This window comes from Phacochoerus africanus, chromosome 7 (assembly GCF_016906955.1).
Source record: "Phacochoerus africanus isolate WHEZ1 chromosome 7, ROS_Pafr_v1, whole genome shotgun sequence".
In the NCBI taxonomy this organism is placed as follows: Eukaryota; Metazoa; Chordata; class Mammalia; order Artiodactyla; family Suidae; genus Phacochoerus; species Phacochoerus africanus.
Genome location: NC_062550.1, coordinates 12348004 through 12420092, shown reverse-complemented (window position 1 = coordinate 12420092; position 72089 = coordinate 12348004). Strand labels below are relative to the sequence as shown.

The following is a 72089-nucleotide window of genomic DNA, read 5'->3' as shown; positions in this document are numbered from 1 at the left end:
AGTAGGTGCCCAAATGGAGTAAAGCAAGTCGGGGTGCGTGTAGAAGGTGCCCGTTTTAACCCTTTCTTTGCCTGGCGTCAGCCCTAAGCCTGGGCTTCCGCGAGCAGCCAAACCTGAGACCACAGCGCCCCCTGGCGGTCTCCCGGAGCCCCGCATCGTGGCTCCCCTGCTCTCGCGCAGCCGTGCGCGGCGTAGGTATCTGTAAATGAATTTAGCATCAGCACAGTTATTTAAATTGTTTTAATTAATCACAGATTGAGCAGTAAATGAACCACTAAGTGGAGAGAGAGAGCGGCGTGAGCGAGAAAGAGGTGAAGGGAGGAAGGCAGTGCCTAGGTGATGGCTTAAAGAAGCGCAAATAGCTTCTGATCGCTTTCCCTGCCACTCCTGACGCGTCTCCCGGCCCCAGTTACGGGTGCCACGCGGTGGGGCAGGAGGCAGCTCAGCCCAGGTGGGTTTGGGAGAGGCACACAGCCTTGGGTGGGTGGGGTGTGCTTACGCCCCCGACAAAAAAGATAGAAAGTTGGCTCAAGGGGAGCGCGAGCAGGAGCAGAGAGTAACGCCTGGGAAGAGTCGGAAACGTGCTTTGGCTGTCTGTGCTCAGCCCTTTTGCGCCCATTATTGTATCTGAAAAGCGCACACCTTTGAAAATACTAAGCATCCTGATCCAGGAATGCCAGGGGCTCCCTGAGCGACCTCGAATGTATATTCGAGCCCTAGATCTGGCGTCTTTCTCTGGATCTGCAGAATGGGAAGGGGTCTGGTGGAGCTGCCGAAGACAATGCCTGAGAGCTCCCAGATCCAGGATTCTTTGCTCTTGAACAAGACACATCCATGATGCTCTGAGCCAGCTTCCCCATCTGTAAAACAGGTTTACCACCTTCTCCAGAATTTAATGAGGCATTGGGCAAACTGCTGCCTGCATGCCTGTTTTGGTACAGCCTGTGAGCTGAGTGGGTTTGTTTTTGTATTTTTTTCCCTGTTGTTTTGTTTTGTTTTTATATTTTTTATATGGTTGGAAAAAAATCTAAAGACTATTTCATGACACATGAAAATTATAGGAAATCTAAATTCTGCAAATAAAGTTTTATTGGAACCTAGCCGTGCTCATTCATTTTAAGGATGGTCAGAAGCTGCTGCTGCAACACAGGCAGTTAAGTAGTTGCAACAGAGACTGGTGGCCTGGGAACATTGACCATCTGACCATTTGCACACGTGGCTGGCCGACCCCTGATTTAACACATCATGATTCATCAGATGTGCAATTTTTATGTAGTACTAACAAGGAAAAATTCTGCCAAATTAAACTTTACCATAATGCTTTCATATTACTTAGATTTTATTATTATACAATGACTGAACGTTATTTAGGGAGTTCTCCTTGTGGCTCAGTGGGATAAGAACCCCACTGGTATCCATGAGGATGCAAATTCGATCCCCGGCCTCACTCAGTAGGTTGCCGAGAGCTGTGGTGCAGGTCACAGATGCGGCTTGGATCCCCAGTTGCTGTGGCCATGGTGTAGGCCTGCAGCTGCAGCTCTGATTCACAACCCCTGCCCTGGAAATTTCTGTATGCTACACGTGCAGCCATAAAAAAACAACAAACAAACAAAAATTGGTTATGCTATTCTCAAAATATCTGCATACCCAGAGACCTCACCTTTGTAAATCACTTTTTGACTCAGTCACTTTTGTCCCTGTCAAGCACACAATATCATCCTCAGTGCCTCTGCGTAAGGCAGCATTGCTTTTTTTTTTCTCTCTTTTTTAAATTTATTTTTTAATTGAGGTAACAATGGTTTATGACATGTTTCATGTGTACCTTATAGATTGACTTCTATAGACACTGCAGTGGGTTCACCACCCGAAACTTAGTTTCCATCCATCGCCCTGCAGCTCACCCCCTTTAGGCATTTTGCCGTCCACTGTTTCCCTCTAGTATCCACTACCCCGTTGTCTGTATCTATGGGTCTGTTCTGGTTTATGCTTGGTTTGTTCATTTCTTTTGTTTTATTTTAATGCCATTTACGAGTGAAATCGTCGACTCTTTGTCTTTCTCTGTCTGACTTATTTCATTTAGAATACCCTCAAGGTCCATCCATGTTGTTGCAAGTGGCAAGATTTCATCTTTTCATGGCCGAGTAATATTCCATTGCCTACAAACAACACCGCATCTTTAGCTATTCATCCATAAGGGGACACTTAGGCTGTTTCCATATTTGGGCTACTGTAAATAGTGCCGCCATGAACCTGGGGTTCACGGAGGTTTTCTTCCCAGCTGCTGACACCTCATCTGGAAATTTGATTCCAGAGCATAGGCTGTGACAACCACATCATGACGGCTGTCTGACATCCCATGGTCAGAGGTGTTAGAATGTTTGTGGAGGGGGTGGTGACATCAAGAGTAAACTTTTTCACAATTGTAGCAATTGTCATCTGGCTGGAAGACAACAGGAAACAAAACAGATCAAAGTTCTGCCCTCAAGGAGCTAGAGCCTAGTGGGTTAAGAAGACAACAGACAAAAATATATATATGCGGTTGTGTTGGTGGGTGATGAGTGCTCTGAAGTTAAGTAGAATGGAAAGCAAGTGAGGAGGAAGAAGAGGAAGAGGAGGAGGTGAAGTGCCCAGTGGGAAGATGCTATGGAGGTAGGTTATATCAGGGAAGGCTCCCTGGAGGAGGTGGTATTTGAGCAGTGACCTGACAAGGTGAAGGAATGAGCCATAGAGAGACATGGGGAATGCAGAGAGAGCTCCGGGTGAAGGGACAGCAGGTGTGACCTTGGTGGGAGGCAGTGTGGTGGGGGGAGGGAGGTGAAGCCAGATCAAGCAGGAGACAATTCTGGATGTTTATTTCAAATCTGATGGAGAGCCACTGGGTGGTTTTAAGCAGAGCCATGTTATGATCTAGCACATATTTTTAAGAGCTCTGGCTTCTTTGGTGCCAGATGCAGAGGATGAGCAAGAGCGGCATCAGGGAGCCCAGCTCGGAGTGGAGCAGTGAAGGTGCCTGGGTGACGGAGACAGTGAGAAGAGGTCAGAATTTGAATACACTTGGAAAGCAGAGCTGACAAGATTGCTGAGGACTAGGAAGTGGGTGTGAGGGAAAGAGGGACACAGGGATGATGCTGAGGGTTTAATCCAAAACCCAGAGGAAACGTCCCCATTGTCTGAGATGGGGAGACTACAGAGAATGGAAGAGTCGGGAAATCCATTTAGAACCTGCTCAGTGTGAAAGGGCTACAGATGGCCAAGTGAAGGCAGCTGTAAGGACAGCTCTGCATTTCAAAGGAAAGAAACTCTGGGAGAGAAACCCTGGGAAACCTCAGGGCATAGCTGGCGATGGAAGCCATGAGCCTAGACAGATCACAAGGCGAGGGGGCATCGGTGGAGAGGAGACTCCTCCGAGGGCTGCGTCCTGGGGCCTCCAGGGCGAGTTCCAAGAGAGGAAAAGGAATCGCCAGGGAATAGGATGGCTTCATCCCTCAGGGGGCAAAGTGAAGGTATGAGTCCCCTTGCTCAAAATTACCAAGAATTTCAAGATGGCAGCAGCGGAGCTTTTTTTTTTCCATTGAAGTATAGTTGATTTACATTGTTGTGCTAGCAAAGTGATTCAGTTCTATATGCATATAAAACTATATGTGTGTGTACATATATACTCTTTTCAGATTGTTTTTCATTATAGGTTATTACAACATATCAAATATAGTCTCCTGTGCTAGACAGCAGGACCTTGCTGTTTATCTTTTTTATATTTAGCAGGGTGGACCTGTTAATCCCGAAGTCTTAATTTATCCCCATCTTCATTTTCCTTTTGGTAAGCATAAGTTTGTTTCCTGTGTCTGTGGATCCATTTCTGTTTTGTATCTAAGTTCATTTGCATCAGTTTTTTTAGATGCTACCTATTCGTGATCTCATGTGATATTTGTCATCGTCTGACCAGCTTCACTTAGTATGATAGTTTCTAGATGCTTCCATGTTGCTACAAATGACACTATTTCATTCTTTTTTTCTTTTTTCAGGTTCTTTTTTATGGCTAAGTAATATTCGATTGTGTATAAGCACCATATCTTCTTTATCCAGCCCTCTGTTGAGGGACATCTAGGTTGCTTCCATGTCTTGGCTATTATACATAGCACTGCAATGAACACTGAGGTGCATGTATCTTTTCAAAATAGAGTTAAAGCTCAAGGCTCTTCTGAGCACTAGTCCCTCAGCCAATGTACAGGTCACACATCCATGAAGCAGGTGAGATTGGACAGAGGACTGTGGAGCCCCAGAAGCCATGAGAAAAAACATGTTTCAAAGAGAAGAGAATGGCTGGTTAACTGGGTCAAGGACATGAGCCAGCTGGCCTGAGGACAGACCATCGGATGTGACCAGGTTGATGCCACTGTGTTGATGAGAGTAGCTCCTAGCACGGGGCGGGGACAAAAGCCCTGACTGGCTGGGTTCAAGCAGGAAGAGAGAAAGTATACAGAGTGGGGAGGTGGGCAGCTTTGGAGGGGGTTTTGCTATAACGAAGAGCACTATCCAGAGGCCATTATGGAAACAAGGCAGGGATTTTTATTATTCATTATTGTTATCGCCTATTTGTATATTGATGAAATTATTCTATAGAGACTAGAACATTCATAAGGCAAGAAAGGAAGGGGAGCCTTGGCAGGAGAGGTGTCCTTGAGCAGCAGGTGTGTGGAAGGAGTTGACCTTCTGTGGGGAGATCGTTGGTTCCTGGGGTGAGGAAGGAAGCCCAGCCTGGGCCTGGTGGGGCTGGGCAGAATTCTTGTCCTGACAACTACCATCTCAGGGAAATGGGCAGTAATGCCAGGGCATCTATGGGATGGGGGGGGGGCGCCCTCAGACTTTTTCCATTTTATCTCACTTTTTTATTGCTTGTTGAACCCACTACATTGGCTTCTTGAACCACAAATGAATCTTGACCTGGAGTTTGTAAAACACTGGATGTCTAATGACAATGGAGATGGACCAGTTCCTGGAGGCAGTGATGGGGGCAGGTTAGATGCAGTTAGATGCGGGCAGGTTAGATGCAGTGATGGGGGCAGGTTAGACGCATACCTCTTACCTGAGATAAGAAAAGTTCCTTTTTAAGGCAGGTCGAGTTGGAGTTTCCCTCCCTTGCTGCCAAAAAGCATCAGGACTGAATTATAGGAAAAGGCTACAGCAGTGCAAGAGGTCCAGGGCAGAAGCGCTCCATATCGAGGCCAAGCCAAGATTTGGAGAGTCAAGCTTCGAAGAGGTCTGGCAGCCAGGCTGTACCCACCAAGAAGACCTTCATGACCCCGGAACTGGGGAGGGGGGCTGGAGACCTAGGAGGTTCTATGGGGGACCTGAAAGTGGAGCAAGGACCCAAGATGTACCATCAGGCCATTTCCCAGCAGGTAACGTGGTATTCTCGGCTGAGTATACCAGCTGGAGAGTGGAACAGCCCCTACCGGAGTCTGACCCCACCATGTGTTAGCTATGTTCCCTCAGACACCTCTGTATCAGCTTCCTTCTCTGCCGTGTGAGGAAACACCTGCCTCCAGGGCTATCAGGTGGACCAATGAAGTCATCCTTGCCAGATGTGGAGCACATAGCCTGGCGATGCTGAGAAAGTGCCTCGTATGAATATTATTCTCCTTCCTCTGTGCCCCTAGGCTTGCTACCTGGTGGCCATGTCCTCCCATCCTCCACTTCCCTCCATTCCTCCCTGTCTGACTTCCACACGTCCTTGAAGAGGCAAACTTAGGCATCACCTCCTCCATGAAGCCCTCCCTGCTTTCCTCCCATCCCAGGTCTGGGTAGATGCCTTCTTTGTGCTTCTCCCAGCTGAAGTTTTGAAATCTGCCTCCCAGCGCCTATGACAGCAGGTGGCACATGATAGGTTCTCAGTGATGGTTGAACAAATGAGGGAGTGAACGAACGAGTGGACAAAGCGGGGACTGGGTTTTAGGAACAAGGTAGAGATTTACTCGTCAAAATTGGGGATCAAGGGGCAAGTGATGAGAGGAGCTCATAGTGGATTTCCTGATGCCTCCTCCCACACACATTCTCGATCCTTTGGTCTCGAGCCATATTTCACTCATGCAGCAAGTATTGCTGAGTTCGTATTATATTCTACACCCTGTTCTTGACACTAAAGATACAGAAGTAAACGATATTCATAATTCTTCCTCTCTTTGTACCTGTTATGTTCTAGTAGCAGAAACAGACACACAGGAAATACATAAAATACAAGACAGTTTCAGATCAAGGGAAGTACTTGGTAGAAAATAAAAGCATGAAGAAAGAGAAAGGGATCAGGACAGAAAGTTCCTTTCAATGAGAGAGTCAGAGAAGATATTTAAAACTAAGGTAGGAGTTCCCTGGCGGTAAGGGTCTGGCCTGGTCACTACTATGGCTCGGGTCGTGGCTGTGGTGCAGGTTCAATCCCTGGCCTGGGAACTTTCACATGCCAAGGGTACAACCAAAAAAAAAAAGAAAAGAAAGGAATGATGAGAACGAGGAAGGCAGGCCAAGTCCTGAGGAAGGGCCGTCCACTCAGAGGGGACGGGCAGCAAGTGCAAAGGTCCTGAGGCAGGCTTGGTGTGTTAGAGAAACTGAAAGGAACAAGAAAGTGGTGCCTCGGAAGCCGGGTGGAGGAGGAGAGTGTAGGTCAAGGTAACACAAGAGCAATAAGGAGCTTTTAGAGATGTAGGCAGGTTTTAAACATGATCTCACTTATGTTTTTAAAAAGAAGCAATCATCTGGCCACGACCTTAAGAAATGACTTTGGGTGGCAGGGGATGCAGGGAGTAGCAGGGAGCCAGTGAGGAGGCTTTCACGGTTGTCCAGGTAAGAAGCAACAGTGGCTTTGACTCGAAAAGACACATGTTCTCCAATGTTCATGGCAGCACTATTTGCAATAGCCAAGACGTGGAAACAACCTAAATGTCCATCGACAGAGGAGCGGATCAAGAAGATGTGGTACATCTACACAATGGAATATTACTCAGCCATTAAAAGGAAAGAGATAACAGCATTTTTAGCAACATGGATGGACCTAGAAATTATCATGCTAAGTGAAGTCAGTCAGACAATGAGACACCAACATCAAATGCTATCAGTGACATGTGGAATCTTAAAAAGAGACACAATGAACTTTTTTGCAGAACAGATACGGACTCACAGACTTTGAAAACCTTATGGTTTCCAAATGAGACAGGTTGGGAAGTTAGGGGGATGCACGGAGGGTTTGGGATGGACAGGCTGTAAAATTTGGTTGTGATGTTTGTTGTACACCTATAAATGTAATAAAATTTATTCAGTAATAAAAACAAAGGAAGCAATGGTGGTTTAAACAAGAGCAGTGGCAGCAGAGGCGGGAGGAAGCATGGGCTCTATTTTGGAAGAAGAGACAATAGGATGTTGTGAACCTGCCAGGGAAACAAGGGGTCCCAGCCATGAGGACACGGGCCAGGGAGGCAGCTATTTTCTTCCCAGCTTGACTCTGGTTTGGCCCTGCCTGAGCTGCCCACGCTCTGAGCCCTGCTCCCATGGTATCTACCTTTCGTCCCCCATCCAGCCGCCAACCGTGGGTGGACATCTGCTGCCCTGGAACCTTTCTCCTGCCTCCCCGCCTTCTGTAGCTAACGCCTGCTCGCAGAGTTATTTACCACCATTCTCTCTCCTAGGGATTTCTGCAGCGCCTGCCTCCGTCTGAAGACATCTGCCTTCTATTAACGTAAAGAAAATACCAGCGGCCAGCTCCAGCTCTGCCCAGTGTTCTGCCATCGCAAAGGGACTCTGTCTGTGTGTGCTGCGTCTCCTTTGAGACTCAGACATCGTCATAATGGCTAATGTTTATTGAGCACTCACGAGGCACCAGACCGAGCTAAGTGCTTCACTTGCGGTCAGGGGTTGAATTGTGTTCCCACAAAAGACAGGTGCAAGCCCTCACCCCCCCAGTACCCGTGACAATGCCCTTATTTGGAAACAGGGTCTTGGCAGGTGGCATCAAGTTAAGATGAGGTCACTAGGGCAGGTCCTCACCCAGTCTGACTGGTGACATTATAAATAGAGAAGAGACAGACAGACGTGCAGAAGAAAGGCTGTGTTAGCAACAGAAGCAGAGATTGCAGCAACGCTTTACAAAGCACAGAGCGCCTGGGTCTTACGCCCAAAGATATAACATGCCTTGGGGCTAAGAACCAGGAGGTGGAACCAGGAATGGTTCCTCCCAGACCCCTGGATTCCTAACTCCCTCCCCAACACAAGCTGGCCTCTCTCTCTCATTCTTCCACATCAGCGCCTCACTTTTTTATTTTTTTATTTTTCATTTTTCAGCCTTGCCCACGACATGCAGAAGTTCCGCTGGCTAGGGATCCAACCCGCACCCCAGCAGCGACCCAGGTTGCAGCAGTGACAATGCCGGATCCTTAAATCACTGCACCACAAAAGAACACCAACGCCTCACTTTTGAACCGCGATTACTGTCTATAAAGGGTCTTCAGCTCACTTCTGCATTCGCTGCTCCCAGAGCCCGCGAGGCAAGCTGGGAGACCCTCCACTCAGAAAGAAGGAAGCTGAGTCAGAGGCCAAGGGCATCACCCAGCTCGGGACTCCAGACCCGAGCTGCCTCATCCCTTTGGCCACTCTGACCCCTCTCCAAAGCCCCCACTACGCGTCACCAGAAGGGCAGGTTCTTAGAGATGCAAAGGGCCCGCCTGGGCCTTAGAGTCAGACAAGCCAAGCTGGAGGGGGCTGCTGGAGTGACCTAGTCCAAACCATGTGCAAACAGAGAGCGAAACGCTGAATACAGTAACCCAAAAGGAACCAGAGTGACTGCTTCATAAAGCATTCCAACCCCGTCAGATAAAACAATTTCCGAGTATCGGGCTGTCATCTAAATTCCCGTTTCCGAGTTCCCATTGTGGCGCAACGGGATCAGAAGCATCTTGGGAGCTCTGGGATCCAGATCCCCAGCCCGCACAGTGGGTTAAGGGCACAGCATTGCCGCAGCTGCGGTTTAGGTTGCGACTGTGGCTCGAATCTAATCCCTGGCCCAGGAGCTCCATATGCCACAGGGCAGCCAAAAAAGAAAAAAAAAAAAAAAAGCAGGGGGGGTCCATTTCCTGGGTGATAGAGCCCTTCTCCTTATATTAATAATCATTTAGCAATTTTTAAATGTTGGAATTCCTGTTGTGACTCAGCCGTAACAAACCCAACTAGTTTCCATGAAGACGGAGAGTTCCATCCCTGGCCTCTCTCGCTGGGTTAAGGATCCAGCATTGCCCTGAGCTGTGCTGAAGGTTGCAGATTCAGCTTGCATCTGGCATTGCTGTGGCTGTGGCGTAGTGCAGCAGCTATAGCTGACATTTGACCCCTAACCTGGGAACTTCCATATGCCACGGGTGCAGCCCTAAAAAGACCAAAAAAAAAAAAAAGTTAATAATGATTATTTCTACTTCCTCCAGAGTCCATTCGAACCCCTAGACTATTTCCCAAAGTCCTAATGGAGTCATCTTAGCTCAGACTGCGGAAATGGGAGGGCGATGAGAAGGGAAGGAAGTGATCAGAGGGAGGTCTGGGAAACACGGGGAGGGAGGGAGGAAGGTGAGGGGGTGTCCCAAGTCTGATCCCAGTTTTGGGACCACTTCCTTGCCATCAGGGTGATTCCCTCTGCTCCCCTCCCCCCACCCCACCCGACTCCCCACCCCCAGGACTCTGACTGCTGGTGATTTTCCAGATTATACCCACACTGGAGGGCCAGCTGGGAAGGCCAGGGAAACCCAGCTCTCACTGTTTACCAGGCTCTGCAGCCTCCTGCCTCAGCCGTGAGGAGGAGAGCATTTTCCCGATTGGCCCCAGGCCCTGCGTGAGCTGGCAGCAGTTCTGGCGCCACAGAGGATGGAGAATGCAAGGGGGCTCATCTCTCCCTTCTTCAGCCAAAGACCTTCCTCAGAGCCAAAGGATGCTGCTGACCCCCAACCATCCAGGGCAACTGAAGGGCAAGAAAAGAGGGTCGTGCAGGCTGACTGTGAGATGGCTGTGGCCCCCTCTCAAATGATTCCTGAATGTGCCAAAAATGCCATCCACTCCGTCAGCCTCCAGGTCCCAGGCAAGGAGGTGGCCGGGGGGACCTGAGCAGTCAGAGGCTGTGTGGGCTCCAGCACAGACAGACACGCCTCTGCTTTATTTCCTATTAGCCTTGTACTGTAACACCCTGAGTGTAATTGAGACGTGAATCAAGAGACACACTCCCTTTCTGTTCTCTGCGGAAACCTCCCCGGGTCCCTCTGCCTCACTCCGGCACGTCTCTGCTGGTCACTCTGACATTTCTGGAGCTGGCAGGGAAGATATTTTATTGCAGCCCCTAAACTGGGGAGTGACACATTCTCAGGTTTTTTTAAGTGACAGCCATCAAGTCCTGGGAGGACCAGCCTCCCTTTTCCTCCTGGGAGAAAGAGTCTGTTCCCAAATATAAGCCATTGGAGGGGTCAGGCTGCAGCCAATGGGAAGAGATGCTGGCAAGCTGGTTCCACTGTATTTGTTGCAGGCTGTAGCTTTCTGCAGGCCCATCTTCTCCCTTTCTGCCACCACTGCCACCCTGGTTGCCTCCAGCCCAAATCTGTCTGCACCCCCAAGGTCCCCCTCTTTCTGTACTAGCAAGGCAGCAGGGCCATGGGAAAAGTCTGGCTCTGAGAGACCCACTAACCCAAACCGAATCCAGATCTGAGTACCCAGACCAAGTGACTTCAACTCCCCAGGCCTCAGTTTCTTCATCTGTAAAATGGGCAGGTCATACCTTGCTCCCTGGCTTGTGGGAAGGATTAATTAAATCTCCCAGAAGCTCTGGCTCAACACTGGTGTCCGACAGCCCCCCTACATCCCTTGCTCCAGCCTTGCTCCCCCCAACAGATTATCATGAAGAGCTTTTCATTATGTCAAAGAATGAATCCAGGAAACAGTGGGGGGTGGGGGTGGGGATGCCCAAGCTCCTTACTCTGAACACACTGCTGTGAGTTGACTTATCCCTAAAGCCATTCTCATGCAGTTCCTTCTGTGGCTAAACATAAAAATCATCAACAAACCGGCTACTTACCTACTGGCCCTTGCCCGCATGTCCCACCTCATTTAACACCAGGGTTAATGGCTCATCCAGTCAGTGGTGAGTCAAGCTCCCAGCCTGACATGGGGACTCTAGGATGCCCATGATACTCAACTAATTTCACTTGAAAATGCAAATCTGGAGTTCCTGCTGTGGCTCAGCGGGTTAAGATGCCAACTAGTACCCATGAAGACAGGGGTTGGCTCCTTGGCCTCAATCAGTGGGTTAAGGATCCAGCTGCAAGATGCAATATAGGCTGCAGATGCAGCTAAGATCTGGTATTGACATGGCTGTAGCATAGGCCGGCAGCTGCAGCTCATATTCGACCAGGAACTTCCATATACCACAGGTGCAGCACTAAATAAATAAATAATAAAGAAAAATTTTAAAAACCCATTTATTTTTACGCCTCATTGCTTGGCTTGTAGCAGACATCAACTAATGTTTGAATGAATGAATGAATGAAGCGATATTTTATCAAGATTTGAATGATACAGAATTGTTCGTTCCCAACTTAGAAAAAGAAGAAACAGCTTGCAAATTCTTTAGGAAGCAAAGAAAATTATCTGGGATCCTGCGTTGGTTTTCCAGAGCTGTCATGACAAAGTCCTAAACCTGAACTCGGATCTGCTATTGCTGTGGCTGTGGCTGTGGCTGTGGCCAGCAGCAGCTGCAGCTCCAATTTGACCTCCGGCCTGGGAACTTCCATGTGCCACAGGTGCAGCCGTAAAAAAGAAAAAAGGGGGAGAAAAGAAGAAAAGAAAATGCAAATCTCACAAAGGACTCGGGATTTCACAGGCTCAATGAATGTGCCACTGGAACCCAGTTCCAATCACACACAAGGCCCCAGGCGGATGAGTAATTAAGAAGCAGCCTTGCAGTCGAGGCCCCTCCTCTTCCCCTTACTCGTTACACACCCAGGAGCAAGTACTGAACCTCTCCAGGCCTCGGTCTCCTTATAAAACATAGATAATACGTCTCACCCTGTGGAGCTGAGGTAGAAGTAAATCCATTAATATACATGAAGAGCCCGGCACAGGGCGAGCCCTCAAAAATGCTGGTTATCCGTGCTCATGTCGAAGGGTGAGACCAGTTAATAATTAACAAAGAGGAAATCAATGAGGATAATGAATAAGTACCTCCAAAGAGAATAATTTAAATATCAAAGTACTAAGAGAAGCCCTTAGGAAAACGTATGAAGCCCTCAAGCATTTTTTTGGGGGGGGGGAAATATATATATATATATCTCCCCTCTTTCTAATCCTGTCATGAAAATCTAACACGAAGTGAAGGTTGACCTAACACACCATTATACCATCTTGTCCGAAAAATTGCAGCCAAAAGAGAAAAATGGGATTCATTCTTTGTTCATTCTAAAACTTCTAGAGTATGGTTTTAATGACAGTAAAACAGTGTTCAGCACAACATGCAATTGCCTCACTTTATCACATCTTGCTTTGTTTCCGTGACAGGTTGGTCTCAGCTAAAGGGGATGACATGATGGGCAGAGATGATGCTCGGGTCCAAACTGGGGGGTGAAGCTTGCCCTTGGGTGACATAAATACTTGTGTGACCAGAGAAGGCATTCAGGCCAGGATAAACTGGAAACAGGAGATTTTCCTTAGTTCTTTGAATCGACAAAGAGTTATTGTGCCAGACACTGTTCTAGATGCTTGGAATTACAATCATGAGCAAATAGACCAAAAAATTCCAACCGTCGTGGGCTTACAACCTAATCAGCGAGACGGATAAAGAGTACGTTCTAAGCCATAGACATACTAAATAAGTAAATTCTCTGGCATGTAAGACTGTAGAAAAAAAAAAAGGATCAGGGTATCACAGCAGGGGTAAGCAGGGAGGGCCTGGCTTAGAGAACAGTGTTAGAGCAGATTAGGAGAAATGAAAGAGAGAGCCATAAGACTGTGCAGGGAAAAGCATTTTAGGCAGAGGGAACAGCACATGCAAAGATGTAAGTATGCCTGGTGAGTTCAAAGGAACCACCAGGAAGTCTCTGTACCTGAAGCCCAGAGAGGCTGTGGAGTCAGATTTCACAAGGCCTCATAGGCTGTTGGTTCTCCCGTAGATTCATGGGGAATCAGGGTGGGTGCTTGAGCAGAAGAGACCAGACATGGCAGGTGTATGGAGCCGAGACTGGAGGGGACGGGAGAAAAGCCAGAAATTTAATGTAGTTTTTCAAGACGGGGACACAGCTGGTTCACCCTCAGGGGCAGCTGAGGTAGGATTCCCAACACACCTGAAAGATCTTACCAATGGGATTTGCTGATGGATTCCATGTAGGATGGGAGGAAACGGCATGGGTAATTCCACCATCCAACAGCTCAAGGCTGCAGTGAGTGGTGGGGAGTCAGGTACGCGTCCCCACACTAAGGCCAACGACCACGTGCAGCCTTGGAAGAAATAATAATGCACTAAGTGGGGACTTGCTGGGGGCCCAGCACTGTGCTCTGCTCAGAGTCTCATTGAAAGCTCACAGCGAGCTGTGACATGGCATCATTAGTGCTGCTTGAGATGAGGGATGCCGAGCCCAGCGACAGTGCAGAAATTCACCCAGATAGGAAGTGGCAGGACTACAGCCCGAGCCTGCGATTGTCTGACGTGTTAGCCTGTGTCCCTAACCCACTGTGTGCTGCTGCCCCTACCCCGTGCCAGGAAGGTCAGCTCCCCTCCCTGATTGGCTGGCACATGCAACCAATGACTCCCAGCCAGTGGTCTCCTAGCTCTGCTGTTCTTTGTGCTACAAAATCAGGAGTCCAGGAGTTCCCACCATGACAGTGGGTTAATGATCCGGCTTGTCTCTGTGGTAACACCAGTTCAATCCCCAGCCCAGAGCAATGGTTTAAGCATCCAGAGTTGCCATGGCTACGGCGTGGGTTACAGCTGCAGCTCAGATTCTACCCCTGGCCTGGAAACTTCCATATGCCGTGGGCATGGAGGGAAAAAGGAGGGAAAAAAAAAAAATCAGGAGTTGAGAGACTGCTTCTACGGAGTCTACTTTTTTAGATTCCATCAGGAAGTGAGATCATGCAATTTTTTCCTTTCTGCATCCTCTGAACATGTCTTCTGGCTTTGGCTTTTAGGACGAGCGCTGGAAGGTAAAATGTTTTCTGAGTGCGAAGATTCTAGAGCAAGATGGATCTGGGTTCAAATCCCACTCCTGCCATTGCTTGTTTTTTGCTTTTTTAGGACCAAACCCAAAGCATGTAGAAGTTCGCAGGCTAGGGGTCCAATCAGAGCTGCAGCTGTCGACCTGCACCACAGCCACAGCAATACCAGAAGCAAGCCACATCTGCAACCTACACCACAGCTTGTGACCACGCCAGATCCTTAACCCACTGAGGCCAGGGATCTAAACCCACATCCTCACAGACACTACGTCAGGGTTTTAGTCCACCAGGCCACAGCGGGAACTCTGAGCATTTTTTCCTTTTTTTGTTTAATCTTTATCACCTTCGTCATCACTAATGATCCAATTACAGGTTTACCTAAAGAGATAAGAGATACTCGGGAAATATTCAACAAAGAGAGGAGGGAAGGAGGGCGAGAAGGAAGGAAGGGAGAAGTGAATGAAGAATGAATGAACGAATGAGTGAAGGAATGTACCACCCACTCAGAGAAAGCTCTGGAAGGCAGAAGAGGGGCAAGAAGCATGTTTAAATGATACACCTGCAGATTGATGGAGCCTATGGATGCAGAAGAAATGGGGACCCACATCACTGCAGCTTCACAACCCTCCACCCCTTGCCCGAGGCCTCCCTTCAACCCCCAGAGTGTCCAAGAATCGTTTGCACCCTGATGGATGGTGATGCAGACCGAAATGTCAATTGATCATAATTGGTCCCTCGATGGACCCCATAACCCAAGTTATCAGTTTCAGATCCCAGGGACCCGTTAGTCAGATTTCTAATTTATGGGCTCATTTGAGAAGTCATCAGGGAGGACAAACCTAATAAATCATGGGCGAAAAGGACTCCAGACAACAGCCCACGAGGCCTTCCTTGTGCACACACGGTGGGTGGTAGCCAGTTGAACTTCTGAGACAATCATAGCAACAGTCACCAGGGAGACGGCTGCAAAAGGGAGTCTGGAGTTGGTGACGGTGACAGCTGGAAGCAGATTATCAAGAAAGGACAGCATTCCCTGGCCCAGCGGAGCAGGCAGGGGGAGAAACTGCATCAGTGGTGCCACGGCTCCGTGCACGTCTTTATTCGCACTGCCTCGGTTAAGCCTCACTTAAGCCTCCTTGAGTTGTGCTCGAGTAATAGGGGTCCCCTTTATAGGCAAAGCAACCAAGGCTCAGGGAGATGAGCTCACTGACTCAGTTAACACCTGAGCTGGGGAGTTGGCATCATGGTGCAGCGGAAACGAATCCGACTAGGAACCATGAGGTTGTGGGTGTGATCCCCAGCCTCGCTCAGTGGCTTAAGGATCTGGCATTGCTGTGAGCTGTGGTGTAGGTCGCAGACGCAGCTCAGATCTGGTGTGGTTGTGGTGTGGCCTGGGCCAGTGGCTACAGCTCCCATTAGACCTGGGAACGTCCATATGCCATGGGTGCAGCCCTAAAAAAAAGCCAAAGGAAAAAAAAACAGCTGAGCTAGGATTCAACGGCAAGAGCACCCAACAATCTGTGCCCCCTTTGGCCACCAGTCCAATGCCCCCACTCCACAGAGCTGCTCCCTGAGACCTACAAATGTAGACACACACTTGCAAGGCAACAGCAAAGCTGGAATGAGGGCTCCGGCATCTCGACATCTGTTCTCTTGTTCTTTCTGAAGTGACGTGCTTCCCTGACTCTCTGTCATTCTCCTCTCTTCACTGTTTTTCTTTCCTTCATAGCATTTATCACCTGCCATGTTATTGATTTATTTCTCTGGATCCCAGCATGCTCACATTTGTGAGCTAAGGGTTTGGGCTGTTTAATCTTATAACCATGTGTACCCTAAGTGATGCAATCGGCTACCCACCCATTTCAAGCGTATGTCCTCCCAGGGGTACCAAAATAACTGAAGTCCACCTGCTAAAACCTCCCCTTGACTGTGCTCCCTGTGGTCAGGAAAAGGTAGCACCTCCTACATTCGCCCCGTGTGAGGGTTTTCTTTGTACCTGGGGAGCTGACCAGCCTGTCTCACCTTAACACATTCTTTTTATTTATTTATTTTTACAGCCACACCTGTGACATATGGAAAATTCCCCCCCCCACCCCACCCCGCGCCGCCCGGGTCAAATCAGAGCTGCAAGTGCTGCCTACACCACAGCCACAACAACAACACATACAAGCCGCATCTGAGACCTCCTCCGCAGCTTGCAGCAACCCTGGATCTTTAACCCACTGCGAAAGGCTGGGGATTGAACCTGTATCCTCATGGATGCTATGTCGGGTCCTTAACTCACTGGGCCACAAAGGGAACTCCACAGGAACACATTCTTCACAGGTTACAGCTTTTGTGTCTTCTTAAGTTACCGTTACACGTCTCTGCTTCAGCATTTTATTTGTCCATTATTAAGTTTGTCACCAAAAAGGACATCTCCCTTCCTTTCTCCAGGCTTTTAAGGGGTTTGCTTATTGTAGTTCTGACTATACACTGTAGTCTGGGGACTGGTTGTATATCCAATATTCATGTTTCCCTCCTTAACAGCTGACCCCCCAATCTCATTCAGGGTGGCCGTGTGGAAGATTACATTTCCTAGTCCCACCTTCAGCTAAGAGAGGAGGCATAAGGAGATGAAAGAGAAAGTCATTGGATGAGTTTCCTACGTAAAAGCTCTTGACAGGGACCTGACCAAGCTAAGAGATTGGTTCTTCTTCCTTTCCACCTGGAATGTGAACCTGATGTCCGGAGCCCCAACAGCCATCTTGGACAGCGAGGCAACCTTGAGGATGAAAGCTGGCACTGAGGTAGGTGGCCCCTAATGATGGTGACTCTGCCCTGACCTGACACTCTTGGCTCCACCTACATGACAGAAAAAAATAAATACTCTTTGATCTCAGTTATATGGGAAATCCTGGGTAAAAATAACCACAAAAGGGAACTCTTCTTGTTAAACTCATGTGCCCAGATCATGATCTAATAGGAAGAGACCAGCGGGGCAGTCAAGAGACCTGGGATCCAGTCACCAATACTCATGAGTTGTTTTAGGAGGACAGATGGATGGTTGCATTCTTCATACGAGTGTGTATTTACACCTCTGCCTCATCCTGGAAAAGAGGTGAGGATGTTTATTTAAATACAGACAACCCAGCATGTATTTTAAAGGAAGGAATAGATGAAGACCCCAGAGTGAAGGACAGGAAGCCCAACACACTCTATGATGTGAGAGGCTGAATGAGGTGTTTCCTTAGCTTCCCAGTGGCCGAAGAGGAAACAGATACACCACCACCTACGAGGGGTCAGGATGACAATGGTTTGCAAAGTTAGAAAGCAGCTCAGGTGCTTGAGAGAAGGGGGCTTTTCTCCTGGCTTGGCGGTCTCAGAAAAATTTCACCATGCATTCCCATGGTCGACTTAAAAAAATGCACAGCCTGGGAGTTGCCATTGTAGCTCAGCGGTAATGAACCCGACTAGCATCCATGAGAATACAGGTTCCAACCCTGCCCTTGCCCAAGTCACCTGAGCTGTGGCGTAGGTCACAGAAGCACCTCAGACCCTGCGTTGCTGTGGCTGTGGCTTGGCTGGCAGCTGCAGCTCTGATTCGACCCCTAGCCTGGGAACTTCCATATGCTATGTGTGCGGCCCTAAAAAGCAAAAAAAAAAAAAAAAAAAACACCACAACCTGAAAACTAAGTTTTACTGGGGGCAAAAGTAGGACTTAAGCCCAGGAGACAGCATCTCAGGTAGCCCTGAGAAACCGCTCCCAGGAGGTAAGGAGGAAGCTAGGATATTTAGGAGTTTTTTCAACAAAGCGCAGGCAGCAAGAACAAAAGAGGCCTGGGCTCACTGAAATCCTTCCTTTGATGTGCACCACCGCTACCAGGGCCCGTATCCTGAGTTTTCACAGTCTGCAAAATGACAAGCTGAAACCCTTGGAGGTGGCTGCACTCTCAGATGACTATGAAATACCGCCCCAAAGAGGCAGGGGCAACAAAATCAGTGTATATGATAAAGGGGAGGGGGAGGTGCGTGCAGCCAGGCACACATTTGGGGTGGGGCTTTGGGGGGGCATATCCGAGGCATATGGAGTTTCCCAGGCTAGGGGTCTAATCGGAGCTACAGCTGCTGGCTTGTGCCACAGCCACAGCAATGCCAGATCTGAGACACGTCTACAACCTACACCACAGCTCACGGCAATGCCGGCCTTAACCCACTGAGCGAGGCCAGGGATCGAACCTGCAACCTCATGGTTCCTAGTCGGATTCGTTGCCACTGTGCCAAGACAGAACCTCCAGCTTGCAGCCATTTTTAACAAAAGTTTGTTGCTGGTCTCGTGAAGGTTACTACTAGTCACAAGGAGCAGACAGCCCCATGAAGGATTTTAGTGTTTTTCTAGATAGGAGATGCAAGAATTGGGCTCATAAAGTTTTCTCCTAAAAATACCTGACTCTCTGAAGACCTGCTCTTCCAGTTTTCCCAGAGCGCAGAGTGTTTCATTCCTGATTTCCATCCCGAGCTCCACTGCAGCTCAGCAGCTGCAGAGGCTCCTGATTTAATCCATGTAGATAGAGGCCAGTGCCAAACTCCAGTTCACACCATTAAGGAACAAAGGCAATAGCCGAGTCCTCCAGGGAATTCTGGGGACTTTTCTCTCCATCGCTTTAAAGATGAAATGTGGGAGTTCCCATCATGGCTCAGTGGTTAACGAATCCGACTAGGAACCATGAGGTTGCGGGTTCGGTCCCTGGCCTTGCTCAGTGGGTTAAGGATCCTGCGTTGCCATGAGCTGTGATGTAGGTCGCAGACGTGGCTGGGATCCCACATTGCTGTGGCTCTGGCATAGGCCTGCGGCTACAGCTCCGATTGGACCCCTAGCCTGGGAACCTCCATATGCCACAGGAGCAGCTCAAGAAATGGCAAAAAGCAATGTGGATAGCAAAAAAGTTTGAAGTTAGAGCGTGTAGTGAGAATCAGTCTGTGACATGGACATGCTGTGCCACCGGCTAATGGAAGGTCGATGTGCATTAACCATTAGGGGAATAAACCTCTACACAGAAGCCACAGGAACACCTGTGGGAATATCTCTGAGACTACGGTGGGAATACCGGCGGGCAGATTTTGAGGAATACTTGTGAGAATACATGTGGGCTTGCCTGTAGGAGTACTTGAAGGAATACCTGTGCAAATACTTTGAAAAATACTTTGAGGAATACCTGTGGGAACTCCTGTTGGAATATTCTGGAGAATCCTCAGAGGAGTTATCTGTGGGAGTACCCACGGAAATACATTGGAGAATACCTGTGGCAATGAAACTGACAGCACGAACGGCCTGAGCCCAGCCAAAAACCAGATTGGGACAGTTTTAAATTCGAATCACTCGCCCTGTGTCTGGACTAACGGAGCTTTGGGCTCTCCATGTCTCTGCACAGAAGGAATTCGGAAAGAGACAAAGTGACAGGCAAGACATAGATTAATTAAGATAGGACGCTTGTGAGAGATGCAAGGGGGCAGGCAAGGAGGCTCTGCCCCCCGGATCCCGGATCCCGGATCCCGTGGGCTACAGTTTTATCATGGGGTGGGGGGGAAGCGGGGATGGGGGCGGGGGAAGACCGCCTCTTCCTCTTTCTTCCAGCAGCTGCTCCTCCTTCGTATCCGGTAAGGGGTGTATTCAAATCAGCAGAAGGGCGGTCCTCAAACGCCTGCCCTCGGTCTGAATCTGAACGCAGGCCTCACCCCATCCCGCACCCAATGACCTAAGGCAATTCTCACACCTCCACTGGTCCAGCAAGCCTGCCTCGTTCTGCTGGCTTTCTTGAGCAATTATTAACTTACAGTGATGTCCCAACATCCCCTAGGTTTTCCTCTCTGTCGACGACCCTTTACTGGGACTCCACTACCTGTGCCTACTCCATCCCTATCAGGAATCCTTTGAGGAATACCTGTGGGAATACACTGGAGAGCACCTGTGGGAACAGCAGTAAGGGAGGAGCGAGGGGCAGGATGCCTGTGGGAAGCTGTGATCCTTGAGAGGACAACTCTGGACCTTCCACACCAAGAAATCATGTCCTAGTCCATCACGCTGAGCCAGAATAATCTTAGCTGAATTTTTTTTTTCAAAGGACATCTTACAAATCCCCCAAGAAGGCCTTAGAAACATTCTAACCCTGCACCCGCAGACACCTAATGTTAAGCAAATGTCACCTCCTGCTGAGTCCCGCACATGGCAGAGAAGGAAAGTGTAGCCCTAAGGGACTGAAGGAGTGAATGCAATTCACAGGTTGTTGAATAAAAGCCAACTCAGTGTCGGAGGACATCTGCCAACAGTGACATTTGGGGGTTGGAGCCGTTCATCCTGAGCCTTTCCGTTCTGACAGTAATGAGGCCCGTTCCTGGTTCCTGACAATAAAACCATGTCATCTGCATAGATAAGACTTTCAACTTTCTGTTCCTCCTGGCAAAGGGCGATTCATTCAGCTCATGCAAAAATTCTTTCAAAGCCACAAGACAACTACTAGAAGAGCAGGGACCAGAGCACGCGGCTCTAGTGCTCGCTTGAAATCACCGTGGTCGGCTGGATCGGGACAGAATGCCACGTGACACCAGCCCGCAGGCTGTGCTCAGGGTGCAGCTCTCTGTAAGTGACCGTGACAGGGCGGGCCAAACACCCAGCACCTCTAGGTTAGCCCGTCATTGGTTTCTCTCCACAGAATTAGGTTCCCTCCACTGAGTCAAAGGCCAAAGTCGGTCACTGCGGCGGTCACTATTCTTCTATGGCTCCTGACCCGTGTTTGCACAGGTGGCATATAAAAAAATAAGGTCCATAGGGTGGACTAAATATGCTGAAAACCCCTGGGCTTCTTCCTACAAACTATCAGCCTGAGAAACCCCAGACTCGCCACTTATAAGAGAGGAGAGTGACAGATGGTTTAGTTGGAATAGCAAGTGAACCAACAAGTCTATCTTTTGGGGGTCGGGGGGCATAGAGGATGGGCTTCCACAAAGTGGGATACTCTACCCTTAGGGTCCATGCAGACAAGGCTGCCTGTAGAATTAAGGAGAATCAGCAACTTGGCTAATGAATGCTTGAAATGAGTCCAGGTAGAGATGAACTCTCTAAATGTAAAGTGTGCCTTCGATCTCAAACCTAGTGTAAAAAAAGAATGCAGAATAATTTCAGACTGACTGTGGGTCAGAAGGAGAATATCTGGGTATTTGGGGTGAATAAAAAATTAACGCCATTTCCCCCCCCTTTTTTTTTTACTTTTTATATGACTACTAAAAAGTTTTAAATCACTTGCACGCACACAGTGGTAGCCATCGCCAAGATGGCCCTGGGGTCTCTCTTCCTGATATTCACACCCTCCTGTGATCCCCTCCCACGGGGTTGGGCTGTGTGACCAAGAGAATGTATCAGAAATAATGGTATGTCACTCAAGATGAGACGTCGAAAGACACTCGAGCTTCTGCCTCAGTCTCTTTCAATCTCTCTCTCTCTCTCTCTGGTCACTTGTTCTAGGGAAGTTAGTTGCTAATTTGTGAGGAGTCCTCTGGAGAGGCCTGCATAGTGAAGCACTAAGGCCTCTGGCCAACACCCACATGGATTAATCTTCTTAGAAGCAGGTCCTACGGCCACAGCCCAACCTTCAGATAACTGCAGCCCAATCAATAGCTTGACTACAACCTCATGAAAGACCCTGAGATGGAATCACCCAGGTAATCACTCCCAGATTTCTGGTCCTCAGATACTATGTGACTTCACAAATATTAAGTCCCGGGTAATTTACTCCACAGCAATAGATAACTGATATGCATGCATTTTATTTCTATTAAGCAGTGCTGATCCCAAGTTCAGAAGAGGAATTCCTGTTGCGGTTTAGCGGTAACAAACCCAACTAGCATCCGTGAGGATGTGGGTTCAATCCTTGGCCTTGTGCAGTGGGCTAGGGATCCGGTGTTGCCATGAGCTGTGGTGTAGGTCGCAGACGTGGCTCGGATCTGGCGTTGCTGTGGCTGTGGTGTAGGCCCGCAGCTACAGCTCCAATTTGACCCCTAGACTGGGAACCTCTATATGCCACAGGTGTGGCCCTAAAAAACAAAAAAAAATTACCCAGGTGATGTGACTGTACAGCCAACATTGAGGCCCCTGCTCCAAGGAAATGCTTCCCCAATGTCACTGCGCTTAATTCCCTGTTTCCTCTAGGGCTTGGCTACCCCAGAGGTACATCAGAATCCACCTGGGAACTGTCAGAAAGGCCATGGCTCAAGCCCCGCCCAAGAGGACCAAATCAGAATCTGCAGTTTAAGATCTGGACACACACTGGCTTTGAGAAGCACTAATTCAGAGCATCAGTTCAGAACCGGTCCTCAGAACTCTCACACTCCAGATCCCTGCTAAGGGTGACCAGATCCCAGAATCTGTTCTGCCTTAAGCTCTTACTAAGCTTGACTCGAACATGAGCTCCCTCACCAAGGGGATTCTGCCATACCTAGGCCTGGGGGGGGTGGGGGTGGGCTGAGCCACAGAGAATTTTCTGAAAGTCCTCCCAGGGGATTCAGCGTCAGGAGATGGGTCTCCATCGGTCCCTTTCCTGAGTCTCTCATCTCCCCAAGCCGGTGGGAGTCAAGAGTTTAAAGATGTCTTGTTTCCATGCTACATAAATTCTACATACTGACTGCCCCATCTAGAACTTGCCTGAAGAAAGAGCCATTTCTTCCAACCCTAGAGAGGGAAACCTGCCCCATGGCTAATGCGTCCGTCTCAATGCTGCGGGCCAGGCAGCACCGCAGGAGTCACATCCTTGAGAACAAACCCCAGCAAGATACACCAGCACCGCGTATTTCCATTTTACACTAGCTGTAACGAGCCTCCAAACTCCTCTTCCTACGTCAGCTCGCTGCCCTGGTCACTGTTTAAGAATTGCTTCTTAGTTCATTTATTTTCTTTTTCCTCTTGGATAGCTTTGTTTTTGTTTTTTGAACGGTTTTTTTTGTTTGTTTGTTTGTTATTTTGTTTTGTTTTGTTTTTTAGGGTCACATCCTCAGCATATGGAGATTCCCAGGCTAGCGGTTGAATCAGAGCTATAGGCCAATGATGGAATTGAAGCTGCAGCTGCTGGCCTACACCACAGGCACAGCAATGCTGGATCCAAGCCGCATCTGTGAATATCTACAGCACAGCTCACGGCAAAGCCAGATCCTTAACCCACTGAGTGAGGCCAGGGATCGAACCCATGTCCTCATGGATACTAGTCAGATTCTTTACCACTGAGCCATAGTGGGAACTCCTCTGATAGTCTTTATCAAACCAAGGACCACAATGACAAAATCCACATGGACCCAAATCAAAATGAGCCAACAAAGCCAATTTTTTGTTTGTTTGCTTGCTTTTGCCATGCCCAAGGCATGCAGAAGTTCAGAGGCCAGGGATCGAACCCATGCCACAACAGCTACCTGAGCTACAGCAGTGACAACACTGGATCCTTAATCCGCTGCGCCACCAGGGGAACTCCAAGCCTGTTCTGATTTGCTGACAACTCTGTTGATAACAGGTAAGGGGTAAACCCAAGGCACCTCATGGAATTTCAAGAGATTCTCAAAAGGGCAGCTCCACCAATTTGAAAATTCCACTCCTCGTTTTGAAATGCCCCTGTCCTGGAGTTCCCACTGTGGCTCAGTGGAAAGGAACCCAACTAGTATCCATGAGGATGCAGGTTCCATCCCTGGCCTGAGGATCCAGGGTTGAGGATCCAGCATTGCCGTGAACTGTGGTGTAGGTCGCAGACACAGCTTGGATCCAGAGTTGCTGTGGCCGTGGCGTAGGTAGACCAGCAGCTGCGGCTCCAATTCCACCCTTGGCCTGGGAACATCCCTATGCCACACCAGGGGCCCTAAATAAAAAATAAATAAATAAAAATAAGAAATGCCCCCATTCTCTGAGGTGTAACCATGAGTGCTAATAGCCCCGGCCACAGCTACGGTTAAGGCGGGACAGATGTTACCACTGTGTCCCTATCTGAAAATCACCCTCCTAAACCATAATAAAGCAGACAGGCTCACCACAGCACAAGTTACAGCACCGGCTCCTTCAAACTGCTCTGCCGTAATTTGTAATATCGACGTGTCTGCTTGTTGATCATGCTCTGATTATAAGCCCATCCAGGCAGGAGTCACATTGGTCTTACCTCAATTGGTTCCTCCTATTTAGCCTGGTATCTGACACATCGTAGGCACCAAATGAGTATCTGCTGAATGAAGGATTGAATGGAAAATTTCCCCAGATCCACGCCACGCACGGGCCCTCAGAAACACTAGATGCTATAAACCCATCGGTGGGGAATGGTTCTCTCGCTTGACACAGCTGCCTGCAGGAGCTTTAGGAAATCCGAGTGGCTTAGGCTGGGCCCTGCAAGCCTTCCGCCAATCCTGATATCCTGATATTCTGGTCAGTTATTATAACTGACTTTATTATTTTTTTTTTGTCTTTTTGCCATTTCTTGGGCACTTCCGTGGCATATGGAGGTTCCCAGGCTAAGGGCCCAATCGGAGCTGTAGCCGCCGGCCTACACCACAGCCATAGCAACGCGGATCCAAGCCACATCTGCAACCTACACCACAGCTCACGGCAACGCCGGATCTTTAACCCATTGAGCAAGGCCAGGGATCGAACCTGCAACCTCATGGTTCCTCGTCGGATTCATTAACCACTGCGCCACGACGGGAACTCCTATTATAACTGACTTTAAGCACGTGATGGAAACAGTGGATTTTGACCATCACACACAACCCAAGGGCCAAGCAAATTGTTCCTACCTGAACAGAAAGATGTGAAACAACTTTAAACAGCTCTAGCTTCTCTGGTTACAAAAACCGGAAAGAGTCTTGAGTTCTGTCCTGTCCACTAAATGTCGTCATTTTCCAAGTTAAGGCACCTCTAGGACGTGCTCAGCCTGCTTGAAAGAACAAGTTCTCCTTCCCAAGCAAGGACACACCAAGACCTGGCTCTGGGAGGGCTTCGAAGGCTCTCAATGGAATCTGGGCTAGAAAAAAATCAGTCAAACCTGAGCTCAAAAGGGCGGGTCAAGGGCAAATATTGCAAGGACTGGGGGTCCACTGAGGACTCCTGATCCCCCCACCAGATCATCCCATGATGGGCCATCTTTATGTCCTTGTTCTGATCCCTCAGCCCCTATAAACTAGCCCATAGAACGAGCGCCCTCTTCTGCTCAGGAAGCCAGCACCGCAAAACCCCGAAGGCACAGACAAGACCCTGAAAAATTGCTCTGGAGAGAATAGAATGGGAGCCCCCCAGTCCTCAAATCTCTCAACCACCAACCCACCAAAGTCCCTTCTTTGTGAGTTCCTTCTGAAAACTCACAATTTTAAAATAACTCAAAGAAGCAGTATGGGGGTGCAGGGTTGGAAAGGGGTTAGGATGGTGACAGAGAGACTGGGTTCAAGCTGGGACTCTGCCTCTTGCTGGCAACCACCAGAGAGACCTTAGGCGAGCCCCTTCCCTCGTGGGCAGGCCCTGGGCCCCCCAACAGGGATAGACACTCCCACTTTCCGCGGGAGGCGCAAAGGCCAAACACATCAATATGGAAAACCGCTTCGGAAATGGTCCGGCGGGGAGCAGTGTAGGTTCGAGAATAACCAAGAGGAGAGGAGCAGATGCGTTCTCTTTCCTTCCTTCCTTCCTTTGCTCCCCGCCTTTGAGGAGAGAGTCAGATAACATTTATTGGGTATCTGCCTTTCATCTCAATTTCCAATGTGAGCTCCTTGAGAAGACAGGGGCACTGGTGACTCAGGAAGAGCCCACGCCCGCAGGACACGTGGTCACACCCCTTTCCGGGCACAAGGGCCCAAAGCAAAACCCACTTGATCTGCTGCACCCACCTCGTAGCAGACCCTGTCGCTCCCTCCCCCCAACACCCTTCTTCCTGCCCAGCGCACCCCGGCTTTGTCCAGGAACCAAGCAGCAGAGCGATGAGGGCGGACGGCCCCACCACCCCGCAGTCCCAGGGAGTGAACACGGAATAAAGCGATGCCCAGGGCCAGTTCTCTCTTTCTGCCGGCGATGGGTTTAAGCATGGGCAGGGAGTCAGCCCTGGCCAAGCGGAATAAAGGGAAGTCACTTGAAAAGTTCTCTTTTTTTTTTTCTTTTTTCTTTTTCGGGCCACACCTGCAGCATAAGGAAGTTCCCAGGCTAGGGATCTAATCGGAGCTGTAGCCACCAGCCTACACCACAACCACAGCAACCACAGACTGAGCCGCATGGTGACCTAAGCCACAGTTTGTGGCAATACCGGATCCCCAACCCACTGAGCGAGGCCAAGGATCAAACCTGTGTCTCCACACACATTAGTTGGATTTGTTTCCACTGAGCCGCAACGGCATCTCCCACTTGGAGATTTCTGAGAAAGGTGTTCTTCTGTGATAAAAAGAGCGAGGGGGAGGAGTTCCCGTCATGGCTCAGTGGTTAACGAATCCGACGAGGAACCATGAGGTTGTGGGTTCAATCCCTGGCCTTGCTTAGTGGGTTAAGGATCCGGCGTTGCCGTGAGCTGTGGTGTAGGTCGCAGATGCTGCTCAGATCCCAAGTTGCTGTGGCTCTGGCGTAGGCCGGCGGCTACAGCGCCAATTAGACCCCTAGCCTGGGAACCTCCATATGCCGAGGGTGTGGCCCTAAAGAGACAAAAAGACCAAAATAATAATAATAATAATAAATAGAAATAAAAAATAAAATTAAAAAAAGAGTGAGAGGAGTTCCCTGGTGGTCTAGTGGTGAAAGTTCCTGCACTGTCATGTCTGCGGCACAAGTTCGATCAGTGGCCTGGGAACTCCCGCATGCCTTGGGCGTGGCCAAAAAAAAGAGTGAGAAAAGACAAGTCTTCCCCTGGAATGTGCGAGGCCATGAAGCCTGGAGCTGCCACGAGAGCATCACCAGCCACGTGGGGACAAGTTCGAGATAAAGCCAATGCCCTCGAGATACACCACAGCCACAGCAACGCCAGATCCAAGCTGTAGCTTACAGCAACCCCAGATCCTTAACCCAATGAGCAAGGCCAGGGATACTGGATACTAGTCAGGTTCTTAATTCACTGAGCCACAATGGGAACTCCAGGATTGTCTATTTTGATCACAACTATCTTTCTAGCACTGCCATCGAAGTCTGGCACATCACCGTGGGTGCTTTAAAAATACTTTGTAAGGAGTTCCCGTTGTGGCTCAGTGGGTTAAGAACCCAACTGGTATCCATGAGGATGCAGGTTCAATCCCTGGCCTCACTCAGTGGGTTAAGGATCCGGTGTTGCCGTGGCTGTGGCATAAGCTGGCAGCTGCAGCTTCAATTCAACCCTCTGGCCTGGGAACTTCCATATGCCACATGATCAGCCCTAACAATAAATAAATAAATAAAAATACTTTAAAAATTTTTTTTATATGAGGCATAGTTGAGGTACAATATTCTATAAGTTTCAGGTGTGTGACATAGCGATTCCCAGTTTTTAAAAGTTATATGCTATTTATAGTTATTATTAAATACTGGCTACATTCCCTGTGTGGTGTGACCCATCTTTGCAGCTAATTTATGTCATATGTGTAGTTCGTGTCCCTCAATCACCTACCCCTCTCTTACCCTCCCCCTTCCCTCTCCCCACTGCTAACTACTAGTTTGTTCTCTATATCTGTGAGCCTGCTTCTTTTTTCTTATTTTCACTAGTTAGCTTTTTTTTTAATTTATTAATTATAAATTCCCGTCGTGGCACGGCAGAAACGAATCCAACTAGGAACCATGAGGTTGTGGGTTTGATCCCTGGCCTTGCTCAGGGGGTTAAGGATCGTGCATTGCCGTGAGCTGTAGTATGGGTCACAGATGCAGCTTGGATCCAGTGTTGCTTTGGCTCTGGCGTAGGTTGGCAGCGACACCTCCGATTGAACCCCTAGCTGGGAACCTCCATGTGCCATGGGTGCGGCCCTACGAAGACAAAAAGACCAAAAAATAATAAAAGAAAATGTGCTTATTTAGGCTGCACCTGCAGCCTACAGAAATTCCCAGGTCAGTGATCAAACCCAAGCCACAGCAGAGACAACAGCAGATCCTTAACCCACTGAGCCACCAGGGAACTCCAGTTTTACTTTTTAGATTCCATACATAAGTGATCTCATACAGTATTTGTCTGATTTATTTCACTTCACATAATGCCTGCCACATCCAGCCATGTCAATGGACGTATAAATGCACAGAGGGTCCCACTCTACCTTTCCAGCATGTTCTCCCTAAATGCCCCTTCAGAAAATGACATCTTCCTCCCATTGATGAAATAGTGACAGTGCACCACACATCTAAGTGTCTTTCCTTGTGGATGTGTTTTAGAGTCGATTCAATGAAGGAAGGTGGATGCATCGCCTCCTCTCCTTCTCACCTTCCTCCGCGTAGAGGCTTTCTTTGATCCAAAGGGCTAGACAGAGTTACTCCTCTGAACCCCCTGCAAGATCCCATCGCTGACCACTGACCACTTGCCACCTTGCCTCCCTGGATCCTCCACAGCCATCCTCTCCCCTCCCCCCACCCCCCATGCTCCCCACCCTAGAGGACGAGTCCCTCGGGGTCTCGTTCATCTGTATCTCCTTAGTGGGTGGCACAGAGTAGATGCTCAAGAAACATCTGAGGGGTGAGCACACGTGTGGATGCCAGGGCTGTGGTCAACCATGCTGGACGGTTTGGAAGGAGAACAGGTGCCAAGGGCCACACTGCAAGGGGTGTCTTCTTATCCTGTGGGGGTGGGGGCAGGCTCATTCCAGAGAAAGGAAGAATACAAGGAACTCAAATGAGGTGCTGAAAAGGACATGTGAACACCAGAAGCTTCTCTCTCTGAGACATGGTTCTTCCTCTGCACGGTGAGAGGGATGGAACAGATAGGTCTCTGGGGATGACGGCAAAGGGAGCCTGGGGTGCAGAGCTGGATTCGCCTGGGTTTGAGCCCTGCTGCTTCCACTGGTTAGCTGTGCAGCCTTACACCTGCCCCTCACATCTCCAGGTGCATCTCCTCCGCTGTAAGACAGTATGAGTGACCCCAGTGAGTAGGGCCATCGGGTGGACTAAATGAGGTGGTGCATGCAGAGATTCTGGCTCCATGGCCTCCCCTTTCCTCTGGTCCTTCAGCTCCTGAACTCCCTGTCCTTACTCTTAACCAGCCTCCACGAGTGTCCATCATACCTTCTCTGCCCCAAGCGGAAGGAAACCCGCCCTCCCAATGCCACACCTCTTTTAGCCAACCAATGGGGGGCCCGGCTTCCGTGGGACTCCAGCCTCCTGACTGTAACAGGTGATGCACACACAGCGGGCATTTCACTGTGCATCCAGCAAGCTGGGTTACCTTCCTCCGGACACAGGGGAGAACTCTCTCTCCCAGCCCCCTTGCGTCTGGGCAGGGGCTATGACTCATTCTGGCTCCGAAGAGGAGCAGAAGTTACTTAACCACTTCCCCTGCTGGCTCATCAAAATTCCCTTCTCTGCTCTCTCCTCTTCCCTGGAAAACCTGAAGCCCACAATTGGGGGACGGCATCCCAGTCCGGAGGAAGCCTGAGTCCCCAAATGAATGTCCAACTACATTGACAGTGACATAAGTAAGCAGTGAAGCCCCCCCAGATTTGAAGGTTTGGATGTGTCTACAGCCGAGGCTCCCCTGGCTGCACCAGACACCCTGACACTTCCAAGGGGTGCAGCTCCTAAAACCAGACAGGCGAGCTTTAGTCTGACCAGCCTCCCCTTTCCCCCTCCCTGCGCGAGAAGGTCTGGATTCTAATGCCCCACTGTGGTCACAGTCTGGCAGATGGCACCTCATGGCTAGCCTGGCACCCTGGAGCTCCCAGTGGCCTGCTTAGACAAGACCGAGCCGTGGCATCCACAACATCCTCTGGGCCTGGGCCTCAGTTCCTCCCCATGCACCATAAGGACCTCAAAAGATTCCTCTCTCTCTGACATTTGCAAACCCAGAAAGCACACTTGAGAGGGACTACCTGCCTGCCGGCCACACCCAGCAGACTGCACCCTGGCCCAGCCTCCAGCCTATATGGGACCCATAAATTCACCTGGCTGAGTAAACACATTTTATTGGGCCCGGGGACACTTCTCGGCCATCCTGCTTCCCCCTTCCCTTGGCCCCTCCAGCCCGCCAGCACCCCCAGCGCAGCACCTCCCCGAGGGGCGGGGTGCCAACCCCTATCCTTCAGTCTCCCTCTGCCTCCGACCCCTTTCCCCCAACACACATCCAGGCCCTAAGGGGGGTGGAGATTTTCTTCTCTTATCAGCGGTTTTACTGCCCCCTCCTCCCTGGTTACACAGTAATTGCGAACAGAACTCCTGGCAAAGACGGGTCAGTGCCTATCAGCTCCCAGTCGACGGTTTATACTGGACGGAGAGAAAGGGTCCCTTCGGTGGTGTCTGGGGAGGCGGGTAAGAGGCACGCAAGCAGGAAGGGAGCAGGAAGGCCCCCCAAAAGAAGGACGAGGCACCCTCGTCCAGGAGCCTACGGAGAGACTTGTACAGCAAAGTCGGGGAGAAAAGGGAAGAAAGCGATGGCCAGACCAGAGATGCTAGGGGGGACTCTGGCTCCAGCACTCAGCCCAGCCCCGGCACAGAGAACCAGCCTGCCAGGGACCCAGTGACCCCTTCCTAAGCCACCTCCTACAGGGCAGCAGAAGCTGCTCTAGAAGCCTTCTTCTGGAGTCCCGGGACAGTAGAAGCAAAAGAGATCCAGGGGAACTTTCTGGGAGCACCCCTCAAGCTGTGGTGTGGCCCAGGACTGAGCTGGGCCCCCCCCCCCCAGGGGTTACTCCAGCCTTCCAGAAGCCTGGCTGGAGCCAGCAGGAAAGGGCCACGAGCCAGAGAGAGGGCAAAGGTGGAGGGAGAGCCTGCCTTCAGATCCCCTCCAGCGGCAGCTCCCGCTTCCTTCCCCACTGTCGTGCTCCCCCCTGGCCTTGACCTCGGCCTCCACCCTGACTCCTGGGCCTAGGCTGGGGATTGTGAACTTGACCGCCCTGGAGAAGACTTGTCACAGGAGGACTGAACCCGGTTTGGCAATGGCAACTCCCTCACCATCGCACCCGGGAGGGCTCTGAGCCGGTGGGCACGCGGTACAGCCCCTTCCAGCTTTCTCCACGTGACCTGTCTCCGTGACTCCAGGGTGTTTTTGCGGTGACCCGTCGAAGTACCCGCGGAGATTTAACCGTGCTTGGATAATCCGCCATGCGGATCCCCGTTCTCCACCTCTGCTCGCCCTCTTGATTCCAGGCGTTCCGGGAAGAGAAGGACGCCGCCCTCCACTGGCTTCGCCCGGGGCGCGCGCCAAGCCCCCTCCGCCCTCCACGCAGCCGCCAGCGGAGGGGGCCAAGGCGCACCCTCCTCTCCACTGGGGGATGGAGAGGAAGAGCCCGGGGTGCTGTGAGGCCCCAAAGAAGCTGGGCCTGTCCTTCTCCATCGAGGAGATCTTAAAGAGGCCGGCTGACCGGAGCGATGAGGTCAGGCCAAAAGAGGCAGGGGGACAGAGCGCCCAGCAAGCAGCAGCTGCAGACCCGGAGCCGCAGAGACCCCCGCGGGACCAACCCCCGGGTAAGTGGAATCTGGCCTGTCCTTACCCACTCCCAGCTCCCCCAGAGCCAGCGGAGTTCAGGCAGAGACAAATCTGCTCCCTATCAACAAAAGGATAGACTCCAAAATTCAGAGATGGCAGGTGCTGGGCTGGTTGCCTTAAATACCTTTCTCTCCAGCCGAGAACCTGGGCTGTTCCCATGTGGATACCAAAGCTGGGTGAGTTGCAAGATACAGGGACCTGGGGCTTGTTTCTGTAACCAGGTCACAGCTGAGAATGCCAGCTACCATCTATTTATTCAGCATTTAGGTTGTGGTTGGCACTGTCCTGGAGACTGAGGGCTTCTCTGCGTTAACTTCAATAGCAACGCATAATTATCAAAAGGGCACTCATCTGTAAGAGGGGAGAGGTGGTTGCTGCCCCCAAGTCACATGGCCACAAAGCAGAGGACCCAGGACCTGGCCGCCCCCAAACACCTGCCCCAGACCGTTCTGTTCTCTCCCTTCATAAGCAGAGTTCAGCCGGCACGGCCTCTGGTGGCTGAAACTTGGCCCAGGATCCACCCGTCCTGATCACTCCCCAGGCCAGTGCCCACCCCAGGGCTTGTCCCCAAATATCAATGACCCCGGGCCCCCCCTTAAGAGCCGGCTTGAGTGGGGCTTGGAGGTGGACTCCTTAGCCATGCTAAGAGACAGGAATCCGTGGTCAGTCTAGGCTCTTCCCCAGCCTGCTGTGCCACCTCGGCCAAGTCCCTCTGTGATGACTAAGTGAAGGAGGAAGAAATGGAGCTGGTGATGAGGGTTCCCTGGAGACTGGAGACTGATAGGCAATGAGTCTGGAATATGCTACCCCTCCCTCCTTTCCGCCCTTGAATCCCAGGAGAGGAAGCCCAGGGGGCATTTTCCTACCAAACACACAGCCCTGCTCTCTTCCCACAGTCAAGTCTCCCAAAAGAGGGGGTTTGCTTAGCAGCCACAGCCACGACTCTAAGGAGCTGGTGGATTTCCCAGTAGCTGAGCCCATCAATGAGAACGGGTCCCAGCTTAATTATCAGAAGTTCGAATACACAATGAGCATTCACAGAAACCATTCTTCTCAGAGTCTAACCTGAGTCTCTCCTGCTGCAGCTGCATAAGATCCAAGTCTGTGCTCTCTGCTATGTTGAGAGAGGGAGATGGCATTTCCCCTACCCAGCCAGAGCAGCGTCCCTTCCTCTAGCCTGACGTTGGTTGGCGGCAAAAGGAGGCCAGTCATTCTAGCCTTCCCCTGAAGCTGCTGGCATGTTCCATGTCAGCCATCCTGCTGGCTCCAGAGGAGACCCCCAGTAAGTGCTTGCGAAAATAGCATCATGAGATTGGACTGATTGCCCTGTGGCTCTCACCGCAATCGCAAGGCCATTGTTCCATCCATCTGTCACAGTGGCAAGCCCCACCTTAGAGCTGATGCAACCAAGAAGAAAAAACAAAACACCTGCACAAACTACACAAGCAGGTGGCGTTAGAATAGAACACTGGTGGCCTGAGACCATCCAATCTAGATTTTTCCTGAACGTGGCTTAAATACATACATCTCCCCACTAGGCTGGAATGAAGCATTTCCAAAAGACTCGTGAGGGTCGACCTGCTGATTTTCAAGAAGACTTTGAGGGGCACGGGGACAAAGATGATTTATGTCAGTAGTTCTGTAATGATTTCTACACTAACCTATTTATGACGCGTGATCCTACTTAGCCATTTATGGTCATGACGTGAGGTTTTCTTTCAAAACAGATGTATTTATTTAGGTAAAACAGAAAAAAAAAAGGCTATTCTTTTTTTTTTTTTTTTTTTGCTTGTTATGACCGCACCTGCGGCATATGAACGTTCCTAGGCTAGGGGTCTCATCAGAGCTACAGCTGCCAGCCACAGCCACAGCCACAGCCACCCCAGCTCTAAGCCGCATCTGTGACCTACACTACAGCTCACAGAAACTTGGGATACTTAACCACTGAGCAAGGCCAGGGGTCAAACCCACATCATCGTGGGTACTCGTAGGGTTTGTTACTGCTAAGCCATGATGGGAACTCAAAAAAAAAAAAAAAAAACAAAGCCTATTTAAATGCTAAGCCGATAATAATGCAGATGGGATGCTTACAGGTCAGAAACTGCAAAGGTAACTTGCACAACCTGCAAGCGTGTGAGACGCTTGACCGAGCACAGGGGGCAGCGAGCTAGGATTCTAGAAACCTGGCCTCTAAGACCAGGCCTGGCACCCATGCACAGGAGGACCTCAGGCAAGCCACGCCCCTCACTGGGCCTCTATTTCCTTCCTTATCTGGGACAGGAAAGAGCAGAGCTAGAACATTCCTAAGGTCCCTCCCCGCTCTGACATGCCATGACCGATTCCACCACAAGCTGGTTGCTCAGAAGCCTTGGTGGTGTCACTTGTGGTCATTTTCCACCTCAGAAGGTCCCTCCCTACAGAGGGAGGTCTCGCACCAGGCAGGGCAAACCAGCTCTGGGTCTCTGTGGCATCTCCCCCATTTCTCTTTTCTCTCATAAGGACACCAGTCATTGGATTTAGGGTTCACCCTACATCCGGGAGAATCCCATCTCACGATCCTTCAGCCAATCACATCTGCAAAGATCCAATTTCCCAAGGTCCCATTCACAGGAAGCAGGGGCTACGACTTGGACATCCCTTCTTGGGGGGGGGGGAGCCCCCTCCCCCTTCCCTCACTTCTTCGTCCCCCTCATTTTCCTCTTTGACCCCTCTCTCCCTGTCCCCCTCCTCTTTCTTTTCTCCTCCTCCTCCTTCTTTCCCCCCTTCCCCTCGCCCTCCCCCTCTGCCCCCTCACTGCCTAAAACCAAAGGCAGTGGCTCTGCTTTGCTCTGAGCCCTGGGAGAGGGACCCGGCTCAGCGCTGTGACCAAGGTCATGAAAGCCTCTGGCTCTCAGACAGGTAGACCCAGGGGCATCCACGAGAGCAGATGGGAACAGAGCAGGACGAAGAGCTAAGCTCATCTCTCCCCTGGGATACGTGCGGTGTGGACTCTGTCACCAGACTCACCACACCCTCTTTGGTGGACACCTGCCACCAGACCCACAACCTAACGTGGCTATGGGAACATTCCTAAAGGGCTCAGGGGCACCTGGAGGCTGGCTCTAGAATTGAGAACCTGACTCAGTCTCAGCCCCTGAGAGATGAACAAGGGGCTTGATCCCTGCTGCAAAGAAGCATTGTATTCATGTGGGCTCCCCACAAAAAGCAGACCTGAAGGAGGATTTGAGCACTCGCAGTACATTTGTGGCCTGCAAGAACCTCGACAGGGAAGTAGTGAAACGATACAAAGAGCAGAAGGCTGTTAAACAAAGGGCACTTGATTAAGCCAGTGGCCGCCACTGGAAACTGAAGCTTAAAACCTTTGGGAAGTGGAGCATATACACTCCTTGGAATTATCTGGGCTCTTTAGCCTAGAAAGAGATAACCTGGCAATAGGAAGCTGGTTTTGGAGCACAGGAAGTTCTGAGGGATACAAGCAAGGCATCAAAAACATTGCTCCACAGGGAGAACAGACTTGTGGCTGCCAAGGGAGAAGGAGAGGAAGTGGGATGGACTGGGACTTCGAAGTTGGCAGACGCAAACGATTCCATTTAGAATGGATAAGCAATGACGTCCTGCTGTACAGTGCAGGGAGCTGTATCCAATTTCTTGAGCTAGAACATGAAGGAAGATAGTATAAGAAACAGACTGGGAGTCCCCGTCGTGGCGCAGTGGTTAACGAATCCGACTAAGAACCATGAGGTTGCGGGTTCGATCCCTGGCCTTGCTCAGTGGGTTAAGGACCCGGCGTTGCCGTGAGCTGTGGTGTAGGTTGCAGAGGCTGCTCGGATCCGGCATTGCTGTGGCTGTGGTGTAGGCCAGCGGCTGCAGCTCCGATTCGACCCCTAGCCTGGGAACCTCCATGTGCCGCAGGAGCGGCCCTAGAAATGGCAAAAAGACAAAAAAAAAAAAAAAGAAACAGACTATATATAAATATGTGTGACTGGGTCACTTTGCTGTACAGCAGAAATTGACAACACTGTAAATCAACTCTAACAAAAATAAATTTTTTAAAAAAGGAGTTCCCATTGTTGATTTATAGTGTTTTATCAATTTCTACTTTTTTATTTTATTTTATTTTATTTTATTTTTCTGTCCTTTTTTTAAGGCCACACCTGCGGCATATGGCATATGGAATTTCCCAGGCTAGGGGTCAGATAGGAGCTACAGCTGCCAGCCTTCACCACAGCCAGAACTTGGGATCTGAGGTGTGTCTGCAACCTATACCACAGCTTACAGAAATGCTGGATCCTTAACCCAGAGCAAGGCCAGGGTTCGAACCCGCATCCTCATGGATATTAGTTCATTACCACTGAGCCACGATGGGAACTCATACTTCTTTATTTTACATAAATTTTTTAGAACGCCTTTCGTGTTTCACATGGATATTCCCAGCAGACCTTGGAGAGAAGGAAACCTTTGCTCGATCTGAGCTTTGATGGATGAGTGAGTTTACATAGGCAGAGGAGGACACGCAAGCCAGATGTAAGGGGTCCTGAGAGCAAGCACACGGAGGATGCAAGGGGGCGGCTGATGTGAGGGCTCTAGAAGCCATCAGGTGAGACCGAAATAACGGAAATGAGCACTGGGGAGAAAGCAGATGACCCTGGAAAGGAATGCGAAGAGCCTTGAATGCTGCACCAAAGAGCTGGCCTTGCACGCTGTGGGCACAGAAAGCTGTAAAAGGCCAGGACCACCTTGGAGGAAGGAGGTTTGCACCTGTCTGCCCTGGGAGGTGCCTCCCTGCATCCCACCTGTCCTGCCCAGGAGGTGTCCCCAGCCTGCAGGAGGGCCCCAAAGGGAGCCTGCATCTCCTCCCTCGGAGCCCACTGCCTTGGGAAGACAAGGACAAGGCCTATTTCCAGACAGCCCAGCAGCAAAGTCCCCCCACCCCCCCACCCCCCGCTGCCATCCAGTCCCAACTCAGACTCTAGCTGAGCGGCCAGGGCCAATTAGTAGACCTCAGAGAAGGAGCAATCAGGGGAGGGAGCCAGAGCGGAGGGGAAACATCGGTTTATAATTAGGTGGCCTAATCACCTGTGTAAATTGTGTATTTCTTATGATCGATGTGCTAAACGGCTCAGGTTTAATTAAGTTCTGCTGACTCGTTCTCTTTGAAGACCCACTGAAGTGTGATGCACAGTTCGCGCAATTAATAACCCGGAGAGGAGCAACTCGAAAGGGGCGGCCGTTCCCCGCCTTCTTCCTCCCCGCTGTTCCTGCGGCCCTTCCCCGGTGCCTTTGGATGGGGCTCAGCGCTCTCATCGTCCTCTCTGAGCTGGAGCCCAGAGCATCCTAGCCCTTCCCCATGATTAAGAATCATCCTGGGCATGGGGCGCTCCGTCCATGAGCTGGTACTACCAGCTTCCTATTGAATGAGGTCCCTTCTGGTTCAAAAATTCTACATGCGTGCAGGGTCCTGTGTTCAGCCTTCTTCTCTGTTCCATATTCCACGTGTGCTGTTCCCTCACCTGCTACTTCTCTCTTCCGACCCACTGTGGTCTGTAACCCGGGCATCAGGCTTGCTTGCCCCGCTCACGCCTTTCCTGGAGCAGCCTCCTTCTGCGTATGGTGGGAAAACCCAAAGGTTGACCTTCATCCTTCCTGAGGCAACATCTCAGACTCTGCTCTTCCCCAGCCTCACTGCCCTGTGGACCATGGGTAGATCATTCCGCTCTGAGTTACCACCAGGAGCCCCAGGAGGCCATCCTCCCCGCGGGACACACCCCCTTCTCCCCAGGCGCCCCTGGAGAGGTGGGCGGGGCCTGTCTTCCCTTTCTCTCGCTTTCCCTGTACTTCCGGTTTGCCCACGGCCGTCAAAGTGGGCTCCATGACTGATGGACACTCTCTTTCCTAGAGATATGGGCCAACTAGAGGAAACTGCAACACCAGGAGAAACTTGAAGCGAGACATAGAATACGACTTTTTCAAGAACCCCATGGGAAAACCTGTTAGGTAACACTAGCCAATAGCGCTTTCTCTGAAAAGGGAAATATTCTGTATCTGTGCTGCCCAATATAGTAGCCACTAGCCACGTGTGGTTTTCGACCTATAGCTAGTGTGACTGAGGAACTGCATTTTTTATTTGATTTTCTTTAAATAGCTGTATGTAGATAGTGGCTACCATACTGAACAATACGGATGTAAGGAGCTGAACTTTTAACAAAGTCCAGCCTTAGATCCTAACCTTGTTTCCCTGACTTCAGGGTCAAGTCTCTCTGCCTCCCGAAACCACTCTTCTGGTTGGGTGTCACGGGTCAGATTTCAGGGAAAGAAACCCCACTCACTGGGGGTGATCTTGGCTGGATCCAGGACCCCCATCCCTATCACCCCTTTTTAGATTTCTCCAACTGGGGGATATTTAGTCTCAAACAGCATCGCAAGAAGGGCTGTATGGGGACAATCATTGCTGGCTATGGCATCCCAAGGACCCATGCTTAGTCTCTGAGAAGGGGCTTTGGTCCTCTAAGTCCTGCAGGATGGTCCACTTGGGGCTTAGCCTCTACCTCCCCACCAGTGTGAATTTTAGACACCGTCTTTCCTTGCCAAGAGAAGTCCCCCTACAGCTGTTGGACATACACCCACCCCCCATAACCACCACCACCACCACCATCTCTCAAGAATAAACCTTTATTCTGAGGATGTATAGCTCAAAACTAACGGGAAGAAGTACTTTTCTCACTGGTCCATAACTTGCCAGACAGCCCCACCCCATGAAGTCAATAGTCACATATATTTCCAAGTAGGTTTCCAATTCTTTCCCCTTTCTCTTATCTCCAGGGCAAGCCATATATATCTTAGGGCTGCTCCCTTAGGTACACAAGTGGAAACTTGAAATTATTATTTTATTAAGGATTCTATACTTAGTCATGAACCCTTGTTTGCCTATGTTTCCTTCTGGGGGGAAGGAGAAGATGGCTTATTTTTGTTATAATCTACATTCTGTTTATAATCTTCTGTTCTCCATGTTGCTTACTTCCATGTGTTTCAGTTCTACACCCTACATTTCCTGTGCTGTATCCTCTGTTCCAAAGTTCTGTATTCTCAGAGGAATCCCAGATCCATGCTGTCCTTGACCTCCGTTTGCCCATCCAACCTGAAATCTTCCATTCTATGATTTTTTTTTTTTTTTGGACATTTCCTGTAGAACTGCGCTGTATCATCTAAAATGCTGATCCAGGAGTTCCCGTCGTGGCGCAGTGGTTAACGAATCCGACTAGGAACCATGAGGTTGCGGGTTCGGTTCCTGCCCTTGCTCAGTGGGTTGACGATCCGGCGTTGCCGTGAGCTGTGGTGTAGGTTGCAGACGCGGCTCGGATCCCGTGTTGCTGTGGCTCTGGCGTAGGTTGGTGGCTACGGCTCCGATTGGACCCCTAGTCTGGGAACCTCCATGTGCCGCGGGAGCGGCCCAAGAAATAGCAAAAAAAGACCAAAAAAAAAAAAAATAAAATGCTGACCCAGTGAATGAATGAGATGAGATGAGATGCTGTCACCATGGCTTGTTCATTTCTGTACTCCTGCAGAATGACTATTAGATGCTGGATACACAGAAGACATTCAGGAAGATCTTGGCAAGGGACTAACTCTTGCCACTTCTCTCTACATCTATTCTGGTTGGATTTGGCTCTATCCCTTAAATAGACCCCCAGCTCTAAACATAGAGTAAATAGCTCTTTTTAAATTTAAAAAGTAGGGTGGACTTAAGGAGGGAAAGGGGGATAGAGAAGAAGATAGATCATATCACAATCCAGTTGATTCACAATCCAATAGCTTCCCCTAGGGGGTAGTCATGTTTGAAACCTCACTGTCTGTGACTCCTGAGAAGCTTCCAAGAGTCAGAAAGATGAGTGAAAGTATCCTGAGGGGATTTAAAAAATAGACTAATAACAAATGTGAGGGGTGGTGGTAGGGAGGAGCAAGACCAAAGGCCAACTACGAAACCCACTCATATGCTCTTAGAGATGCAGGAGCCATTAGGCCAGCAGAGTTAGCCTCAGCAGAAAGCTCTCCTCTCTGGCCCTCTCCCACTCGCCAAGCAAACTGGCTCCCCAGGCAAGCCCCGAGGCAAGGCATTTTAAGTCATTCAGCCTCCACCTGAAGAGAAGGAGAATTACAGAGTGTCAGGATGGATTTGGCCTTAGCAACAGGATCCTTCAACCCCTCTCTCCTCCCCCATTCTACAGATGGGGAGACTGAGGTCCAGAAAGTAATTAAAACACAGTCCTAGTTGTAGAGTAGCACCAAGAACAGAGCTCTCAGCTTCAGAAGTGCAGTTCAGTGGGTTTTCAACTATCCAACAATAGCAGGATGGATAATAACACACACACACACACACACACACACACACGCATGTGCACACGCACCCACACACACACCTCAGTTGATCTCTGCAGCTATTAAACCACCACAAGTGAAATCCATGTTTCACCAAGCGTCAACTCCAGCGCATAACTTGGTGTGGTTTTACCTCTTATTTGGGTGGAAAAGAAAAGAAAGTGGGCTGAGTGGGATTAAGGGGATCTCACCCCCAGCCCCTCCTTTCCAGCCACTTTGGCTCTCTCTTGACCTGTGACATTTAACCTGTGACATCCGACAGGGCGTAAGAGTCCAGTCAAATCATTCAGTGTTGTTTCTTGGGATGGTGTCTTATCTGCCCAATGGGTTGAGAACAGAGCCTAAGTTTCACATTTATTTAGAGCAAATGATTATTAAGCTCCCAATAGGTTCCAGTTACTCAGCACATCTAAAGTATAATCCTTGCCCTCCAGTGGAGACAGACAGAGAGACAGTGGAGAGAGACAGAGAGACACAGAGAAACTGAGGACAGCTTGCAAGTGTGGGCTCCTTTCCCCAGGGGGTTTGAGTCCTGCCAACAGGAGTGAGTGGTGCTCACACAGAAAGTACCTAGATTCACCATCATTTTCTCCTTTTTTTTTCTTTTTTTTTTTTTCTCTTTGTAAGGCTGCACCCGAGGCCTATGGAGGTTCCCAGGCTAGGGGTCGCATCAGAACTGCACCTGCTGGCCTACACCACAACCACAGCCACATGGGATCCAAGCCACATCTGGGACCTATAGCACAGCTCACAGCAACCCTGGATCCCTTACCCACTAATCAAGGCCAGGGATCGAACCCACATCCTCATGGATGCTAATCGGATTCGTTTCCACTGGACCATAATGGGAACTCCTCATGATCATTTTCAGAAAGCAGACTTTTCCTTTAGGAGTGAGAATGAGCTCAGGAGCCGCAGCGGTCAACGAAAATGGCAAGAATTCCAGTGGGCCCCGAAAGTGAAGGCAAGGTTGTGCTTTTCCCACGATTCCTAAAATTGCATCCTGCGGTCTTTGGTCCAAGTTAGAGTAGAATCGTAACCATGGCCTCAGAAGACGACTCTGCCCACCTGGTTTGGCGCTGCCTCTAAGGCCCGCCATCCCTTAACTCCACCAGGATGGACAGCAAGACTGGTTGCCCGTCCATCCTCCTGACAGGGCAGCTTTCCACATGCCTTCTTCATTCTTCCAGCCCCTGATCCCTCGAACCTCCCTCATTCTCTACCGCTGACCTGACCTCCTGCTCTCCTGTCCGGAAAAACTCAGCGCCATGGGTGGTGGGCACCTCTGACCAGCCTGCTCCGAAGCCCTGCTCCATCAAGCCCCCACTAGAGCCCTCTCTCTCCCTCCTCAGTTTCTCCTCCTTAGTCTTTAGATGTGCTCCAGGCGGCACCCCAGACTCCTCCCCAACCTCCCTCTAGCCTTTCTAGCACCTTCTCAAGATATATGTTCTTAGAGTTCCCACTGTGGCACAGCAGACACAAATCCAACTAGGAACCGTGAGGTTGCGGGTTCAATCCATGGCCTCACTCAGTGGGTTAAGGATCTGGCGTTGCTGTGAGCTGTGGTGTCGGTCGCAGACACGGTTCGGATCCTGAGTTGCTGTGGTTGCAGTGTCGGCCAGCAGCTGTAGCTCTGATGGGACCCCTAGCCTGGGAACCTCTGTATGCCTTGAGTATGGCCCTAAAAAGCAAAACAAACAAACGAAAAGATAAAAGTTCTTTCACTCACCACCTCCACTTCATCACAACTGTTCACACCTCAACCCAATGTTTTTTTTTGTGTGTGTTGTTGTTGCTATTTCTTTGGCCGCTCCCAATTTAATTCGGAGTTCCCGTCGTGGCACAGTGGTTAACGAATCTGACTAGGAACCACGAGGTTGCAGGTTCGATCCCTGGCCTTGCTCAGGGTTAAGGATCTGGTGCTGCCGAGAGCTGTTGTGTGGGTCGAAGATGCGGCTCGGATCCCGTGTGGCTGTGGTATAGGCCGGTGGCTACGGCTCTGATTAGACCCCTAGCCTGGGAACCTCCATATGCCGCGGGAGCGACCTTAGAAAGGGCAAAAAATAAAATAAAATAAAATTTGCTTTGGGGAGTTCCCCTTGTGGCTCAGCAGTAACAAACCCAACTAGTATCCATGAGGATGTAGGTTCGATCTCTGGCCTCACTCAGTGGGTTAAGGATCTGGCATTGCCACGAGCTCTGGTGAAGGCTTGGATCTGGCGTTGCTGTGGCTGTGGTGTAGTCTGGAAGCTGCAGCTCTGATGCAGCTCCTAGCCTGGGAACCTCCATATGCCTCAGGTGCAGCCCTAAGAAGACAAAAAAATAAAAATAAAATAAAATCTGCTTTGAAGGGCCAATAGGTATCTCAAATTTAACATGTCCAAATAGAATACCTGATTTCCCATCACACACACACACACACACACACACACACAGGCACACAGGGCTGGCTTCACAGGCCTGTGTGTGACCAGCATACTTGCACAGGTTCTGCACTCAGGAGGCCCAGCGCTTGGGGTTTAAATCTTACAGTCACCATCTTGAAATTCTTTTTTTCTTTTTTTTAATGAAGACACTGCCTCGGGAGTTCCCGTCGTGGCTCAGTGGTTAACGAATCCAACTAAGAACCATGAGGTTGCGGGTTCAACCCTTGGCCTTGCTCAGTGGGTTAAGAATCCGGCGTTGCCGTGAGCTGTGGTGTAGGTCGCAGATGCTGCTCAGATCCCGAGTTGCTGTGGCTCTGGTGTAGGCTGGTGGCTTCGGCTCCGATTCCACCCCTAGCCTGGGAACCTCCATATGCCGCGGGAGTGGCCCAAAGAAATAGCAAAAAGACAGAGGAAAAAAAAAAAAAGATACTGCCTCTTTATTATTTATTTATTTATTTATTTTGTCCTTTTTAGGGCCGCACCCGCAGCACATGGAGGATCCCAGGCTAGGGGTCTAATTGGAGCTGTAGCTGCCGGCCAACACCACAGCTCACAGCAACACCAGAGCTTAATCCACTGAGCGAGGCCAGGGATCGAACCCACAACCTCATGGTTACTAGTCAGGTTCATTAACCCCTGAACCACGATGGGAACTCCACCATCTTGAAATTCTTAATCATTTTTTGTTTGACTCTGTGTTTCTTAAGTGAAATCCAGCTGGACCACGAAGCATGCAGCAGGGCTTGGAGCTTCAATTCATGCTCAACACCCCTCTTGCCTCCCTGCTTCCCCGGGATGAGCTCTCGGCCACCTGTTTCCCTGCCCCTACCCAGTGACGCCCGCCTCCTCCATCCTTGGAGCATGTGTTGGCGGTGGGGGTGGGGAGATGGATATGAGGAGGGTCAAGGTCAGACACACACCCTGGTGCCAAGTTGCACTGTGGAGCCCTGGAGCCCCGTGAGGGGCCACACTCACGCTCTCAGTATCCCTGTGCCCAAGGGAGCAGGGCCTTCATAGCAAATAAAAAACTAGGCTGACAGGTCAAGAGAGAGACTGTGGAAGAAATGGAAAAGCCTTCATTTTGAACAAGAGGACTCCCGTTTTTCCTTTTGACTAGGCCCCGCATATGCAGCCAGCCCTGAGTGGACAAGAGGCCGGACAGGTGGCTGGAAACAGACTACAAGGGGCTGATTACTGTGATTTTTTCCATAAAAGCCTGGATGATAGTCGATCTCTGTTGCAACGACTCACTCTGCCCTATAGCACGAAAGCAGCCACAGACAAAATATAAACCCATGGTGGGTCTGTGTTCCAATAAAACTTTATTTATAAAAGCAGACAGTGGGTCAGATTTGGCCCCAGGCTTATCTTATTCCAAGATAAGAGGAATTGTTTGAAAGCATCTGAGCAGCAGAAAGGGCAATCGCATAAGTTTCTAGAAGGTCATCTTGGCCACTCTGTCCAGGTGGGATGGGAGGGGTCAACCTAGGGGCGGAATTTCTAGGAAGGTAGACATTGTGAAACTTCAAGATAAAGAACCAAGGACCACGTAGTGGCAACAGGGGTTGAAAGGCTATGATGAGGCAGTATAAAAGCTTTGCTGAGATGCTGACACCAAGGCCACTGACTCAACTTGGACCCTCTTCCATCCAGAGGAGAAGAAGGGCAAGCGGAGGATCCGAACCACCTTCACCACAGAGCAGCTGCAGGAGCTGGAGAAGATCTTCCACTTCACCCACTACCCCGATGTCCATATCCGCAACCAGCTGGCAGCCAGGATCAACCTCCCAGAAGCTCGGGTACAGGTACAGCAGCCCACCCGTCAGCTCCCACCTCATTGCCCTTGTGGCCATGGGTGAGACCCCAGCTATCCTGCACCCTCTGGGGCTGCCCCATATGAAACTGTCCATTGGCTCTACCCCATGAATACAGTTATATTGGCTCAATACTATTTCCAGGAAATGAGGGCACCACAGTTATGGTCTCTCTCCTTGGGGGATGAAGACGGAGGGGGTATGGATGATGGCCTTTGGTTTCTTCTTCTGATCCCTTCTTCTCCACTTGGCTGGAGTTCAAGAACAGCATTCACAGAGTTCCCTGGTGGCTCAGTAGGTTAAAGATCTGGTATTGTCATTGCTATGGCTAGGGTTTGATCCCTGGCCCGAGAACTTACACCCGCCATGGGCATGGCCAAAAACAAAACAAAATTAAAAACAACAAACAAAAAACATGACTCATCGCGCAGCCTCATTCACCAAACAGGTCTTGACAGTCTAGATCAAGGCTCACCAAAATTTCTATAAAGGACAAGATGCTAATTATGTCAGGCTTGTGGGGCCATATGGTCGCTGTCACAGCTATTCAACTCTGCCCTTGCAGCACAAAAGCAGCTGTAGTTTATAATATGTAAATGAATGAGCATGGTTATGTTCCAGTAAAACCTTACCAGTGAACACTAAAATTTGAATTTTGTATCATTGGCATATGTCACAAAATATTATTCTTGTTTAGATTGTTTTCCCAACCATTTAAAAATGTGTAAACCATTCTTAGCCCAAGGGCCATGAAAAACCAAGTAGGAGGCTGGAGTTAGCCCAAAGCCTTAGGTTTGCCAATCCCTGACCTAAACCATGTGGGCATCACTTTGGAGGCAGGACAGGGAAGTGGCAAGGACCCTCTAGAGTCAGAGAACTAACCTGTCATTTCGTCCCCCTGAGTGTCCATGGTCTCCTCTGTAGTTAAGAGATACAGTAGCCCCTTGTCACTCACCAGGGGTATGCCTCGCCCTCTTTGCACATGCTCAGTTCTGCAAGTGTGATGCCAGCAAATCCAAATCCAGGGTCCATGTCAAATTTCCACCCCTAGTATCATCGTACTTTTCTTCTGGCTAAGGACCACCCCTTTCTGGACTTCGCCACTTTTCCTTCCCATTTAAAATCAGTCACCAGCTAATAAGCACGTAGCAGATGCACCCACTGTAAAGCCCAGAATTCTGCGGCCGCCTGGACAGAATGACCAAGTACAAATGGCCGCATGCCAGGGACAATCAGGGCACTCCGACCGCCAATGTTCAAACCAGTCTTTGCCACAGGCCCCACGGGGGTGGCAAACTGATGGCCTGCCAGCAGGAAAAAGCCCACAGATGGGTTTTAGTTGATCTGGGCGGCATTTTAAATCTTGAGCTTTCACATAAAAATCAAGACTTCTGCCTTAGAAGTCTGATGAGGCTGCAACACTGGGCTCACATTTCCACGTCGTAACTGCTGACTGAGAAGCTGCCCCTTTAGGCTCTGTTCACCGCAGACCCCACCACTCCCAGTTATATGGCACCCAGCTGTTTCACCCCCCACCCCACCCGACCCCCCATGAGACCCCAGCCCTGAAGGCACTTAAGGTTGCAATCCTGGGTCCCCTCGCCAAAGGCCAAGACATCGAATCCAAATCCAAAGACATCGAAGCTGTCGTGGAGCTTTCTAAACAGTAACAGGGTCGGTCCCTTGAAAGGACCGTTATTATGCACTTTGGAGGGAACTAGATGGAGAAAATTCCTTTTACTTACCTCCAGCCTCTCTCGCTTTCATCTCAGATCTGGTTCCAGAATCAGCGAGCCAAGCGGCGGAAGCAGGAGAGGACCGGCAGCCTGGGAGCTCCGCCGCAGCTGAGTGAGGCGGCCCTGGCCCCGCCCACAAACCCGGACGTAGCCGTGAGTGGCTGAGGCACCCGGGGGGCGGGGCTGGGGGTGGTGCCGTTATCTGGGAAGAATCCCATCCAGACCGCGAGATGAAGAAACACCTCCTCGGGTCTGTGAGTATAAAATGCGCAAGGACAGTTCTTTTAGAAAGAGCCTGAGCACGGATGCTCAGGAGGTCAGTACCTCTCCGTCCCCGTGTCCTCACGCACTGGGTGACAATCATCGTCCTCTTCCTCCTCCCCGAGCCGATTTGTAGTCCTTGTGCAAAACTTCCCAGTTTATGGAGGGGGCTGCAGAGTAAAGGGCGGAGCGTGGAGGCTGAGCGCATCCGCTCAGGAGTCTTCTGCCCAGGTTCGAATCCCACCTCTGCCCTTAGCAGCAGTGTGGCCTAGAAGAGTCACTGGGCCCCTCAGAGAACAGTCATAGATTCAATGACGGTGAAAGGACCGTCTTGAAGAGTGCTCACCACCTAAGAAATGCTCCCTAAGGACTAGCTGTCCATTCAGCCAACACATATTTGGAGTGTGTACCAGACACTAAACAGGAGAGGCTGCAATATGCAAAATAATCCCCTGGATGACGCTTTGTACAAACCCACAGTAACGCTATGAAGTAGGACTTTTTTTTTTTTAATTTATCCACTTTTTACTAATGCAGAAACTGGGCTTTGAGATGCAAAGTGAATTTTCCACGGTAAATAACTGCTGTAAATGCCAGGATGGGGACCAGGTTTCCTGCCCCCCAACCCACCCATCACGCACTTCTCCCCAAGTTGGGCCCCTGACCTACCAAGAGTCTGGAGGGAAAGGTTGGAAAGTCCCAGGACAGAACAGGTTAAAGCTGAGGGCTCACTTCTCTCTCCTGACCTCTCCTTGTGACAGGGCCCCATGCTGCTGCCCCCCACACGGCCCTGGCTGACTCCTCTCTCAGGGTGCTGTCCGCTGGTTCAAGGTCAACTAGCCTCTGCCTGGCTCCCCACCCGGATCACCCTCCTCCCATGCCACCCATGGGCGACACAGCCCCTCCTGGGCCCTCCCAGCCAGCAGACCTGTGTCCCTGCACTCTGCTTTTTTTCCATCTCCTCACCCCAAATGGGGCGGCATCTGTGCCACTTCCGCGCAGGGACCGGACATCCTCTCCCTGGTGGACCCACTGTCCTCTCCAGGTGAAGGCAGGTGGCAGAAAGGTGCCCAGGCCTCTGGGGGAATCGTCTCAGAATTCACAGCCCAAGAAGCCACCCTGAGTGCATCCCTTGGAAGGTTACATCGGACTCAGCAGCAAGATGGCCAATAAAGGAAGCTCTTATCTCTCCTGGCCAGTGTCACCTGCCACTTCGGACGACAGATGCTGTGTGAGGTCTCGGGATGAGCTCAGGAACAAGAAGGTCATCCTCTTGCACCTGTGCTGCCTTGAACTTGCTGTGTGACCTCCAGCCAATCACTCACCCCCTCTGGGACTCATCTGTAGCAGAAGGCAGTTGGACAAGATGACTTCTGAGGACCCATCGGGCCCTTACTTTGGGGAGGCGGGCCATGGTGAGAACAGAGGCACAGAGGAAATCCAGGAGAGTTTTGTTCATTCATTGGTAAGACATGTATTAAACACCTACTGAGTGCTTCATAAATGGAACTGGATATTGGCCTGAACAACTGAAGCTCTGATCCCCAGGAGCTCAGTCCAGGTTGGTCAAAGGGATGATACTGACCACCCCCGCCAGCAGACATTCTCTCAATGACCCTGCAAGAGGCTCACACCGAACGCATTCTGTTTGGCTTTGATATGCGTGTCCTAAGGAAGGAAAGAAATACAGAAATATTTCTTTAGAAATTTAAACAGGAATTCCCATAGTGGCGCAGCGGAAATGAAACCAGCTAGGAACCACGAGGTTGCGGATTCCATCCCTGGCCTCGCTCAGTGGGTTAAGGATCTGGTATGGCAGGATCTGTAGGTTGTAGACCTGGCTCAGATCTGGGGGTGCTGTGTAGGCTGTTGTGTAGGCTGGCAGCTCTAGCTCTAATTTGACCCCTAGCTTCGGAACCTCCATATGCCGCAGGTGAGGCCCTAAAAAGCAAAAAAAAAACCAAAAAAGCAAAACAAAAAAAAAACCCCTAAAAACAAAATAAAAATGTCAACAGAATTTCCTGACTGATTTTTCTGCTGGATTGGGGTGGGATGTTGTCTTTTCTGGTTTGAATGAAGTAAGATCTTTTCAGAGTTTATCCCCCCAGGACTTGGGGGAGTGATAGGGAGGGAGTAGGATGGTTACACGGGTAGTTGTAGAAGTCCCAGTCGGGGCCCACAGATAGAGAGGAAACCTAGGGAACTTGGGGAGACCACGCTAAGTTAATAATTGCTCAAGAAAGCCATCCGAGCAAAGCAGGCTTGCTTGACGGGTGGAGGCTCCAGATGTGCCTCAGGTCACTGGGTGGGGGATGGGGTGAGGCCTGCATTCAGCTTCAGACCCAGGGCAGGAGGTTAAGGACCACCCTTCTGCTGGTTGGAATAAGCAGCAGGGCGGTCCTAGTCTGACCTTACAGGGTCAAACACTCTCTTACCAGATACAAAGGAGGAGCTACTACTTGAAGAAAGAGGAAGAGGCGGTCTTTTCCCACCCCCACTCCCCTTGGGTTAGAAAAGTGTGGCCCATTGAATCCTTGGCGCAGAGCCTCCTCTCCCGCCCCTTTGCCCCTCTCACAAGCGTCCTATCTTAACCAGTCTGCTTCTTGCCTATCACTCTGTCTCTCACTAAATTCCTTCTGCACGGGTCAGCAAGAACCTGAACCTCAGTAAGTCCAGACAGCGGGTGAGTGATTCTAATTTAAAAACTGTGGGTTTGAGTCCCAATCTGGCTTTAGGCTGGGTTCAAGTCCTAGCACATGGGTTCAAGTGTCAATCTGGGTTCTGGCTCTGTTCGAGTCATAAGTACTGTCTGGAGTAACTGGTTTCTGGAGGGGCCCAGTTACAAGTCCAGCCTGACTGTCCTGAAAAGCCTAGAAAAGAGAGAGGGACAGAGAGGAGAGGGAGATTGGTTTTTTTATAAGGAATTAGCTTTCAGTTAAGGAAGCTGAGAAATCCCATGACCAGCACTTGGCAAACTGGAGATGGAGACCCAGGGGAGCAGAGGGGATAAGCTCCAGGGTAAGACCCAAGGCAGGAGAGAACCTATTGTTACCAAAATCAGGTTGAGCTGCTCATCCTTCGAAAACCAATACGCAAGAGACAATGTTGGCTGAAAAGGAAAGCTGGCTTTATTCAGGAGGCCAGCAATCTGGGGAGAAGGCAGACTTGGGTCCAAAACTCCAACTCCATTCTGCTTGACCATGAGAGTTTTTTTAAAGGGAGAATCACTGGGGGAGGGGACAGAGTCTTTTTGACCTTGGGGTGCATGCAGACTTTCTTCTGATTGGTTGGTGGTGAGGTAACTGGGAGGAGCTCCAGGAATCTTGGGCTCAGCCTGAAGTTACCACCCTTCCACCCCCCACCCCACCCCAGAGAAGATATTGTTCTGCATATTCCTTGAGGAAGAACCAGGACCCTGCCCCAAGGCTGCACTGTGATTTCTTGATGGCTCCCCCCTCTTTCCTGCATTCGCTCCCTTCCCTGATTAGCTACTGTTTGAATCAGCCTTTTGCACCTCGGGGAAGGTCCAGGAGGTTGAATAAAGTCTGTTTCCTTCAAACAAGAAATGGGAGACACAGAAAGTATTTTTAGCCCCCCACCCACCAAGCACCCCCCAGGGTCTTGCTCCATTTCACTAAATCCCAGCTCAGAGAAAGAGGGTGACTTCTTTCTGTTCTCTGCAGGATCGGGTGAGGCCTACCCCCGTAGGAGAAGGCCTACCAGATCAAATGCTCGACTCATCCAGAAACCCCCTCACAGACACACCCGGAATAATACACGGAGTACCTAGTCACCCTGTGGCCCAGTCAAGTTGACACATAAAATTAATCATGCTACTTCCCATGCCCTTTTCCCAGTCACATACCCTCCATCTGCCAAAATCCTCTAGAAACAGGATTTGGCCAAGTACAGGAGGTTCAGGTGACCAGAATGTCTCAGCCTCAGTACAGATGTGAAAGTTGATTTCGGGGGAATAAGAGGGTGCCACCTCTTCCTTTCCAGGGATTTCTTTTTCCCCCAAGAACTATTCTGTTCCTTTTACTTGACAGCTATGGGGCAAAGGAATCATTTTAGAACTCTTTTTTTTTTTTTTTTTGTCTTATTAGGGCCACACTTGCAGCATACGGAGGTTCCCGGGCTAGGGGTCCAATCGGCGCTATAGCTGCCAGCCGACACCACAGCCACAGCGACCTCAGATCAGAGCCGACCTACACCATAGCTCACAGCAACACCAGATCCTTAACCCACTGAGTGAGGTCACAGACCAAACCTGCAACCTCATAGTTCCTAGTTGGATTCGTTTCCACTGCGCCACGACGGGCACTCCCTCGCTATTGTCCCTTTACTGTTCCTCCCTGGCCTCTGCATCTCTTCCCTTCCCTGATTAGCAACTGTTTGAACCTGCCTTTGGAACTCAGGGAAGGTCATGGCTGAAGCCCATTGCCCCAAAACAAGAAGTGGGGACACAGAAAAGCCTGTGTGTCCAGGAGCCCCACAGGGCCCGGCTCAGATTTCATCATCAGTTGTGAAAGCTTGAGCAAGAGACATGTCCCCTCTTTGCGTCTTTTCCCTGGAGAGCGAGTTTCTTGTCTCTTAGAGTATCTGTCTTGAGTTAATACGTTTGGCAGATGGTAGGCACAAGTGTTAAGAAAAAAGTCATTTTCCCAACTCTCCCTTCTATCTCTTTCAACTTCTGATCTTGAGCAACTACCCTGATCCCAGACTCTGTCCCAGGAGGTCATACACCAGTGTTCAGGAGGTCAAGGCAAAAACATACACCTCAGATTGGGACTCCAACCCATGGACAGAGACTCTTAAGCCAGCCAAGACCCAAATTGGGACTCAAACCCTCTTTTTTTTGGGGGGGAGGGGATTTTAATTAACATCACATACCTACTCCCAGGACTTAATGAAGTTCAGGGTTTTGTTTTGTTTTTTGTTTTTGTTTTTGTCTTTTTAGGGCCACACCCAAGGCACATGGAGGTTCCCAGGCTAGGGGTCTAATCAGAGCTTCAGCCACCAGCCTACGCCACAGCCACAGCAACACCAGATCTGAGCCGCATCTGCGACCTACACTACAGCTCACAGCGACACTGGATCCTTAACCCACGGAACAAGGCTGGGATTCGAACCCACAACCTCATGGTTCCTAGTCGGATTCTTTTCTGCTGCGCCACGACGGGCACTCCAAGTTCATGTTCTTTATGTCTCAGCATGGAAGGAATTCAGCAAGAGGCAAAGGGATAGGTAAGAAGTAGACTTACTGAGAGAGATGGAGAGTGGGGCGTCTCAGAGGTGGCCTGGGAGATACATAGTCCATAGACAGAACGACGTCTGTTTCAAAAGGCAAGAGAGCAGCCCCGAGAAAAACACTCTTCACATTGGGTGGGCCCTTTCACAAGGCAAGAGGCCCCCCGAAATATGGGGTGGTGAGTTTTTTAGGATGGGCAATTTCAAAGGCTAATGAGTAGGAGGATTATTCGGACTATTTCCGGGAAGGGGTGAGGGTATCCAGGAATTGTGCCACCGCCGACCACCTTTTTGGCCTTTTATGGTTCAGCCTGGGAACTGTCGTAGCACCTGTGGGTGTCAATTTAGATGCTAATGTGTTACAATGGGTGTGTAATGAAACTCAAGGCCCCATGGAAGTCAAATCAACCACCATCTAGGACCTAGTTAGTTCTAACCAGGTCTCATCATATCCTCAAACACTTTTATTCCTTTAAGGGTTGTGCCCTGTTCCCTTCCCTCCTGTTTCCAAGGAACTCTGAAGAGAGTATGCAAAACGGCATGTGTGACTGTGTTTATTTTTCCCAGACAAAACCATTCATCGCTTTCATCAGCTTGTCAAGGAGCTCTGCAGCTAATAATAATAATAATAAAGAATCCCCGTCGGGAGTTCCTGCCATGGCTCAATGGAAACAAATCTGACTAGTAATCTTGAGGACTCGGGTTCGATCTCTGGCTTCACTCACTGGGTTAAGGATCTGGTGTTGCCGTGAGCTGTGGTGTAGGTCACAGACTCGGCTCCTATGTGGCGTTGTTGTGGCTGTGGCATAGGCCAGCAGACTCGACCCCAAGCCTGGGAACTTCCATATGCCATGGGTGTGACCCTAAAAAGACAAAAAAAAAAAAAAGAATCCTCATCAGTCATATCTGAGTAATACCTTGGTAGGTTTCTACTCTAGCTGTGTGGACTAAAGGCTTGAGAGGAGTTAAAGGGTCGCCGTTTTTTAGGGCCTCACCCTCGGCTCATGGAAGTTCCCAGGCTGGGGGTCCAAACAGAGTTGCAGGCACCAGCCTATGCCAGCCCATGCTACAGCAACACCGGATCCTTCACCCACTGATCGAGGCCAGGGATCGAACCTGCATCCTCATGGATACTAGTCAGATTCATTATAACTGAGCCACAATGGCTCCCAAAGAGTCACCTTTTTAAAGGTACAATCATAGAAAGATAAAATGAACAAGTGCCAGAGCTTTATGTAACTCGCTAATTAATGGGGAATCAGTAAGACGTCGTAACAGTTCAAAGGAGAATTCTAAGAGCAGCAGGGAGCAGGAATGCTGAAAAGAATTACAAACAGAGACAAAAAAGGGTCCAAGGCCACAGAGAAGTAATCAATGGTGTCTCCATGAGAGGAAAAATCACTTGCATTTCTATGGACAAGAATCATTTGCATGACTACCAGTTTTCTACAATTTAAAGAGTGGAAAAATAGCTCAAAGACAATGAAAGGCACAGAATTTCTAGAAGAATGTGCCAGATCGAACAACAATCTTTTCATGCCCGTTTCAAAGTCTTTCAGTTTTTCCTGACCTAGAAGTTGCTTATTCTCTCGGGGACCACAGGTCCTGCCTCAGAAGTTAGCTGTGAGATTATATTAGATGATCCAGCCAAGGGTTTTGTACTTTAAAATCACTGGGAAGTTAGGAAATTATTATTTAGGGCCTAAACTCTTCTAGAATTCAAAAAGTTTACATCTAAAGATTGTTTAAGGGAAAAAAATCTACACTGAGAAAGAGGTCAGAAATACAGTAATATTTTGGAGTTCCTATTGTGGCTCAGCGGTAATGAACCTGACTAGGATCCATGAGGACTCTGGTTTGATCCCTGGCCTCCATCAGTGGGTTAAGGATCCGGCATTACTGTGAGTTGCAGATGCGGCTCAGATCCTGAGTTGCTGTGGCTGTGGTGCAGGCTGGCAGCTGTAGTTCTGATTCGACCCCTAGCCTGGGAACTTCTATATGCTGCAGGTGCAACCCTCAAAAATAATAAATAAAACCAAATCTGTTCACTCCCTAGCCCAAACCTGCTTTTTCCTCAGCCTTCCTTGTCCCAGCACATGGCAGCCCCTTTCTTCTAGTTGATCGGAGACAAATCCTTAGAGCACTTTTGATAACTGTCTCTCTATCTATCCATCTATCATCCATACATATACATATTTTATTAAAGTATAGTTGATTTACAAAACTGTGTTCGTTTCAGGTGTACAGCAAAGTGATTCAGATACATATATATGTACTCCTTTTCAGATTCTGTTCCATTATAGGTAGATTACTACATGAGTTTGGCTCTAGTTCTCTGCGCTATGCAGTTAGGACCTTGTTGGTTACCTACTTGTATAGTGTGTCTATGTTAATCCCAAATTCTCAATCTACCCCCCCTCCCGTTTCCCTGTCACTGTAAATTTGTTTTCTATGTTTGAGAGTCTATCACTGTTTTGTAAATAAGTTCCTTTGCATCGTTATTTATTTATTTTTGTCTTTTTAGGGCCACACCCACAGTACTTGGAGGTTCCCAGGCTGGGGTCCAATTGGAGCTACAGCTGCTGGTCTACACCACAGCCGCAGCAATGCCAGATCCTGAGCCGCATCGGCAACCTACTCTGCAGTTCCAGATCCTTAACCCACTGAGCGAGGCCAGGGATCGAACAGGCAACCTCAAGGTTCCTAATCGGATTCATTCCACTGTGCCACAACGGGAACTCCTGCATCATTTTTTAGATTCCACATATAAGTAATATCATATGATATTTGTCTGATGACTGTCTCTTTTTTTTTTTTGTCTTTTTGCTATTTCTTGGGCCACTCCCGCGGCATATGGAGGTTCCCAGGCTAGGGGTCTAATCAGAGCTGTAACCACCGGCCTACGCCAGAGCCACAGCAACGTGGGATCCGAGCCGTGTCTGCAACCTACACCACAGTTCATGGCAACACCAGATCCTTAACCCACTGAGCAAGGGCAGGGATCGAACCCGCAACCTCATGGTTCCTAGTGGGATTCGTTAACCACTGCGCCATGACGGGAACTCCTGATGACTGTCTTTTTCAGCCAAGCAACAAACTCAGCATCCAACTCTGCCTCCCGGACTCCAGCCTCGATCCCCTCCCCGCGTTCACCTTGCACCACCTGGGCTCTAATCTTCACTCCACAGCCAGAGAGATGCTGGGAGAATGTGAGTCGGATCGTGACTCAAACCCTCACTTTCTTCTCCATCTTACATGGGATTAAGCGAAGGTCCTTCCTGTGGCCACCAGGGAAGGTCCCGTGGCTCCCTCACGTGCCCCAGCGCTCCCTGCTCCGGCCTCGCCAGCCTCCTACCAGCTGCTGCTCCACGGTGCCCAGCACATTCCCACCCCAGGGCTTTGGCACTTCCCGTCACTGCCGGAAACATCCTTTTCTAGCCCTTTGCCTGGCTCACTACTTCACTCCTACCAGTTCTCCACTTACACAGCACCCACAGAGACAACCTCAGACCAACCTGCCCAAAACACCCACATCCTGTCCTTCCCTGCCCTTTACCCGATTTTTAAAATTTTTGTAGCACTTATCAACATCGACATATTATGCATTTATTTATTGTCTATCTCCCAACAGTGGAATGAAAATTCTGTGAAGTCAAGGATCTTATCTGGTTTGTACGCTGCTATCTTCCCAAAACAGAGAACAAAATGGGGCCTGGCACATAGCTGGCACTCGATATTTGCTAAATGTGTGTGTGCACGCACACACACACACACACACACACACACACCTATGTATGCCTAGGAAGTTCCTAGACAGATACCAAAAAAAAAAAAAAAAGAACTGACAGAATCACTTCCAGAGACCAAGCTGATGGTCTCATGTGATGGAGAAAGGAACGTTTGTTTTCCTGCTGCCTGGCCATGTTTGAGTGTTTTGCCCTAAGTATATAATTTTATAAATAAAATATTAACAAAGAACAGGACAAGGGATGTTTTTTTCTCACTTCTCTGGTGCTTTACACTTTCACATGCTGCTATCAGAGTCCAAGTGGGGCTGGATCTAAAATTCAGCTATGTCTCCAGAAGGTTCCATCTCTACACTCTGCTTTCTTAGGCATCAGCCAGGCTCTCAAGTCCACATCTTCCCAACTTCACACCAAGGGAAAGAGATTCTGTCTTTTCTAGGGTTATTAGGGACTGAGTGCCACTAGGGACTGAGTCCCATTGACCATGCCCAAGGCAGAAGCCATTTCTCAACCTGTCCATCCCTGAGGCTTGGGCGCAATCTTCTGATTGACCAATGGTACAGCCAGAGGTAAAGTCAGTTCCACCCCAGCCGCACGGATTAAGAATAGAGGGAAAAGGATCCCCTGGGGAAAACGGGATGCTGCTACCAAAAGAAAGGGAAATGGATTCTGGCTTGACAAATAATAGGTATTTACTACAGATAACCCCAAATGTTCTCTATTTATACCACATAAGAATGTATTCACCTACAAGAAATAAAAGATCAAATCAACAGTAGCTTACACAAATACGAATTTGGATTTCTCACATAATAAGAAATCCAGAGGTGTGGCCAGCATGTCTATGAGTCATTTGACCTTTCCCTCATAGCCACATACTGGCTGCTTCAGCTCCAGCCATCACATCTGCATTCAAGTTGGGAAGATGCAAAGAAAGCAATGTCAGTGACATCTGTCTCTTCTATTAGGAAAAACAAAACACTCACAGAACCCCTCTCCCACAAGGAGGCTTCCATTTAAGACTCTGTAGCCAAAACTTTCTCACAAAGCTATACCTAGATGCGAGGGAACCCAAGAGACTGAGAGATGAGTCTTGAACTCAGGTCTTTTGAATCCAGAACTATGGCCCTATCCCTTTTGCCTGATTTCTCCAAAAACCAGCCTGGGGGCCAAGCACAACCAAATAAACGCTCCTTTTCTGGTACACGAAAGGTGAGCATCAATTAAAAACTGAAAGCCCCCAAAGAGGGAGACAATGAGTGGCTTGTCTTCTAGCCCCTCCCTTCTCCCCTCCCAAGGCACTGGTCAGACTTAACCTCTTCCACAGTGCGTCTCTAGGTGCTCTATATTCAAAACAAACTTCCAACAGACAATTTAGGAAGCCTGAGCCTCTGGTGCCATCCCCACCATATGCTGTAGTGGCCCATCTCCACAACGCAGCTTCCTCATCCTGTATAAAGTAACATTGATCAAGAGGGCTCCTGGTGAAACTGACAGCGCTAATGGCTTGAACGTAGCCAAGAACGAGATTGGGACTTGAACCCACGTGCCAGGACTCAAACCCAGCCTAAACCCATATTGGCACTTGAACCCATGTGCTGGGACTTGAACCCAGCCTAAAGCCAGATTGGGACTCAAACCCACAGTTTTTAAATTAGAATCACTCACCCGCTGTCTGGACTTACTGAGGTTCAGGTTCTTGCTGACCCGTGCAGAAGGAATTTTGTGAGAGACAGAGTGATAGGCAAGAAGCAGACTTGTTAAGATAGGACGCTTGTGAGAGGGGCAAAGGGGCGGGCGAGGAGGCTCTGCGCCAAGGATTCAATGGGCTACACTTTTCTAACCCAAGGGGAGTGGGGGTGGGAAAAGACCGCCTCTTCCTCTTTCTTCAAGTAGTAGCTCCTCCTTGGTATCTGGTAAGAGAGTGTTTGACCCTGTAAGGTCAGACTAGGACCGCCCTGCTGCTTATTCCAACCAGCAGAAGGGTGGTCCTTAACCTCCTGCCCTGGGTCTGAAGCTGAATGCAGGCCTCACCCCATCCCCCACCCAGTGACCTGAGGCACATCTGGAGCCTCCACCCGTCAAGCAAGCCTGCTTTGCTCGGATGGCTTTCTTGAGCAATTATTAACTTAGCGTGGTCTCCCCAAGTCCCCTAGGTTTCCTCTCTATCTGTGGGCCCCGACTGGGACTTCTACAACTACCCGTGTAACCATCCTACTCCCTCCCTATCACTGGGCCCTCTTCCAGTTCTGATTGTCTGTGTTCCTCAGAGAGGCAGGGTCTGAGCCGGACTCGTTGCCTGAGTTCCCAGGAGACATTGACTCACTTCCTCTCTGGTCCCCAGAGTCCCAGCTGGAAACCAGCTCAAATAACCTCCGAGCCTCTTCCGCCAGCCAAAGGTGAAGATGGGGTTCATGAAGGTGTTTGCTGCAAGCCTCAGGATCTGCAAAGAAAGGTTCCAAACAGATGCTCTTACCAAACTTTCCCCGGGGTCATGGCTCGCACAGTGGTCCCCCTTGGGGCTGAGTCACTCCAGCTAATTGTTTGCTTCCTTGATCTGGAGTTAAATGCAGTGGAGGAGCAGAAGGAACTCACCCCTTCATGCAAAAGGACTTTCCCACTTCTTGCAGCAGAGCTCTGCCCATTGGGAGCATCTTGGGTATGCGTGTGTGTGTGTGTGGAAAAACAAATCAAATACCAGGAAAAAGCAATCAGCCATATTCAGGATACAGGATAGTCAACAGAATGAATGACTGGGTTTCTCCAGCAAATCTATAGTTTGGAAAAGAAGAGGCAGGAATGGTTATAGAGTAACAGAAACTTCGGAGAATGAACAAGTAAGCGAAATATCTGAATGCTTTCTGGACCCTGATTTAAAAATAAATAAATAAATAAAATTCAGAAACAATCAAGGAACTCTGAATACAGACTGAGTAGTAGAGGATTCTGAAAGCTTCCATTAATTGTATTAATTGTCAAAATAACATGGCCAGGTTTTGTAATGTCCCTTGTTGCGAGTGACGTGTACTAAACTCTTACAGAAGATGTAATGTTTGGGATTTGCTTTCAACTACCCCAGAAAAAAAAAAAAAAAAAACTCACACACAAACAAAAGAGCAGAAGAGAGAAAGAGAAAACATGACTGCAAAATGTTCATAGTTGTTGAGACGTGTTGATGGGCCTGTGGGAGTTCCTACCATAAGCGATGCTCTCTAGTTTCTTATATGCTAGAAATCTTGCATAATCAAGAAATCTTAACCCAGAAGCCATTCATTTAAAAAGGGGAGGGCAGGAGCTCCCACTGTGGTGCGACAGGATCCGTGGCGTCTCTGGAGCACAGGGACGCAGGTTCGATCCCCAGCCCAGCACATTGCGTTAAGGGATCTGGCGTTGCCACAGCTGTGGTGTAAGTCACAATCTCAGCTCAGATCTGCCCCCTGGCCTGGGAACTCCATATGCTGGGTCTCCATATGTGGGGTGGCCAAAAAAGGGGGAAAAAAATCAATGGGCATCAAATGAGTTTATGGGGGAAAAGACAAGCTCTGAGCTTTGGTCATAAACATCAGTCCATTCCAGAAGCTTTCCTTGCTTTTAGCAGACAGACTGTACCTTCCATGTTGACTCCAGTGGTTTGAAGAGATCTGCTTCAAAAAGTTGTTGCACGTTTTGATGCAATTTGGGAAACTGTTTATTTTACAACTTCCTAAGAAAAAAATACATGAAAATACTGGATATGTCTGAGGATTTTCTTTTTTTTTTTTTTTGTCTTGTTGTTGTTGTTGCTATTTCTTGGGCCGCTACCGCGGCATATGGAGGTTCCCAGGTCAGGGGTTGAATCGGAGCTGTAGCCACCGGCCTACGCCAGAGCCACAGCAACGCGGGATCCGAGCCGCGTCTGCAACCTACACCACAGCTCACGGCAACGCCGGATCCTTAACCCACTGAGCAAGGGCAGGGACCGAACCCGCAACCTCACGGTTCCTAGTCGGATTCATTAACCACTGCGCCATGACGGGAACTCCTGAGGATTTTCTTAATTGCAATACATGTTCATCAGTGTTCTAATAAAAATGAATTTTGTTTACTGGTATGCGTTTTAAAAGATTTTCAGATTCATGCTTTTTTTAATGTGAAGCTGTGGAACTAAAAGAAAATGGATGAATCTGAGTCTAAAAAAAAAAAAATGAGGGGGGTGCAGACAGAGAAAAAAAATGATCTAGAATGTACAGGGGCACAGGTTCTCGGAACCAGGTCTGCTGAGGGTTGCGTGAAAGAACCAAGGATGTCGGGGACCCAGACGAGGGATTCCAAGACAGCTCATATTTGAAGAACTTGTCTGGAGGGAGAGGGAAGACGGGCTCTGGGCAAGTTCCCCAGGGGGTGACATCAGCACCAAGGTGGACATCAGAGAAACAGAAGGTTAAAGTCAATGCAAAGAACTTTGGAGCGAGTTCCCCAGAGTCGCCTCCTCCCGAACCGCTCCAGAGCTTCCTCTTCTGCAGCCCTCCATAAGCCCCACCTTCCAACCACGCTAAATCACGTGAGGCTCCAAGAGCAGACCAGGGACATTCCTATCTCACGCCCTTTGTCCTGCATTTTCCCTGGCCAGGAATGATCGATCTCCTCTCTCCCCAGCTCTAGGAATTCTACTCATGCTTCAAGGCCCAACTCACACGCTGTCCTGGTTGCCCTTGATCTCTCCTTTGACGTAACAGCATCCCCTAATTGCTCAGAATCTATGGGTGGTTGTTACAGGCATGTCTTTATAGATAGATATCAAAGTTAAGTTATAACTTATCTTTTATAACAATTCCTCCTTTTCACTCCCACAGCACTGTGTACCTTCGTTATGACAATAGTCGCCCCACGTATTGAGGACCCTACCATGGGCCCACAGCTTTCTCACCCCAAGCCAATGACACAGGCATCATAAGCATCAGAGGTGGGGAGTTCCCATCTCGGCTCAGTGGTAAGGAACCCGACTAGTATCCACGAGAATGCGGGTTCGATCCCTGGCCTCACTCAGTGGGTTAAGGATGTGGCATTGCCATGAGCTGGGGTATAGGTTGCAGACACAGCTGGGATCTGGCGTTGCTGTGGCTGTGGTGTAGGCTGGTAGTGACAGCTCTGACTCGACCCCTACCTTGGGAACTTCCATATGCTGCAGTGAGACCCTAAAAAGACAATAAATAAATGTCAGAGGTGGATACGACTTAGTGTCACCCAGCAAAGATCTAATCACAACTCAGATCTGCCTGATCCCAAAGCTTTAATCATATACACGTATATATATGCATATATACACACACACATACACACACTATTCTTGATTCTATGACTATATAAATGGTGTGTGTATATGTGTGTAGCAATACATGCCTTCTTTTATTCATTGAGTCTATTTTCCCTTCTAGTACACTGGCAAATGGTAAATGCTCAATAAATATTTGAGAATGGATGGATGGATGAATGAATAAATCCAGCATTATGACACGTTATGTATATGTTTCTCCCTCCCCTCCCTCCCCTCCCCATGCCCCTCACAGCAAACTTCTGGACAATAAAATAAATAAATGGGACTCAGTTCCAGGATTCCACATGGGCTAGAAGAGCAGACAGGTGACAGAGAGTGGCAGGGGCTTGCCAAGCTGCCCAGGAAGTTGATGGGATGACAGAGGGAGGGGAATGGCCCACGAGGTCCCAATGCAGTGGGCACCACCCGCCCAGCCTGCTTCTAGGCATTGTGGGAGTATGGGGGGTTGGGGAGAAGAAAGCCTCTCTCTTCTTCCCCAGCTGCTAGGGCCCTGACCGCTGGGTGACCCCTGAGGGTGGGGACCTGTGCTCCCCAGGGAAGGAAGTTTACGGCCCTGTTATCACCAAGAGGCAATAAAGCTATTTCGTGGTAATTAGAATCCTAACCAATTTAAGTCATTTACAGCTCTCAAACAATTACCTGGTGATTCTTATCTCCCCAAGAATCCCGAGATGTTATTTGAAAGGGGTCATAAACCTCGAACCTGGGTCGGGGCGGGGAACGATGAGAAAGGACAAGGAGGAAAGACGGCCGCCCGCGGCGATGGCAAAGCGGCAACAGCTCGGCGCTCCATCCACGTGCCTGGCCCTTCCTCGGACGTGGACAAGGCAGGCCTAGCCTTGTGGATTTCGTAGGAGAAGGGTCTCCTATCCCTAGCAGGTTCCTCTCCAGAATCACGAAATCTCAGCTCGAAAAGCTTCAGAAACATCTGGGAAAGGACTTCTCAAATCAGAAAGCCTGGCCATCTGCAGTTCCTGAGGGGTTCATGGATATTGGATGAAAATATTCCCAGGGTGAATGAGTTTGGCAAATGCATAAACTGTGACTCCCTCATAGAGGCTCACAGGCCCCACTGCATCTCAGAGGTTCTGACAAGATCTGTGGGAAAGAAACCAGGATCCACAGGAAAGTTTAACTCAGTGAAGCGCAGTGTGTTCAGACTTTGACCACTGGACATTTTCACCCCCACAGGAAATCTATTAATAGCACAATAAGCCTCTAGAATATGGATCTTTTAATCCAAGTTTCCTTTTCGTTTTTAGGTTGAATAGTGTGGCCTTCTGTTCTGCAACATGCCCCTGGTTAGGACAAGTATTTGCACTTGACAGTGGGCAGTTAGCCATCCGTGGATATCTTTGCAAGATAATGGGGGACAACCTCTATGTTTTGTTTTGTTTTGTTTTGTTTTGCCTGAACATCTATATGAAGGAAGAAAAGGAAGGAAAAAGAGAATATTTTGACAAACCAAAAATCAGGTCACCAACTGAAGCTCACCTCCAAAGGTGCTGGGAAGAGACTTAGACTGTGGATACCAAAAGGGCAGAACTGGTCTAGTTGAAGAAGGAACTTTCTAACTGCCAAAGGTACAGACAGCAGAACAGATGGCCTCAGGGAGGAAGGAGCTCCCTGACAACATGTGCACGAGCCCAAGTTGAACAGCCCCTTAGAAGGGCAATACTCAGTCCATTAGTAAATATTTGAGAATCTGTAGTGTTCAAAATACCAACTGAAGGTAGAAAAACAATGATGAGCAAAGTCCCTGCTATACTGGAGCTTCTAGTCTGATGCGGAGGGAAGAGAAAGAGATGAGAGCCAAATAAATACAAAGAGAATAAGTACAGAGAACGATAAAGATCTAAAAAGGGTGGTCATGATGGATGCAGGCTAGTGAAGTTACAGTGGCCAGGCAAAGCCTTGGAGGGATCCAGATACTGGAGCTGAGAGTTAAGTGACAGGAGGAACTCCTAGGTTCGGCTCTAAACACGTTATACGACTGTTCACTGACCCCCTCCTAGCAGCCCTAGGAAGTAGACGCTGGTAGAATTCCTATTCTGTCAATGGGAAAACAGGCCCAGAGAGGCACCTGGCATGTGTCATCCACAGTAGATGCTAAGAACATCAAAGCTGCTGTATGCTTAGATTTTTAAAGTGTCTAGGAGATGGGACCTGCTACATAGCCCAGAGAAGTCTACCCAATATTCTGGGACAATCTATGTGGGAAAAGAATCTGAAAGAGAATGGCTGGGTGTACATGTACAGCTGAATCACTCTGTTGTACAACAGAAACCATCACAACCTTGAAACTCAACCATTACTTCAATCAAACAAAAAAAAAAGTATCTAGGGAGATGAGGGTGGTACTGGAGGAGGTGCTAGGTTAGGAGCTTGGAACTAGTAGATCAAAATGTTGTACGCAGAATGGATAAACATCAAGGTCCTACTGTTTAGCTCATGGAATTATATTCAGTATCCTATAATATCCTATAATGGAAAAGAATACGAAAAGGAATATATGTATAACTGAATCCCTTTTCTTTTTCTGTATACCAGAAACGAAAGGAACACTGTCAATCAGCTATATTTCACTTTTTAAAAAAAGTTTCCAGGAGACATAAATAAAATATTCTCTATGGTCTTTGGGCTCCCCCACCCCTACTTTGAGAGCTCTCAATCTGGAGCATCAAGTCCTTATAGATTCTCAGTAAGGAATTATTCAATTGAATCATGTGGCACCAATAAATACAACCCACCTCCAGAGCCTGAGGAACCAAGAGTATTGAAATCATCCCTATCAAAATTCCAAAGCATATTTCACAGAAATAGAAAAAGCAATCCCCAATTCATGAAAGACACAAATAGCCAAAGAAATCCTAAGAAAGGAGAACAAAGCTGGAGGCAGGGTCTGATTGCAAACTATAGTTCAAAGCTATAGTAACGAAGACAGCAGAGTACTGGCATAAAAACAGACACCTAGACCAATGGAATAGAATAGAGAGCCCAGAAATAAACACACACATATAGAGTCAGCTAATCTGTGACAAAGATGCCAAGAATACACAATGGGAAAAGGATAGTTTCTTCAACAAACGGTGTTTGGAAAATTGGATATCCAACGCAAAAGAACAAGACTGAACTCTTCTCTTACAGCACTCACATAAATCAACTCAAAATGCATTAAAGACAGAGTGGGATGGGCTGGGAGTTTGGGGATAGTAGATGCAAACTATTCCATTTAGAATGGATAAGCAGTGAGGTCCTGCTGCACAGCACGGGAGTCTCTTGGGATAGACCATGATGGAAGATAATATAGGAAAAGGAATGTATATATATATGTATGACTGGGTCACTTCGCAGTACAGCATAAATTGGCACAACATTGTAAATCAACTATATTTTACTTTTAAAAACTCAAAAAAAGACAAAATGGGGAGTTCCCGTCGTGGCACAGTGGTTAACGAATCCGACTAGGAACCGTGAGGTTGCGGGTTCGGTCCCTGCCCTTGCTCAGTGGGTTAAGGATCTGGCGTTGCCGTGAGCTGTGGTGTAGGTTGCAGACGCGGCTCGGATCCCGCGTTGCTGTGGCTCTGGCGTAGGCCAGTGGCTACAGCTCCGATTCGACCCCTAGCCTGGGAACCTCCATATGCCGCGGGAGCGGCCCAAGAAATAGCAACAACAACAACAACAAAAAAAAAAAAAAGAGAGAGAGAGAGAGGAAAAAAAAAAGAAAAAATGGATTAAAGACAAATATAAGACCTGGAACCATAAAACTCCATACAGAAAACATAGGGAAAAACTCCTTGACATTGGTCTTGGCAGTGATTTTTTTGGATATGACACCAAAAGCACAGGCAACAAAACCAAAAATAAACAAATGGAACTACATCGGATTAAAAGGCTTCTGCACAGCAAAGGAAGCCGTCAACAAAATTAAAAGGCAACCTGCAGAATGGGAGAAAATATTTGCAAACCATATGTCCAATAAATGATAAACATCCAAAATACACAAGGAGCTCTTAAAACCCAATAGCAAAAACAAAAAACAAAAAAAACCCAAATAATCCATTTTTAAAATGGGCAAAGGACCTCAAAGGACACTTTTCCAAAGACAAGTACACGAAAAGATGCTTAACATCACTAATCATCAGGGAAATGCAAATCAAAACCACAACAAGATACCACCTCACACCTGTTAGGAAGGCTATTATCAAAATGACAACAGAGAAGTATTATCAAGGGTGTGGAGAAAAAGGAACCCTTGTGCATTGCTGGTGGGAATGTAAATTGGTACAGCTATTATGGAAAACATTATGGGGTGCCTCAAAAAAACGAAAAATGGAACTACTATGTGATCCAGCAGTCCCTCTACCAGGTATTTATCCAAATGAAATCAGTATCTCAAAGAGATATCTGCACGCCACGTTCATTGCCTCATTATTCACAGTAGCCAAGATATGAAAACAACCTAAATGTCTCTCTGTGTGAATGGGTAAAGATATGGATGTGTGCGTGTGCATGTGCGTGTGCGCATGTATGATGGAATATTATTCAACCATAAAAAAGAAGGAACACTTGCCATTTGGAGCCGCATGAATGAACCTGGAGGACATGATGCTAGATGAAATTAACCAGATAGAGAAAGACAAATACTGCATGATCTCATGTATAAAATATTGAAAGTTGAACTCGTTCTCTTGTGGAGCAGCAGCTTGGGGATCCTGCTTTGTCACTGCAGCAGGTTGGGTCGCTCCTATGGCGCAGGTTCAATCCCTGGTGTGGGAACTTCCATATGCCCTGGGCGCCGCCAAAAAAAAAAAAAAAGTTTAACTCATAGAACTAGCGAGTAGAACCACGATTAGCAAGGGCTGGGTGCTGGGGAAACTGGGGAGAGGCTGACCAAGAGCCACAAACTTTCCGTTATTAGATGAGTACGTTCTGGGGATAGAACGTGCCACTTGGCCACTGTAGTTAATAATACTCGACCGTCATCTTGAAATTTGCTAGGAGCACAGATCCTAAGTGTTCTCACCACACAGAAAATAAAAGTGACTGTGTCGGGTGATAGATGCGTTCATTCATGTGAAGGGGGTAATCACTTCACAAGGTACATGTACAACAACCATCACGTTGAGCCCCCTAAACACATGTAATTGCTGTCAACTATACCTTAGGTTGCGGGAGGGGGAGTCTTGCAGGAGCAGGTACGGAGACTATGGCAGACAGCGGGCTGTGCCCAACTACAGAACCTTGAGGGAACTCATACTCGTTTAACCTCTATTCTGTTCTTCCGCATCACATCCCCATGGGGTTTATAATCCCCTCTGTACAGGTTGTGGAAAACGAGGCTCAAGTAAACGCTGTGGTCCCCACGGTAAGGAGCAGAGCTTCCGGCTCCAAAGGGTTCTCCCGGACCCACTTCGCGTGGACTCTCGCGGGAGCAGGGACTGGGGGAGGAGCATCTAGCCCTCGAGAGCGCCTTTCCTTATTGGGGGCTGGGGGGGGGGGGGGTCCTGACCTGGGTAATAATATGTCCAGGCCATGAGAACCAAACGGGATACTTAGACCTTAACTGTGGCTTAACAAAGGAAAAAATAACTAGACATTCCCTCCTATACTGAAAAAAAAAAGGCTATCGTTATTGCAAAATATATATTTAACACATTTTACCATGTTTAAAATGTTTTCTAAAGATCAAGAAAAAAAGATCTGGCAAAGCAAACAAGGGTATTATTTAATACCTTTCCATTTAACCTTACTGCAATCAATTTATTCAAACCACTCACCTTTCTTGAGACTTTGGCTCAGACTGATTTCTTATTATACATCCACATCTTGTAGGCGTGTGTGCATCTGTATTTTCATGAACCTCTAAGATGTAGCATTTCCTTCCATTAAGACTGCAGACAACTAATTACACAGCACTGTAGTACCTGTGACCTGCAGATACCTCCAAATATCTAATTATTAATAACGAAACATGGGAATGTTACAGTATCACAAATATTTTACTTTTTGATTGCAGTATGATTAATTTCTTCTAAAATCCGTATTGTATTTCATCAATTTAAAACGTATTACTGGGAGTTCCCGTCGTGGCTCAGTGGTTAGCAAGTCCGACTAGGAACCATGAGGTTGCAGGTTCAATCCCTGGCCTCACTTAGTGGATTAAGGCTCTGACGTTGCCGTGAGCTGTGGTGTAGGTCGCAGACACAGTTCGGATCCCGCGTTGCTGTGGCTCTGGCGTAGGCCAGCGGCTACAGCTCCAATTAGACCCCTAGCCTGGGAACCTCCATGTGCTGTAGGAGCGGCCCTAGAAAAGGCAAAAAGACAATAAAATAAAATAAATGAAATGAAATGAAATGAAATGAAATGAAATGAAATAAATGTATTATTCAGGTGTCCCCTGTGGCACATAGGGTTGAGGATCTGGTGTTGTCTCTGCAGCAGCTCAGGTCGCTGCTAAGGCGTGGGTTCGATCCCTGGCCCAGGCACTTCCATATGCTGTACAGCCAAGAAATTTAAAAAAAAATTTTTTTAACAAGTATTAAGGTGTCAAAGAAAGTATCAGAGAAAGGGTCAGTTTTGCCAGCCAGACAGAAGATTCTATGGTTCAAAAAAGCTAAGAACCTGCCCCTGCCCTCCCAATAGGATGCCTTCCTTCTCCACCAGGGACTTCCACTGCAGAGACCACAGAAGGCTTCTGTGACTCTTCTGGCTAATCAGAGGCCCTGTATCTCAGCCGTCTGTCCTGCCTCCTCTCTACCTGCATCATTTGTACGGAAAGAAATTGCAGTCCCACTAGGCTTGCGTCCTGCCCACAGCACTAACCTCCAGAACCAATTTTTCCCAATCAGACTCCCTCCACCCATCCACCTTTTTGAAGAGCTAGGAAAGCCTTCCAAAGGGGGCTTGGAGCATTGATAAACCAGAATTTTACCTCCGAAGAGAAGATGAGGCTCCATGCACACAGCCCCTCCGTGACCACCAGCACAGCTCGCAAACTCCCCCGGATGCAAACTATCTTCCTTAGCCGGGCTCACATTCCCTTCCAGAGCAATGGGAGATGCCATCAAGAACACTTCCAGTGAGGAGTTCCCGCTGTGGTGCAGTGGGTTAATGATCCAGTTTGTCTCTGTGGAGGCACTGGTTCAATCCCCACCCCAGTGGGATGGGGCGGGGTGGGGGGTTAAGGATCCAGTACTGTTGCAGCTGTGATGTAGGTCGCCCTGGCCAGGGTGGCTAGCAAACAAACAGAAAAGAAAAGAAAGAAACACACTTCCAATGAATTTAAACCCAGAATTAAAGTTTGTTCCATCCCAGGCAAGGAAATCCCTTCCTAAATCACGTGAATCAGATCTCCGTGCACACTGCCCTCCAGGGGACTTTAGTGAGATGCTTCCACCACCTTCATGCTCACTAGAAGCTCGAGGGTCACAAGTTCAAGTTAGGGGCCAGGGGGAGCAACCACCGAGCAATTTTGTTCTCTGTGTCACCACCCCACACTGATTCTCCAGGTGTTTCCAAAGCACTCTGGGTAGATACAGCCCTGGGCAGAGGAGAGAGGGTCCTGGGCTGGCAATGGGAAGATTCTGATTCAAGCCCAAGCTTTCTTCACCTGCTGGATGCATCTAGACAGTGCCGCCCACCCTTGGGTCTCAGTGTCCCGATCTGTAGAATGAGAAAGGAAGATGGATAAGCCTTCTCCGGAGGCTTTGGGTATCACAGCAACAGCATTCAACGAGAGATGCTCCAGGGAGGGGCTGCCCACCCCTAGTGCTGCCTGGCTTCATTCCTGGCTTTGCTCGGTCAGGCAGGTAGCCCCATTCAGGCACCAGAGGTTGCAGCCTCCTGCCATGAAAAAGAGACCCTCTGGAAAGGCAAGATGTCCACAGGACCTCAGCCAGGAAGTGCAGAGGGCCCAGGGCTGTGCTCTGCTTCTCCCTGGGTCTTTTTTTTTTTTTTTTTTTTCAGGGCCGCACCTGCGGCATATGGAGGTTCCCAGGCTAGGGGTCCAATTGGAGCTATTGCCACCAGCCTACGCCACAGCCACAGCACTGCCAGATCCGAGCCATGTCTGTGACCTATACCACAGCTCATGGCGACACTGGATCCCCGACCCACTGAGCAAGGTCAGGAATTGAAACCGCGTCCTCATGATACTAGTCCAGTTCTTAACCCGCTGAGCTCCAAGGGGAAATCCAAGATTTTCTTTTTGTTCTTGATTCATAGCCATCAGGCCCTGGAGGAAAGGCCTAAGTCCTGGAGGACTGCGTGCCTCTGGCTCACACCACAGTGCCTGTGCATAGTAGCCATTTCATAAATGTTTGTTGAGTGACTAAATAACGTTCACCGAGGCCTTCCCTTTTGCCTTTGGGCAGTGCGGGAATGAGGTCCGCACCCTTGACACCAGCGCTTTTCTGGGTGGTCTTGGGCTAATAGCCTGACCTCTCTGACATGAATTTCCTCCACCTTGACGGATTAGCATGAAAATGGGAATAATTATTATTATCCAGACTTTTATCACTTAGTATGTGCTAGGCACTATGTAAATGTGCTTTCTCTTCATTATCTCATGTGTGTCTTAAAATAACTCGGTGACTGCTAAATGAAGTATGTCAGACAGAGAAAGACAGATACCAAATGTTCTCACTTAGAGGTGAGAGCTAAAAAAGCCCGCATCAGAGAAGCAGAGAGCTGGATGGAGGTTGCTAGGAGCTGGGGGCGAACGAATTAGGGAGCTATTGGTCAAGGGGTACACACCACCAGTCATGCGAGAAATAATGCCCTGCCTGGTGACTCTGGCTCTCAATACTATATGGTATACTATATACTGAAAGTCACTAAGAGAGTAAATTTTTTTTTTGTCTTTTTGCCTTTTCTAGGGCCGCTCCCATGGCATATGGAGGTTCCCAGGCTAGGGGTCGAATTGGAGCTATAGCCTCTGGCCTACGCCAGAGCCGCAGCAACGGGGGATCTGAGCTGTGTCTGCAATCTACACCACAGCTCACTGCAACGCCGGATCCTTAACCCACTGATCAAGGCCAGGGATCGAACCTGCAACCTCATGGTTCCTAGTCGGATTCGTTAACCACTGAGCCACGACGGGGACTCCTAAGAGAGTAAATCTTTAAATGGTCTCATCCCAAGGGGTGGGGGGGGATGGTAATGATATGAAGTGAAGGAAGTGTGAAGTAAGCTTATTGTAGCAATCATTCTGCAATATACACAGGTGTCAACTCATTTCGTTGGACACCTTAAGTTTATGCAATGTTATATGTCAATTATACCTCAATAAAGCTCGGGGGTGGGAAAAGAAAGGGAAAAAAATAACCCAATGAGATGAGTTCTGGTTCCTCCACTGCAGATGTGAGAGCCCAAGGCTCCATGAGGCAGATGAACCACCCTTGGGCACTGAGTCAGTGTAAGAAAAAGGCAGGGTAGGAGTCGAACATGGATCTCTCAGCCTCCAGATGAAATCCCGCCAAATGTTTCTTCTGAACATAAACTGGATCGACTCACAAACCGCCGTGCGATGCTTGTCGTACACCAGGAGATGGAGATTTATTTAAACATCCAGATTTATAAAGATCACGACACCAATCCGACGAAGATTTTAGAGGTGCTGAGAGCATTCAGACAGGAGATGGGGAGTTCCCGTGTGGCTCAGTGCTTTAAGGACCTGATGTTGGCTCTCTGGGAGGATGGGGGTTCCATCCGTGGCTTTGCTTGGTGGGTTGAGGATCCAGCGTTGCCACAAGCTGCAGCAGAGATCAAAGATTCAGCTCAGACCTGGCATGGCTGTGGCTGCGGCTGTTGCCTGGAGCTGCTGCTCTGATTGGACCCCAGCCCAGGAACTTCCATATGCCATACGTGTGGCCCTAAAAACTAAATAAATAAATGAATGAATAGGGGGGTGAGGGGTGGGAAGGAGACTAACCGCCTCTCATAGAGCATCTGCCATGACCCTCTCCTTGGCCCCGAGGGGTTGCTCTGGTTGCCTTCCCTCTCCAGAAAAGAGCCCACGTTCTTAGAGACGGGAAACAGCAGGCTGGAGGTCAAAGGGCAGTAAGCGATGCAGCCAGATCTGGAACCGGGGACCATCTCTCTCCAAAGCCCTCTTTCCAACAGTTACATGTTGCCTCTTGTGACAGTGGCCTCAGCTCGAGAAATGAAGAAACGAGCCCTCAGGCCTCGTCCTGTCGGTCCCTGAGGATTTAAAGCCACAGAGTTAAGATCTAGGCTCTGAAGTCCCTGGCTTGTGTCCCAGCTCTACAAGCTGTGCGACTTCTATAAGCCCGGTGCCCTCATAGAAGATGTGGTGATAAGGGAACCATTGGCTCAAGTAGGCGATGTAAGAGTTCCCACTGTGGCTCGGCAGAAACAAACCTGACTAGTATCCATAAGGATGCAGGTTCGATCCCTGGCCCCACTCAGTCGGTTAAGGATGCAGCATTACAGTGAGCTGTGGTATAGGTCAAAGACGCAGCTCAGATCCTGCGTGGCTGTGGCTGTGGCGTAGACCGGCAGCTGTAGCTCTGATTTGACCCCTTGCCTGGGAACCTCCATATGCCCTGGGTACAGCCCTGAAAAGCAAAAAAGAAAAAAAAAAGAAAGAGAGAGAGAGAGATGGAAGGCCAGCTGCCCAAAGGGGGCAAGAGGGTGCACAAAATCCTGGAGGTAGGAGGAGGCCAGAGGGAAAAGCCAGCAGCTGACTTTGCCTGGAACAGAATCAAGAAGAATTTGGGTGTGAAATCCCAGAATTCCGACCCCCCAGGCTTGAGTCTTTCCTTGAACATTTCTTGAACATTCTTTGAAGCAATCAAGCCGAGGACAAAGTTGTCTCCTTATCCAGCATGTCATCTCTGAAACTGCATTTATGGCCCTAAAGCAAAGTTCAGTTCCAACTTTGAGATGACCTTCAGGAAGGAAGTGTTCATTTATTCGGCAGCGTTGCCTGAGCACCTACTATGTACCAGGGAACCACCCAGTGCTGGGGATTCAGGAGCTGATAAGACTGACATGCTCTCTAAGTTGGCTTTCCAGGAGAAGGGTCAGATCACATGAAGCCAAAAGCCTACACGGTTCTAGTAATTCCTTCGCTGTCGGCTGTGTGCACCCAGGTGGAGGTGTGATTTGGCGGTGGGGGCGGGGGAGGGGGAGGGATGATCTCCCCTAGGGAGTCAGGGGATTGGATGGGTATGATGGTTCTGGCAAAACCAGCGCAGAAGTGACAGCAGGGAGCTGACCTCCACCCCAAGGGGCTGAAGGCCTTTTTGGTTTTCTTGTTTGTTTGGGGTTTCATTTGGCGGGGGCACACCTGTGGCATATGGAAGTTTCCAGGCTAGG

General features: G+C 49.2%; 1 protein-coding gene across 1 annotated transcript; it reads left to right on the top strand.

The window, feature by feature from the left end:
* The first annotated feature begins 31611 nt into the window (after positions 1-31611).
* On the top strand, positions 31612-47609 carry ISX (intestine specific homeobox). Its single transcript, XM_047788415.1, is given in 5 exon segments — positions 31612-31804; positions 44279-44430; positions 46212-46328; positions 47198-47383; positions 47385-47609. Coding segments are annotated over 5 exon segments (873 nt in total).
* The last annotated feature ends 24480 nt before the right edge of the window (positions 47610-72089 follow it).